This window comes from Heterodontus francisci, chromosome 34 (genome assembly GCF_036365525.1).
Source record: "Heterodontus francisci isolate sHetFra1 chromosome 34, sHetFra1.hap1, whole genome shotgun sequence".
Classification (NCBI taxonomy): domain Eukaryota; kingdom Metazoa; phylum Chordata; class Chondrichthyes; order Heterodontiformes; family Heterodontidae; genus Heterodontus; species Heterodontus francisci.
In genome coordinates, this window is record NC_090404.1 from 42304460 (window position 1) to 42376548 (window position 72089).

A 72089-nucleotide genomic window follows, 5' to 3' on the forward strand; every position below is an offset into this window, starting at 1 on the left:
GACTTCTGTGTTGGAGATATAGTCCTGCCACCTGATGCCAAGTATTCGCCGAAGGCAGCGAAGATGGAATGAATTGAGACGTCGCTCTTGGCTGGCATACGTTGTCCAGGCCTCGCTGCCGTAGAGCAAGGTACTGAGGACACAGGCCTGATACACTCGGACTTTTGTGTTCCGTGTCAGTGCGCCATTTTCCCACACTCTCTTGGCCAGTCTGGACATAGCAGTGGAAGCCTTACCCATGCGCTTGTTGATTTCTGCATCTAGAGACAGGTTACTGGTGATAGTTGAGCCTAGGTAGGTGAACTCTTGAACCACTTCCAGAGCGTGGTCGCCAATATTGATGGATGGAGCATTTCTGACATCCTGCCCCATGATGTTCGTTTTCTTGAGGCTGATGGTTAGGCCAAATTCATTGCAGGCAGACGCAAACCTGTCGATGAGACTCTGCAGGCATTCTTCAGTGTGAGATGTTAAAGCAGCATCGTCAGCAAAGAGGAGTTCTCTGATGAGGACTTTCCGTACTTTGGACTTCGCTCTTAGACGGGCAAGGTTGAACAACCTGCCCCCTGATCTTGTGTGGAGGAAAATTCCTTCTTCAGAGGATTTGAACGCATGTGAAAGCAGCAGGGAGAAGAAAATCCCAAAAAGTGTGAGCATTAGTGGACACAGATTGAAAGTTTTGGGCCAGAGATGCAGAAGATCTGATTTGCAAAAGTAAATCCTGGGACAGTGAGGTTTAAAAGATCTCCCGAAGGAATCATCAGCTTCTTCACACTGTGACATTGCATGTACAAAACACCAATCCTGGGCTGAGTGGGTATGGGAACAGTGAGCAGAAGAGGGATGGGGAATCAGCAGTGTTTGTGTTTTTACAATGAGGCATAAACAGATGGTGAGACAAAGAGAGAAATAGAGGGAGAGAAAGAGATTGAAATGACAGGTTAAACACAGAGGGAGAGAGACAGGCTCTGGGGCTCTCCAGTGTTTAGTGACTGCCCAGCTCCCAGCCTGTGTCGAAAACCACTCTCCCCACCCCCTTCTCACCCCCTTGCCAAAGGCCTGATGTGTAAAGATAAATCCTGGGACAATGATAAGGAATTAACACCTTAATGGCAGTTTTAAAGAGAGTTTCTCAGCTTCTGGACAGACTGGGGCCTGGTCATGTCACTGTCCGCCTGTAGATTAGCTGAAAGATGCAGCAAATGTTCTCAACAATGACCTTGTAGGAATAAGTTCACAGATCATCAAAAAGCAGCTCCCTGGAATGTCTCTGTTCAAAGCAGCCCTGGTACGTGGATTAACATGACAATGGACAAGATCTCAGCACCTAATAGTCCCTCTCACATTTTAAATCTGTTCCCACTTTACAGTCTCTGGGTTTATAGTGGGGGATGTGTAAATGATGCAGAGATCGTCAATGTTAGTGAGTGACAGAGAAAAGGAGCCCTGGGCTATTGATGTGTCTTTTATTTTAAAAAGTCTTTGCTTTGTTCTCATCAATGTTTCATTTCTCTCTCCAGGAGATTTTTAGCAGCTGTAACATGTCAATGTATGGGATAACATCATGCTGACCATTAGGACCAAGCTAATAGTTTATAAGACCTGTGTTCTCAACACCTTGCTGTATGGCTATGAAACATGACAGCTACCAGGAAAAGTAGCTCAATAATTTCAATCTTTGCTGTCTGTGGCACATTATGGGTATATCCTGGCAGGACAAAATCACAAATGTGGCAGTCCTCTCAAAGGCAGAGCTCCCAAGTGTGTTGGCACTAATCAAACAGAGGTGGCTTTGGTGGATCAGACAAGTCCACAAGATGGAAGATGGTTTCTTACCCAAGAACCAAGGTAGCAGGGGCCAGGCGACCAGTGGGTGCCCAAAGCTCCGCTTCAAGGAATTTGCAAGTGTGACCAGAAAGCCCTAAATGTCGACTATCACAGTTGGGAGTCCCTAGCTGATGAAAGAGGGAAATGGCAACACATCCTGTGGACTGGTGTGCAATACCACGATGACCAGTTGCTGCAGCAGCTTGGCAACAGACGCCAATGTCAAACACAACAACTCACAGCATCACTTGGCAGCTTCATGTGCAGCACTTGTGGCAGAGCCTGCGTCTCAACGGTTGGCTTTTACAGCCATCAGCAAAGGTGAACCAAGAGAAGATACCCCACCTAAATAGATTGTTTGCTGCATGTCCATCATCTTTTACAGGTGAAAGGATGACAGTCCACTGTTTCCCTCACTCTCTCCTTTCTCTATTTCTCTCTCTCTCCCACTTCTCTCATTCAGAGAGAAAGATAGGGAGAAAGAGAGAGACACACAGAGAGAAATCCACAATCAGAAACTAAACAAATGACCTCCTTCTATGCTGTAAATGACTCTATGACTCTAAAATGAGTTAAAATGGCTGCTGTACATTGCATTTAAACATCAAAATACATCTCACTGCCTAAAACACAAACATTATTCAGGAATTATAACAAACAAACGGACAAAGAAGGACCAGAAATAAAGGTACTGAATTGGGGGAAGGCCGATTTCAATATGATAAAACAGGATCTGGCCAAAGTGGACTGGGAGCAGCTACTTGTGGGAAAGTCTAAATCAGACCAGTGTGAGTCATTAAAAAAGGAAATAGTGAAAGATCAGGGCCAACGTGTTCCCAAAAGGTGAAGGGTAGGACCAACAAGTCCAGGGAACCCTAGATGTCAAGGGATATAGAGGATTGGATAATGGGGGAAAAAAGGAGGCTTATGGCAGATTCAGAGGGCTGAAAACAGTGCAGGTGCTTGTGGAGTATAGAAAGTGTATGGGGTGGGGTACTTAAAAAAGTAATTCGAAGAGTGAAGAGGGGGCATGAAAAATCACTGGTGGCCAAGCTAAAGGAACATCCCACGGCGTTTTATAAGTATATTAAGGTCAAGAGGATAACCAGGGAAAGAGTAGGGCCCATTAGGGACCAAAGTGGCAATCTGTGTGTGGACATGGAGGATTTTGGTGAGGTTTGAAATGATTACTTTTCATCTGTGTTCACTATGGAGACGGATGATGTCAGTGTCGAACACAGGGAGGGGGATTGTGATATACTTAATCAAATTAGTATTGAAAGGGAGGAGGTATTAGCGGTTTTAACGGGCTTAAAAGTGAATAAATCCCCAGACCCAGATGAGATGCATCCCAGGCTGTTATGTGAGGCAAGGGAGGAGATAGCAGGGGCTCCGACACGATTTTCAAATCCTCTCTGGCCACAGGAGAGGTGCCAGAGGACTGGAGGACAGCGAATGTGGTACAATTATTTAAGAAGGGAAGCAGGGATAGACCAGGTAATTACAGGCCAGTGAGTCTAACATCAGTGGCAGAGAAACTATTGGAAAAAATTCTGAGGGACAGGATTAATCTCCACTTGGAGAGGCAGGAGTTAATCAAGGATAGTCAGCATGGCTTTGTCAGGGGGACATCACGTTTAACAAACTTGATTGAATTTTTTGAGGCAGTGACGATATGTGTAGATGAGGGTAAAGCAGTTGATGTAGTCTACATGGACTTCAGTAAGGCTTTTGATAAGGTCCTGCATGGGAGATTGGTCAAGAAGGTAAGAGCCCATGGGATCCAGGGCAATTTGGCAAATTGGATCTAAAGTTCGCTTAGTGGCAGGAGGCAGAGGGTGATGGTCGAGGGTTGTTTTTATGATTGGAAGCCTGTGACCAGTGGTGTACCGCAGGGATCGGTGCTGGGACCCTTGCTGTTTGTAGTGTACATTAATGATTTAGACGTGAATATAGGAGGTATGATCAGTAGGTTCGCAGATGACACAAAAATGGGTGGTGTTGTTAATAGTGCGGAGGAAAGCCTTAGATTACAGGATGATATAGATGGGCTGGTAAGATGGGCAGAGCAGTGGCAAATGGAATTTAATCCTGAGAAATGTGAGGTGTTGCATTTTGGGAGGACTAACAAGGCAAGGGAACATACAATGGATAGTACGACCCGAGGAAATACAGAGGGACCTTGGTGTACTTGTCCATAGATCACTGAAGGCAGCAGCACAGGTAGATAAGGTGATTAGGAAGACATATGGGATACTTGCATTTATTAGCTGAGGCATAGAGTATAAGAGCAGGGAGGTTATGATGGAACGGTACAAAATGCTAGTGAGGCCACAGCTGGAGTACTGTGTTCAGTTCTGGGCACCACACTGTAGGAAGGATGTGATTGCACTGGAGAGGGTGCAGAGGAGATTCACCAGGATGTTGTTTGGGCTGCAGCATTTCAGGTATGAAGAGAGACTGGATAGGTAATGGTCATTTTCCTTCGAGCAGAGAAGGCTGAGGGGGGACCTGATTGAGGTAAACAAAATTATGAGGGGCATAGATAGGGTAGATAGGAAGAAACTTTTTCCCCTTCGCGGAGGTGTCAATAACTAGGGGGCATAGATTTAAGGTAAATGGGCAGGAGATTTAGAGGGGATTTGAGGAAAATAAAATTCACCCAGAGGGTGGTTGCAATCTGGAACTCAGTGCCTGAAGGGGTGGAAGAGGCAGGAACCATCACTACATTTAAGAAGTATTTAGGTGAGCATTTGAAACGCCATAGCAGACAAGGCTATGGGTCAAGTGCTGGAAAATGGGATCGGTAGGTAGGTGCTTGATGGCCAGCACGGACACAATGGGCCGAAAGTCTGTGTCTCTGCTGTAAGACAAAAGCAGAGATGTATGCTGGAACTGTTTAGGCCACAATTGGAGTACTGCGTACACGTCTGGTCACCACATTACAGAAAGGACATTATTGCTCTGGAGATAGCAAAGAGGAGATTTACAAGAATGTTGCCAGGGTTTGAAAGTTGCAGCAATGCAGAAATATTGGATTGGCTAGGGTTGTTTTCCTTAGAACAGAGAAGTCTGAGGGGTGAATTAATTGAGGTGTACAAAATTATGAGGGGCCTAGATAGAGTAGACAGGAAGGACCTGTCTCCCCTAGTGGAGAGGTCATTTACCAGGGGACACAGATTTAAGGTGATTGGTAGAAGGATTAAAGGGGACATGAGAAAAACCATTTCACCCAGAGGGTGGTGGGTGTCTGGAATTCACTGCCAGGAACAGTGGTGGAGGCAAAAACTCTCAAAAAACTCTTTCAAAATGTACCGGGAAGTGCACCTGAACTGATGTAACCAGCAAGGCTATGGGACACGTGCTGGAAGAGGGGATTAGATCGAGCAGGTAGTTTTTCCAGCAAGCACGGACACAACAGGCTGAATGACCTCCTTCAGTGCCATAATTTTTCTATAGTTTTAAATAACATTAGCAAATGCTAAGGATTTATCCAGTAATCAATGATAATTTCTGCCACCTTCAGTGAGCTGAGTTGAAAAAAAGACCAGATTTGCCTGAGATAATGAAGTCCAGAATACAGCACGGGCTGTCATGGTGGGATTGAACTCTCAGCCTCTGACAACAACCCATGGCCTGTGGATGATAAGTGCAATGACAACACAACAGCATCATGTATCCAAACAAGGCACTCACAGCACCCTGGGCTAAAGCCTTGGCCTGAATGGGAATTAAACCCATGATCATTGTGTTATTACCGCAGTGCTCTACCCACCTGAGCTACCAGGCCTTGCTGTATAATTGTGATGTTAATGTTAATGTTTCAGGTCTGTGACCTTTCATCAGAACTCTGTTTCTCTCTCAGCAGATGCTGAGTATTTCCAGCAGTTATTGTTTTGATTTCCAACATGTACAGAATGTTGCTTTTATTTCTATTTTCAAATGTCTTTGAGAAAGTTGATCTATCCAGAAACCCTGGATTACCAACTCAACAATGCAACCACTTGGCCTGCAGTTTGAATGAATTGTGCTTGGAAATTCATCTCAATTCCATCTTCCAAAGCAAAGACCTCGATTGATAGGATAATCCTGAAGAAAATAAATGTCAAATAAATCAGCTTTTGTTTAAACACATTGTTGTAGATTTGTTGTCTTTCCCACCTGTGTTTTTTTTTATTTCCAAAATATACTTTATTCATAAAAATCTGTAAAAATTACATTGCCAAACAGTTTCCAAACAGCACCAAAAAATGCAAACATTGCAAGGGAGATCAGTTTCCTTCAATACTGTCATGAGTTTCTTCCCAACCCTTCCGTTTCACAATTGTCATGTCAATTACAGTTTTACATTTACAGCAATTGAGAATATTAACGATACAGTCCGAGGGGTTTCCCATTGATCCAGCCCCTCAGTCCAGCTTGGTGGGGGAACCTTACACTGTGGTCTTTCCCCATTGAGCCTTTGCTGCGGCTGCCCCAAGCTTTAGTGCGTCCCTCAGCACGTAGTCCTGGACCTTGGAATGTGCCAGTCTGCAACATTCGGTGGTGGACAACTCTTTGCGCTGGAAGACCAGCAAGTTTCGGGCAGACCAAAGGGCGTCTTTCACCGAATTGATAGTCCTCCAGCAGCAGTTGATGTTTGTCTCGGTGTGCGTCCCTGGGAACAGCCCGTAGAGCACAGACTCCTGTGTTACAGAGCTGCTTGGGATGAACCTTGACAAAAACCACTGCATCTCTTTCCACACCTGCTTTGCAAAGGCACATTCCAGGAGGAGGTGGGCGACCGTCTCTTCCCCACCACAGCCAACGCGGGGGCACTGTGCGGAGGGGGCGAGACTTCGGGTGTGCATGAAGGATCTGACGGGGAGGGCCCTTCTCACCACCAGCCAAGCTACGTCTTGGTGCTTGTTTGAAAGTTCTGGTGATGAGGCATTCCGCCAAATGACTTTGACGGTCTGCTCGGGGAACCATCCGACAGGATCCACCGTTTCCTTTTCCCGTAGGGCGTTGAGGACAGAAGGCTCCTTTACAACTATATGTAGAGTCAGGAAGAACAACAGTGAATGCTGGAACAAAAACAAGAAATGCTGGATTCACTCAGCAGGTCTGGTAGCATCTGTGGAAAGAGAAGCAGAGTTAACGTTTCGGGTCAGTGACCCTAATGCTGGAAACGTGCTGTCAAATCAGAGATTGGTGTAAAACTGGGTTTTGTTCTTGACTGAAAGTGAAACGGCAGGTTTAAGTTTCCAGTCTGAAAATTAATATTGTAATTACTCTGTGGAGATTGAATGTGTTTGTGTGACAGTCCTGAGTTTACAATTTTAACACAGGTGTTACTTCATTTCAAACAAACCTTTTGAAACTAAATAAATTCAAGTCTGCATTAAAGTAGCAGAAGAAGGAGTTCACTTCTGGTACAATTATACAACAGATATTTAATCTCCAGATAAAGAAGTACCTGCAGCGTGTTGCCAGGAATTCCATGCTTTATTGAAGTGTGAGTGTTCGACACCAGGATAACTAAAAATACACAGAAAATCCACAGGAGTGCTATCGCGTCAGTTACTCTGGGATCACTCCCACTGTGGAACTCCACCACTGCCTCTGCTGAAGGTTGTAGGCTGAGGGAGTGGAGCCTCCAGGAGTGGACTGTGAGAAAGCTGGGTTTCAGTATCCTTTCAAATATAAGGTGAGGTACCAGAGGAATCCTTACTAAGGATCTGTCTGGGGTTTTCCCTGTAGTGTAGGTCTAGGGTGAATGATGCCTGACTCCCCAAACTGTCTTACATTGAACCCAGTTTGGAACAAGTTGAATTCTGTTTCCAGGAGAATAGGGACAAATTTCACCCACAATTGAGGGAGACAAAAACAGCCATTAGAGAAGCTGAGAGATCTTTGGAAAAGAATATGGTGCACAATGATGGTAATAGTGGCAAAAGCTTTTCCAGCTACATCAGGAGTGAGAAGATGGATACAGATGGTTTTGAGCCACTGAGAGACAGTTCAGGACAGATTGAAACAGATTACCAGGCTATGACAGAACTGTTAAATGACTATTTCACATCAGTCTGCACTCCTGTGGATGATGCTCAGATTCCAGCTGTGGGATGTGCTGTTAACAATAACATCATAAATATTAAATTAGAAAGGGATTGTCATCCTGGATAAAATAGGAAATCTCCAACCTGATGGTTTTCCAGGTCCAGATGATATCTACCCAAGGGTGTTTAAAGAGATGGGATGGGTGATCTGTGAGCCCCTTGTCTGTATCTTCCACAGCTTAGTAGAGTCAGGGATTGTTCCCTAAGATTGGAAGGTAGCTCACGTAGTTCCCATTTTCCAAATCAGAGACAAATCAGAGCCAGGGAACTACAGATCCATCAGTGTGAGCTCGATCACAGGGAAGATGTTTGCAGGGATCCTAAGAGATGCTATTTCTGATCACTGGGGAAGAGAAGTCATTACAGATACTCAACACAGCTTCAGAAAAGAAGATCATGTCTTAAAAACGTGTTTGTGTTTTGTGAAGAAGTTGCTGTGTTGGTGGGTGAGGGGAATCTGTTTACATTGTCTATCTCAGGGTGTAATCCAACAACATAGAGGGTTGTGGGGCTGAAGGAGGTGAGCTGTGGTCCAACTAGTGTTTTGTTCCAACATAACCACTCTCCCATTTTCCATTGACTTCAATGTGATGGAAACTGGCAGTTTGAACCTGTCAGCATTTGAACGATATTTGCAAATGATACGAGGATCTCTCGCAGTTGGGATCTTTCTTTATTCTGTCCCCTCGAGGTGTTAGAGAACAGACATTCTCCTGTACACAAGGAGCTGCAGTGTTATGGTGATGGTGGAATAGTGGTAATGTAATGGGATTTCAGTCTGGGGGCATGGGTTTAAACCATGGCAGCTGGTGGAATTTAATTTGAATTAATTAAAACTTCAATTAACTGAAAAATCTGGAATCAAAAGCAACTCTTAGTTATGATGTTATAAAACTGTCATTGATTATTATAAAAACCCATCTGCTTCACCAATGTTCCTTAGGAATGAAATAATGCTGTCCTTACTTGACCTGGTCTACATGTGACTCCAGACTCACAGCACTGCTTGGTGTAGCGTCTTGAAGAGTTTAAGCTTAATAAGCAGTGATTATTTGTAATAATTCTTTCCAGATATCATTAAAGTAACTATACTATGTGCAAGCTGAGATAAACATGGTCTGAGACTGAGAAGCAAAGCCTGATGCTGAGCCACGGCTGTGTTAAAAACTGGCAGGATAGCAAGAAAGAAACCTTGAGTTAAATGTGAAAAGAATGTCCTGGTATGTTTGAAACTAACAGATAGTGAAAGACAGAATATTCATTAAATTACAATAAAAACAGAAGATTAAAGCTTCTAAGATCTGTTATCACTCGATTAAAAGACATTGCTGGACCTCATGTAACAACTGTATGAATTTCGAGATAAGGAATAACAAAGGTGCAAGAAAATGGAACCAAGAGATACCAGAAAATTAAGCATAAATGTAATCTTAAAGTTTTTTAAAAATGATGATTAAACAGAATGAGTGAGATAGTCCAGGCATGTGTCAGCTGCCACGGAGGCTCAAAGGCAAAAAAGGGTATAAAAGAACAGCTATTGAATATGAGAAGCAGAACGAGAAACCCAGAGGAAGAAAGAAGAGAATCTTCAGAGAACAGTCACTCGGAGGGCTACCGCCGAGGTTTGAGTATCAGCCTGTGATTATTGTCTTTGTTAAGTGTTACTTCTCTGCACTGAATGTAAACTGCTGAATAAATCTACAACACTGATAACCAATATATATCTGTCCCCATAGTGATTTGTTGTAGTCACGAACAAGTCGCCCTTGTTGGCTTAAATTGAATCCTGAAAGTAGCAGAAAAGCCACAATTGGCACCCCAGAAATGAGACTCTGACTGACAACTGAAACTAGTTTTTGTTGAGTATAAGGCAGCAGACACCAGGGTTTTCATCTTCACATTTTTTTGAAACATCGAGACACGATCTACCCATTACACCAAGATGCCTGAAGGGGATCTTTGGACAAAGAAGCTGAATGCATCGCATTTGCAATTTATGGATCAGAACCTCAGATTCTTGGTGGACACAAAAGATCAATGAACTACAATGACTCAAATAAAACATATGAGGGGGATCTCCCGGTTTGGATAAGAAATAGTAAAAGAGATAGTGTAACCACATAATAGTTTGTGGTCTTCTCCCAGGAAGAGTTTCCATGTGAGAAATAAAAGAGGGATATGGAGTGGGTTTTCGGTGCAAGGTAAAGGAGGCCCGAGCGTGTGGAAGTTTCTGGGAAAGAATAAAGGGACTTGGGAGCAGATAAAAGAATCAAACCAAGGCCCAGTGGTTTCAGAGAGTGAAGGATACATCCAATGTGTTGGCCATGATGGTGGAAGAGACACAAAGGGCAGTGCTCTTGTATTGGGTCTAATGTATGGTCCAATAACAGAAATTGGACAACGAACCTTTTTAGTAACTTTGAAGCAATGGGGAGAATATAACTACCCTAACATTGATGGGTGGGGGCGGGTAGGGGAGGTGGGGTGTGGTTGGGGAGGTGGAATAGCTAGAGTCAGGATAAGATTCAAGGATACAATAACTGCATGCACAAGACCAACGGGTAGCTCAACAGTGTAATGCTCACACTGTATGAGAAGGAGGATAGTTCAGATGTTTGGGGTCAGGGCCAAGAGAGGAAATGTCCTCAATTAGAAGCAGGACCTGGAAATGGCCTTGTAATTATCCCCACCCACAAAGCAGTATATCACTAGGTAATACCAGAAGTGGTCCCTGTCATTTTAAACTTAACTGATTTAGTATTGCCCAAATGGTGTCCGAATAAAACAATACAGTTAACTCAAGGGATGAGACAGCGGTTTTTGACGGGGATTGGGAAAAGACTACCTTGTCCCAAGTGTAGAGGATGTACAGAATGCATTCCTCCATGAGAACAATACTAGAAATGAAATGAATCAAACAAGAAGTAGGCGAAAGAGAGGCTTGATAAATGCTGGATTTACTGGTTTAATACAGTCACCTCAATGATTAACTCTCTGGACTTGGCAGTTTCACAGATACAGTTATGGACAGGAGAAATTGATAAATATACTCAGTAAACAAAATAGCATAGAACATGAAGAGCTGGGAGAGGATCAGACAATGGGCGTGCACTTACGAGACATTATACACGAGACAGAAAATCATGTGAGAAAGATTAATAACATTACCCGAGAGGACAGAAAGGCCGCTGGCCAAGCAACTCATAATGATGTATGTGTCATATATGGGAATTGGTTGGCAGAACGGTTCAGAGACAACCGAGAAGTTATCAATGAAGGACATCTTCCCACTTGGGTAACAAATAGACATTTATCAGGATGATCCTGTTATCAGGACGATGCAAAATTCTGTAAAATTAGGAGTCTGATTGAGGTTCGCCCGGTCAAGCACAAATGTTACAAGGTGGGGAACCAGAAGCTATTGGACTAGTAGTACACATGCCCAGTCTTCTGAATGGAACCATGTCTAATCCTCTGTTTAGAACAGAAAACATAGGGGTTATGAGGGAAAGTGTCATTAATCGATTCCTGACATCACTCCAATAGTTGATCTAGTTAGAAGAACTAACTTGGATAGAATGAAACCTACAGGGATACAGAACAAGCATGGATATCCTCATTTGCCCATATGATTTATATGATCATTAAAGAGACACATGTGCTTTTAATTGGAATGGGAAGGGGATGAACTGCACTGTGGAAGTTCCAGGTTCATCAGATGTGAGAACTAGAACGGCCTATGTACAAGAAGGGAAGTCCTGTTTTATCACCTGAGAAGACTATTACCATCACAGGAACTTAAATGTTCAAATTGGGACCGACTGTATTACACCGATCAAGACCACAGTCCGAGGGGGAAAACCTTCCTCGCCATTGAGATGCCTGACCAACAGGTCTCACAAGTAAAAGATGGCTTGAACATAAACCCAGGGGTTTATGTCACGAAATTTGGGTACCACATCCCTGAACTACCAATAACCTCAACAACATTAATAAGTCAAGTGAACACCTCCCAACGCCGTTATTACACAGTACAGCAAGGAAATAAAACTATAGCTAAGGAAATTCCAGGGGTAGGGGATTCATCACATTGGTGGGAAACAGGGTTAAACATGGAAATTCCCCTCTGGATTAGAATAATTTCACATGCATTGATTAGATTTAGATTTTTAGATTTAGATATACAGCACTGAAACAGGCCCTTCAGCCCACCAAGTCTGTGCCGACCATTAACCACCCATTTATACTAATCCTACACTAATCCCATATTCCTACCACATCCTCACCTGTCCCTATATTCCCCTACCTATACTAGGGGCAATTTATAATGGCCAATTTACCTATCAACCTGCAAGTCTTTTTGGCTGTGGAAGGAAACCAGAGCACCCGGAGGAAACCCACGCAGGCACAGGGAGAACATGCAAACTCCACACAGGCAGTACTCAGAATTGAACCCAGGTCACTGGAGCTGAGGCTGCAGTGCTAACCACTGCACCATTGTGCCGCCCCTGGAATATAACCCAGTTATTGGTGCTTATATGCTTACTGCTCCACACTTGCTACTTGAAGCACCTGGTATGCCAAACAAGATCACAATTAAACATGATCACAGAACAAATATGTAAGTTCAAATTATACAAGAATTTAATTTGAGGGGTCGGCATAAATGCCTTGCCCTTGAGGTGGGGATATTGTAAGATAATTCACTGCTTGGTGTATTGTTTCAAACCCACTAAGATCACCCAGATAGGGAATGATATCCTGTTCCCTGTACCTACTCATAACATCACTGAAATCAGAGTTGACTTTGGAATGCAGGAGGAAGCATTAAAGACAATAATTCAGTGGAGACACCCCATACCCCCTCTATCCTTAGATTTATAATCCATAATTAGAATATTGCAACATCCCAAAAGCACTGGTTTAAGATGTGACAAGAACATGAACATTGAGAGAGAGGAATTGGAAATTTGGGAAATAGATATAGGTGGGAAACAGTTGTGAATACAAGTCAACATCCCTGGCTCAGAACTATTTCTATTCTGTTCACGTTGATACAAACGATGGTCACAATTGTAATAATAGCCGTCCTCTGTTACTTGAGAAATCTTACCTCAAGACAGCTGAAGAACACTGAATTGAGCTGGAACCCAGCTCTTATGTCTAAAAGAAAGTAATAGTCAATGAAAAGTAGTGAGGGGTCAATATATTGTCATATATTTCACCCTCAAACTGGGGAGTTGTAAGTAGGTTGGGTAGCTAGATTTTTAGCTTAACTTGACTATTTTCACACTGTATCCTCTGTAATAACTAACAATATCAAGTAAATCATCTTAATACTAACATATGAACAAAGAAGTTAATTTTGTGTCTTGTATCAGCAACTACATGTATATATTAAGCAGCAACCCATCAAGAAACAATGATTACAAAGCAATGGACCTTGACTGAGTTATAATTAATGAATTAAGAATCATGTTAGAAAGAATGGGCTTTAATTTAAAAGTATTAAGTTTAAAAACTAAGTCTTAAGCTTGTAAGAAATTCAGTATCAGTAGGACTTTGTAACTCACTGTGACACAGTCAGCAGAAAAAGTTTTGTGACCCAATAACATTCATTAACTTTGCTAAAAAAGAATCAATTTCTGTACAAATTCATACTGTCCAAGGAGATAACAACCGTAATGAATAGAACTCTTCATAGGTTTTTATCGCAATTATTGTCAACATGTTTTATCGATTAAGCCTCAATTAGAGTAGGGTAGTAACTGACTTCACAGGACCTGGACCAACCATCAGGAAAACGAGAAAGGTGGTCTGATGGCCAAAAAGGGTATAAAAGAACAGCTATTGAACATGAGAAGCAATACAGAAAGTCCAGGGCAAGGAAGAAGAGTATCTTCAGTCAACAGAACACAGCAAGAGAGAGACTGCATCACAGTCACTCAGAGGGCAACCACCGAGGATCTGAGGAACAGAAAGCCACTATTGTCTTTGTTAAGTATTACTTCTTTACACTGAATATAAATTACTTAATAAATCTGCTACACTTAAACCCAACATATACCAGCACCCATAGTAGTTTGTTGTGGTCAGGGACAAGTCACCCTTGTTGGATTAAATGGAATCCTGAAAGTAGCAGGAAAGCTACACTTTCTTGACAAATCACCAAGATACCAGACTACAAGTCATGGCCAAAACATCATTTATTGGTTACAAATCACAACTTAGTTAAATCTGGGCACACAGACACTTTATAGACATGTATAAATACATATAAATGTAATCAGCAGTTGAGCACTAATAGGGAGAGTATTTCACAAAAATAAGTAACAAATACCGGGGTGAGAGTGGCAAAAGATCAAAAGGTCTGAAAATTAGTGGCTGAAGACTAAAAATGACTGATTTTTTTTTTACAATGAATCATGTAATTATAACACTGTTATTCAAGCAAACTAGTTGTGTAATGGTAATTTTGTACAATTTTGCATATGTAATGAATAAAATTACACTGTACTCAGAATACAATTTCATGAGACTTACCTGACAGCTGATAATTGGTTTTATGGAGCTTCATGTTCTCAATGTCCTGTTTCTGCCTATTTATAGCTTGTTCATGTAAAAGGTGTTCTGTGAAGATGTGTCAATTTTAATGGAAAGCCTTTCCTTGGGCCTTGCCGCCAGAGCCTAACTGAGGCAGGTTTTGTCGAGGTGGCCTGCCCCACCACACATGAAAGTCAAGTCAAGAAGGCTGAGAAGTCTAGTTCTCCATGAAACTACATTTTCACAAGATCAGTTTGAGTCAGCAGACCGCCTGTATGATTCAGAGACTGAAGAACATCATCGTCAATGTGTGTGTAAATATTTTTAAAAGTCATTTCACTCCATTATTTACATAGTTGTCTTTTATGTGTCTCCATTTTAGGAAAGGGGATGTTGTGATATGGTTTTGACAGTTTAAATGCTATCCACCATCAGAGGAAGTGATGTCACAAAAACACGTGATCAGTTCACTGGAGTTGAACGTGACACCTGGTCACATGAGTGAGACAAGCTCTCCTGTAAATGTGTTACTATACCAATAAAGAACTCACAGTTTATGACAACTCAACTGAAGATTGTTTGGTTCCTTATTGCTATATAAAAGCAATAAACACAGCAAGACCACCAGGGAATTGACTGCGCTGCCCGGCAAGTTAACTGACATGCGCTGCTATTCCTGTTCCTTCACTTCAGTCTACTTTCACCACAGAGATGTTTCTCATACAAAATGGAGTGTTTAGTTTGAACAGAAATGATTTATCCAGGTAATGACAGCACTGAGTGATGAAGGCATAAGCATTAAATGGACAGTAACATGAAATAGAACCACAAGCTGCGGATGTACAAGTTTCAATTTCCAAAACGCAACAACAGAATCAATGCGGCTCCTGTGAAATGTGCAAGGAAACACATGGGCTGTCATATATCAGCAGAAACAACTGACACACATCAAATCCTGTTAGTTTCATGTGGCATCTCCTTCTGCTTCTATCACTGCTTTTCCTCCAGCTCCCTCTGCTCCTCCAGCTTGCAGGTGAATGAGCTGCTTGATGCAAACAGACCAAATTTGTGAAAGCCAGCCTGACCTGGAAAGCAGGGAGTGGGAATGAAAGATGCAGGACATTGAGAAACGATGGGTTTCACAGATAACAGGATAAATAAGCACCAGGATCTCATCTTCCTGCTTCTTCCAGATACTGAACGCATGAATATACAAGAGTTGTTCCCATTCGCAATTAGACACTGTCACGCTCTTCCAATCTTTTACAAGTTGCTTAGCTTTGAAGCTGCATATTTCTGACAGGTTTTCAATGTGAAGAAAGTGGAGCTACAAGAAAGTAATGTTGTTCAGCAGATGTAGTGCAAGAAGATACCGAATAGGCCAATGATAACAGTGAATGTTTGATGAGTTGAGCAGCAGTAAAGGGTTGGCACCATTTAAAATGTCATTCAGCAGGTTCCAGATCTGGTGATTGAAATGACAAGAAAACTTCTCACTGAATTTCCTCATTGTCATGAGATCAAAAGGAAAGGGCACAAGGCAAGAAAGTATATTTGGCTGGAATGGGTTGTGAGATGGCAGAATGAAGGCAACATTAGTGGTGTTGAGAAACATACAATTATAGAAAGGTACAACACAGAAGGAGGCCATTCAGCCCAGCGTGCTTTTTGACAGAGCAGTTGTGTTTGGTTGCTCAGGAGTGATATTTGTGCCAGTTTGTATAGCAAGCAGAAAAAGCTATCCCATTACCAGCAACATTTTGCCTTGCACTATCATCCTTTTAGTCAGTATATCACTCCATGTGGCAACTTTTCCACAGCCCTTAAATTGCTTTCTTTCACTCACCAACTGTATCTGTAATTGTTCTTGTCAAGTTACATCACTGATTCTCCAGCTCTGATCAAAAATCACCAACCGAGAGCTTTAAGAGCGTTCTTCACTCCGCATTTTCTGTTTTCATGCAACAAGTAATTGAAAGTTGCCACAGCAGCAAGAAGTTCTGATTTACCTAATCAAGAATGGAAACCAGAGGATGGTATAAAGAGGATTGAATCTAAACCACTAGACGACCAGGGAAGCTCTGCAATGCTCCTCAGGTTAGCTGTTTTTCCTATTTTACTGTCAGCAGGAAACATCTATGATTTGAAGAAGATTTGAGTTCTGCCACTATCATTTTACACAAAGAAATCTGGTTCAACTTATTGAAACCAAACAGTATTCCCACTCATTCACTGAAGGTGCTATTTTTCCTCTAAATTTTGCAAGGATGTTTAGGAAAACACTTTTTTCTGGTTGTTTTCAGTGTTTATTTCTCACCCAATTTTACATTTGTCATCTAACAAAACTACAATATGTAATTAATATATTTCAATGTTTAAAATTGGAAAAATGAGCTTTGCATCAATTGGTTTGATAGATTATAGCAGATGCAGATTTGATTGGTAAACAAGTCTGTGATCTCACCAGGCAGGTAACTCAAGAGAACAGATACAAAGTTTGCTGTGAACAGGTCTTGAACCTTCACAGGGAAAACCCCATTAAATTTCAAATCCAATGCCTTAACCAGTCGGCCATCACAGCTTAAAAAACTGTCTGCTCTGTAATTAAATTATCCATACAAAGCATTAGAGAACTGCCCTTTTTTGTATGTTCGTTCATGAGATGTGGCGTCGCTGGCTAGGCCAGCATTTATTGCCCATCCCTGAACATCTTCTGGGCATCATTGTCTGTGAGCCTTGAGTTGTGTTGTATCTCCCAGTTGATGTGATAATGAACATGATGGAGTCAGTGAATTTTAGAGCACAGAAGGAAGCCTGTCGACCCACCGAGCCTGAGCTGGCTCTCTGAAAGAGAAGCGATGACCCTGTAACTGCTGCCTTCCGTGTTGTTTTGGTCGCTGTGAGGTGACTATGGAGTGACCTGCCATGGCGCATTCCTGGACAGAATGTATGGAGGTTGTGAGTTGCTCAAGCATCAAAACACCCCTCTCAGCCTTCCTAGTGGGGTCCAAAGGAGGGCAGAGCTCAACGTTTGGCAACAGTTTGGCTGCAGGAACTGCTGGAAACATGACAAAGGTGACACATGACCGCATTAGGGGTTCCTCTCATGATTTTCTGTGAGGGTTTACTCTCCTGGCCTGAGTCTCTCCTGAGACAACCACAAGGCAGTGGGGTTGTTAGCTCGTATTCCTCAGCAGGGGCCCGAAAGAACAGTCAGTTTAATCCCATAATCCATCTTTTCTCCATAAGCCTGGAAATTTGTCCTCTTCAAGAATGTTGCTGTGCAATCTGATTGCAACATCCATTCAGACGGTACATTCTAGATCTTAACAACCCTCAGTCTGGAGAAATTTCCCTCAATATTCTTCTACTTCTGGGTCAAAATCCTGGAACTCCCTTCCTAACAGCACTGTTGGTGTACCTAGCCCACATGGACTGCAGCGGTTCAAGAAGGCAGCTCCCCACCACCTTCTCAAGGGCAATTAGGGATGGGCAATAAATGCTGGCCTGCCCAGCGATGCCCACATCCCATGAATCAATGTTTTTAAAAAGCTTCTTTTGGGAATGATTTTCATTTTCGGACTCGTTTGCTGCAGATGTGCAAATGCACCATCATCGTCCAAAACGCTGTTGTCTGCGACGTCACAGGCAGCTGTATAAAGATGGCGCTACTTAACTGGACACGAAAAGCGAATTAAACCCAACATCACCTCCACAATAGCGCAATCGCCGCATCAGTTACCGCATTCAGGTCCCTCCCACGATCGACGCATTCAGTTCCCCGCTCAATCTGCCGGTCGATTCCTCGCTTCTCCCTTCCGGTTTGCTCCGCCGCTCGAATTGGACCGTTCAATGGCGCGGTTTCTACCCAAGATTCTCTGCGGTTAAGAATATTCCCTATTGAGAACGCAGGAGAGCAGTAGGCAGGCGCAATACAGTGTTTCGCGCAAACGCGGGACCGAACAGTGCGTGAGGATGCGCAATGCCGAACAGTATTTGAGCAGGCGCAGTCCCAGTGATGGCTTCAGAGACAGCCGTTGCAGCCTCAATACCCCCAAGAAGAAGCTCCCGGTCCCGCGTTTGCACACGACTGGAGGCGCGGCGCGGCGCGGCGTGGCGTGGCAGCTGCCGGGCTTCTCTTGGTGACGGTAATGGCCGCCAGATTTCCTGCTATTTTGCAGGAACTAAGGATTACTAAACTTTAACATCACAGCCCAAAACTTTGATGGAAACTTATCTCGGTTATAAAGGGGCCTGGGGGACACAGCACAGGGACACGATTGGGACACAGCACAGGGTAGGAGGTCCCCCCTCCCTACTTCCACAAAGACTCTCCTTGGACTGGGCCACACCTGGACACGGCTAGTTCAAGGTGCAGGAAGCTGCTAGGCTGAGCAGTGGAGTGGGGGGGTTAGACTGACAGGCCTGGGGAGGGGGATATCAGGGCAGGTACACACACTGCTCTCCCTTTTGCTCCTGGGATGTTTTACTGGAGTCGTGTTGCTGACCATTTCTAATCTTTGTCTCCCTATCCCGGTGATGGAGGTGGACTGTCGGTTGCTGAGTGTTGGAATATATTGCCTCTCCTCATTTTTCCTCCTTCTCCCATTCTGAGTTCCAGGCTGCAGGCACCGGCGGTGGTTTGATGTGCCTGAAGCGTTAACTCTGTTTCTCTCTGCACAGATGCAGCCCGACCTGCTGAATATTTCCAGTATTTTCTCCTTTTATTTCAGATTTCCAGCATCTGCAGTATATTGCTTTTGTTTTATTGCAGGCATTTCTCACAGAACTGAGTCGAGAAACACAGACGGACGAATTAAGAGCCAGTTTGAATCAGGGTGGGTGTTGGATGTGGAAGTCAGTCCCTGATGTCCTGTGTTGGTCTTTTTTGTTCCATCAGTTTGAGCTGGAGTGGGGATGGGGGAGCAACTGCTGGCTTTAATTCCGAATACTTTTGAGCCCAGTTGGGTGCAACAATTTTCATAGTGAGGCTGTCAAGGGAGGTAGAATCCAGGGGAGATGAGGTTGCTAAACAGACACCAACCACTTGATGTAAAAGAGTATTGTTTCAGTAACAAGTATTTCTGTAGAGGCTTTCAATCCAGTTTACATATACACACGTTATTACTTCATTCCCGTGATATGGGCGTCACTAGCCAGACCAGCGTATATTGCCAATTCGCAGTTGCCCATTGAGAAGGTGATGGTGGGCCTTCTTCTTGAACCACTGCAGTCCTTGTGTTGAAGGTGCTCCCACAATGGTGTTAGGGAAGGAGTTACAGGATTTTCACCCAGTGATGATGAAGGAAAGGTGATAAATGTCCAACTTAACTTCAACTTGTATTTATACGGCATCTTTAATGTAATAAAATGTTCCAAGGCATTTCACAGGAGTGTTATGAAGCAACATTTGACACTGAGCCACATAAGGAGATATTAGGGCAGGTGACCAAAAGCTGGATTAAAAAGCTGGGCTTCAAGAAGTGTCTGAAGCACGGAAGGCAATGTTGCGAGGCGGAGAGGATTAGGGAGGGATTTCCAAAGCTTAACGCCTTGGCAGCTGAAGGCACGGCGACCAGTGATGGAGTAATGAAAATCGGGGATGCTCAAGATTCCGGAATTAGATGAGCTCTGATCTCTCAGAGTGTTGTAGGGCTGGAGAAGATTATAGAGATAGTGAGGCGTGAGGGTATGGAGAGATTTGAAAGCAAGGATGAGGATTTTAAAATTGAGGTGATGCTTAACTGGGAGTCTGTGTAGACCAGTGAGCTCAGTGGTGATGGGTGAACAGGACTTGGTTCGAGTAAGGACGCAGGCAGCAGAGTTTTGGATGATCTCAAGTTTACAGAGGGTGGAATGTGGGAGGCCATCCAGGATAGTCAAGTGGAGAGGTAACAATTACATGGATGTAAGTTTCAGAGACAGATGAGCTGAGACAGTGGTGAAGTCTGGCGATGTTACTGAGGTGGAAATAGGTGGTCTGAGTGATGGTGTTGATATGCAGTCGGAAGATCATCTCAGGGTCAAATATGACATCCAGGTTATGAATGGTCTGGTTTAGCCTCAGACGATTGCCAGGGAGAGGGATTGAGCTGGTGGCTAGGGAGTGGAGATTGTAGCAGGGACTGAAGACAATGGCTTCAGACTTCCCAATATTTAAGTGGATGAAATTTCTGTTCATCGAGTACTGGATGTCAGTCAGACAAGTCAGGATGGTGCGTGACTTGGAGGGGAACTTAGAGATGATGGTGTTCATATACACGGGCTACCCTGGTCCTTCCAGATGATGGAAGTTGAGGTTTTTGGAGGTTCTGTCAAAGTTCTGGTCGAGTTGTCGATATATAAACTCCCTCTCCTCTCCCTGCACCTCTCCCTCCCTCTCTCTCTTTTTCCTCCCATAGAGGGCAGAGTCTTGTGTAGGTCCAGACTGGGTGGCAGGTTCCCTTCACTGAAGGACATTAATGAACCAGTTGGGGTTGTACATTAATCCAGCAGCTTTCATGGTCACTTTATCCTAGTGATGGCCCCATAAATTATCAGATTCATTCAGCTCCGTTTCACAACCTGCCTTTGTGTTTTTGTGGGTTCTCTCACACACTCTTTTTTTCAGTTTTAAATCAATTTCACAGGGTTTTAGAAGGGGAGGAATTGCAGCTGTGAAATGTAAAGCAAATGTCAGATCAGGATCTGAAGGAGTCGCCCAATTTATCGTCACCCGAATATCACCGGATTTTGAACGTGGAAGGGAAAAGTACCGATCACAGTGTGGAGAAACTGCACACATGTTCTGTGTGTGGATGAGGTTTCAACCAATCATCTGCCCTGTCGAAACACAACTGCAGTCACATTGGGAAGAAACCATGTAAATATGGGGACTGTGGAAAGTGATTGAATTATCCAGTTGAACTGGAAACTCATCCATGCAGTCACACCCTGGAGAGGCCGTTCACCTGCTGTGAATGTGGGAAGGGATTCACTAAATCATCCTACCTGCTGACACATCAGTGAGTTCACACTGGGGAGAGACCTTTTAAATGTCCATTCTGTGGGAATTGCTATAAACGCTCTGCTGAAGTGATGTCCCATCAACGTATTCACACTGACAAGAGACTGTTCAGGTGCTCTCACTGCGGGACTGGGTTCAGGCGATTAGGCAACCTCACGACACAACAGCACATTCACACCGGGGAGAGGCCATCCACCTGCAAAGAAAATGGGAAGGGATTCACTCAGTTATCCGCCCTGCTGACACACCAGCACACTCACACTGGGGAGAGGCCATTCACCTGCACAGAATGTGAGAAGGGATTCAATCATTTATCCATCCTGCTGACACACCAGCGAGTTCACACTGGAGAGAGGCCAGTCACCTGCTTCGAGTGTGGGAAGGAATTCACTACTTCACCCCACCTGCTGAAACACCAGCAAGTTCACACAAGGAAGAAGCCATTCACTTGCTCTGACCAGGGGAAGGAACTTACTGCTTCATCCCATGTGCTGACACACCAGCGAGTTCACAAGTAACTCAGGGATGAGAAATTTCCACCAAATGGCAGATTTCTGACATTGGGGTTTCGGAAATCCACCATTGGCTTCTCCCATTCCCACCTTAACCACAAGACCGGCTTTGAAAGAAATTGCAACTGTCAGTTATGATTTTTTTAAAGTCGGCCAACCACAAAGCTGCTCGGCGATCTGTTTTACCTTTTTTAAGTCATCTTTATTTTTTATAGTCTTCCACCTTGGTGGAAATGAATTTCAAACAGGAAAGCAAGTGGGTGGAACTGCACACTCCTTCACAACTTCAGTGTGTCAGTTCTGTAAATAGACAAAAAGGAGATGTGTGTAAACACAGACCAATTCCCAATGTTTGATTTTGCCTTCATGGGATATCTTAGCAGAGACCACCTGAGAACTGACACAGCTCATTTGACATGGTTTAAAATTAATGGTGCAGGATCAGTAGCTGGCAAGTCGCTGGTCTGCAGCAAAAACATTGGTCTGTCAATAGGAATTTGAAACTTGCTTCCATTTACACAGCAGTGTGTGTCTGAAATAATTTCTGAAAACTCTGCACAAACTGGTTACTGCATGTGAATATCCTGCAGTGAGCATGAACTGGATAAACTGAATATGTCCTGTGCTTTGCAGCAACTGAAGTGATCTGGAATTTCCACTTATTGGTTTGCTCAGGTGTATGGCTGAATTCCATTCATTTTTCATCTCCATTTTCACTGTCTACTGCCCCAGTCACACTGTCAACCTGGAGTCAGTGTGAAGCTGTCTTTTACACGAGCGTGATGCAAGACAAGGAATATAACTCTGGCCATCTTTCTTCAATGTGTGTTTTGGCATTGCTTAAGATTATCCTGAAAAGACTGTCCTGCACCACAAGTGCTGTGTATTGGTTACAGTGCAACTATCCTGTGAGCTCTCTGCAGTCACTATAAATGGTCACTGGGTTTCTCAGGCTGATGGCACAATACTCTGTACATGTATGAACATGTATATACAAGAACACAAGAAATAGGAGCAGAAGTAGACCATATGGCCCATTGAGCCTGCTCCACCATTCAATATAATCATGGCTGATCTTGGGTTTCAATTCCACTTTCCTGCCCGCAGCCCATATCACTTGATTCACTGAGAGACCAAAAATCTATCAATCCCAGCCTTAAATATATTCAACAATGGAGCATCCACAACCATCTTGGGTAGAGAATTCCACTGTCACGATGCTTTGACTGCAGTAATTTCTCCTCATCTGAGTCCTGAATGATTGGCCCCTTATCTTGAGATTGTGCCCCCGCGTTCTAGATTCCCCGACCAGTGGAAACAATCTCTCAGCTTCTACCTCATCAAGCCCTTTCAGAATCTAGCGTGTCTCAATTAGATCGTCTCTAATTCTTCTAAACTCCAAGCCCAATTTACTCAGCCCCTCGTCATAGGACAACCCCCTCATCCCAGAGACCAATGTAATAAATCTTCAGTATATACAGAGTGCTGCCTTTCTCCAAGCCAACACAATAGTTATGATTTTCAGCTCACCTTGCTGTTAAATGCAGCTGTCACCAGACCAATTGGTGCAGTCAAACAGGAGCCAGAAGTATTGATCACTGTTGGGATATACAGCTGTCCATTGGACCTGCTGCATTGTCACAGGGCCTTTACCAAACTTTTGAGCCTGATTTGGGGATGATGCAACAGAACCTCAAACTTGTTACTGCAGAGGTTGTCATCGGCTGTCCTTCAATTCGAGGATGACATCTACTCAAGGTCGTGAGTTTCTTCCATGGGGCTTCAGTCACTGAACAGGCTGATTCTCGACCTGCAGATCTTTGGACACATGGGGCAGGACGTCCCACAAAGTACTGGGACCCGGCGTGCAGGATTTGCTTCCTGGAGTTATAACACTAGTCTCATTACTTTTCCACTGTCACTCGCAAGATCTGGGAAAATTTTTATGTTGCATAATATTTGGACCCTTTGAAGAGGAAAACCACATTTTTCATTAGTTTTCATTAAGATTATAATGAGATCTGCACTGCAAACAAGATTATTTTAATTTACAATCATTCTAATGTGACTAATTATTTTAAATGATAAAATCTACCATAAGTGATGATATTTAAAAACAAGCAATTCTATCTATAGAGGCATCGCATTTGCGAAGATTAAGAAGGTTATTTTCCTCTTTTGTGCTGGGAGGTAAATAATTGTCGTAAAGAAAATTGGATCAGGAGTATCACATGCTCCTAACAGAATGTATGTGATATTCCTGTCCATTTAAGTTAATGGACAGTAAATTGGACAGGCTGTATAACTGGTATACAATCCTCCCTACCTGGTTTTACTTTCTGCATCGTTCAGGTGATTATGTCACAGTACAAAATAACAAAATTACCCTGCTTATGTTCATGTTTCTGAATTGTAAATGTCTCATAAATGTTTACTTTTTATTAATTTATATACCTACTGATTTGTCCACATCACTTACCAAGGTACCAGAACGTGCCAAATGGTATGCTTATATATATTGCTTTCCATTAAAGCTGACACATTTTCACAGAACACCTTTTACGTGAGAAAGCTATAAATAGGCAGAAGCAGGACATTGAGAACATTCTTCTTCTTTGGCCTCCTTATCTCGAGAGACAATGGGTAAGCGCCTGGAGGTGGTCAGTGGTGTGTGGAGCAGCGCCTGGAGTGGCTATGAAGGCCAATTCTAGAGTGACAGACTCTTCCACAGGTGCTGCAGAAAAATTTGTTTGTCAGGGCTGTTACACAGTTGGCTCTCCCCTTGCGCTTCTGTCTTTTTTCCTGCCAACTGCTAAGTCTCTTCGACTCACCACACATTAGCCCCGCCTTTATGGCTGCCCGCCAGCACTGGCGAACGCTGGCAACTGACTCCCACGACTTGTGATCAATGTCACAGGACTTCATGTCGCGTTTGCGGATGTCTTTAAAATGGAGACATGGACGGCCGGTGGGTCTGATACAAGTGGTGAACTCGCTGTACAATATGTCTTTGGGGATCCTGCCATCTTCCATGCGGCTCACATGGCCAAGCCATCTCAAGCACCACTGGCTCAGTAGTGTGTATAAGCTGGGGATGTTGGCCGCCTCGAGGACTTCTGTGTTGGAGATACGGTCCTGCCACCTGATGAGAACATGAAGCTCTGTAAAACCAATTATCAGCTGTCAGGTAAGTCTCATGAAATTGTATTCTGAGTACAGTGCAAGTTTAACATTACATATGCAAAATTGTACAAAATTACCATTACACAACTAGTTTACTTGAATAACAGTGTTATAATTACATGATTCATTGTCAAAAAAATCAGTATTTTTTAGTCTTCGGCCACTAATTTTCAGACCTTTTGATCTTTTGCCACTCTCACCCCGGTATTTGTTACTTGTTTTGTGAAATACGATTCCTATCCAGCTCAACTGCTGGATAACTGATTACATTTATATGTATTTATACATGTCTATAAAGTGTCTGTGTGCCCAGATTTAATTAAGTTGTGATTTGTAACTAATGAATGATGTTTTGGCCATGACTTGTAGTCTGCTATCTTGGTGATTTGTCAAAAAAGTGTAGCTTTCCTGCTACTTTCAGGATTCCATTTAATCCAACAAGGGTGACTTGTCCCTGACCACAACCACCCTCTATGGGTGCAGGTATATGTTGGTATGAAGTGTAGACGATTTATTAAGTAATTTATATTTAGTGTAATGAAGTAATACTTAACAACAACAATAGTCACAGTCTGAACCTCAGATCCTTGGCGTTTGCCCTCCGAGTGACTGTGGCACAGTCTTTCTTTCTCTTGCTGTGTTATGTTGACTGAAGGTTTTCTTCTTTCTTCCTCTGGATTTTTTACATGTTGCTTCTCATGTTCAATAGCTGTTCTTTTATCCCCTTTTTGGCCATCAGACCACCTTTCTAGTTTGCCCGATGGTTGGTCCAGGTCCTGTAATGTCAGTTCCTACCCAACTCTAATTGAGGCTTAATTGATAAAGCATTTTGCCAGTAATTGAGATAAAAACCTATGAAGAGTTCTATTCATTATGGTTGTTATCTCCTTGGACAGTATGAATTTGTACAGCTCCTGCCCCACTGAACTCATTTCTTCCTATCTAGACACTATCTTTTCTCCGCTGGTCCAGTCTCTTCCCACCTACATCCGTGACTCTTCTGACGCCCTACTTCATTTTGACAATTTCCAGTTTCCTGGTCCCAACCGCCTCCTCTTCACGATGAACGTCCAATCGCTCTGCACCTCCATCCCCACCAGGATGGTTTGAGGGCTCTCCACTTCTTCCTGGAACAGAGGCCCAACCAGTCCCCATCCACCACCATCCTCCTCCACCTGGCTGAACTTGTTCTCACATTGAACAACTTCTCCTTCAACTCCACGCACTTCCTTCAAGTAAAAGGTGTTGCTATGGGTACCCGCATGGGACCTAGTTATGCCTGTCTTTTTGTGGGATATGTCGAGCATTCTTTGTTCCAGTCCTACTCAGGCCCCCTCCCCCAACTCTTTTTCTGGTACATTGATGACTGTATCGGTGCCGTTTCCTGCTCCCACCCCAGAGTGGAAAACTTTATCAACTTTGCTTCCAATTTCCACCCTTCTCTCACCTTTACATGGTCCATCTCGGACACTTCCCTTCCCTTCCTCCACTTCTCTGTCTCCATCTCAGGGGATAGGTTGTCTCCTAATATCCATTATAAGCTCACCGACTCCCACAGCTACCTCGACTACACTTCCTCACACCCTACCTCCTGTAAGGACTCCATTCCATTCTCCCAGTTTCTCCGTCTCTGACGCATCTGCTCTGATGATGCTACCTTCCATGACGGTGCTTCTGATATGACCTCCTTTTTCCTCAACCGAGGATTTCCCCCCACTGTGATTGACAGGGCCCGCAACTGTGTCCGGCCCATTCCCCGAACCTCTACCCTCACCCCTTCCCCTCCCTCCCAGAACTGTGACAGGGTTCCCCTTGTCCTCACTTTTCACCCCATCAGCCTCCATATCCAAAGGATCATCCTCCGCCATTTCTGCCACCTCCAGTGTGATGCCACTACCAGTCGCATCTTCCCCTCCCTTCCCCTGTCAGCATTCTGAAGGGATCATTCCCTCTGCAACACCCTGGTCCACTCCTCCATTACCCCCACCACCTCGTCCCCGTCCCATGGCACCTTCCCCTGCAATCGCAGGATGTGTAATACCTGCCCATTTACCTCCTCCCTCCTCACTATCCCAGGCCCCAAACACTCCTTCCAGGTGAAGCGGCGATTTATTTGTACTTCTTTCAATGTAGTATACTGTATTCGCTGCTCACAGTGTGGTCTCCTCTACATTGGGGAGACCAAGCGCAGACTGGGTGACCGCTTTGCGGAACATCTCTGCTCAGTCCGCAAGCAGGACCCGGAGCTTCCATTTACTTGCCATTTCAACACTCCCCCCTGCTCTCATGCTCACATCTCCGTCCTGCTGCAGTGTTCCAGTGAACATCAACGCAAGCTCGAGGAACAGCATCTCATCTACCGATTAGGCACACTGCAGCCTGCCGGACTGAACATTGAGTTCAATAATTTCAGAGCATGACATCCCTCCATTTTATTTTCATTTTTAGTTATTTTTTTTTCTTTCTTTTTACATTCTTTTTTTACATTTTTTACAATTTTTTTTTGCATTTATTTCATTTCATCTTAGTTTGTTCAGTTTGCTTGCCCACTTTTTTTTTCAGGTTTGCACTTGCTGCTGTTCTATAGTCAGTGTATTAACACCTAATCTATCCTAATGCTTTGTCTTTCAACACACGATTAACATATTGTTTGCCTTTGCTCCGTGACCTTTTGGTCAGCTATGTGGCCTGGTCCAATCCAGACCTCCTTTGTTATCTCTTGCCCCACCCCCACCTCAATTGCTTATAACCTGTGACTTTTCTAATATTTGTCAGTTCCGAAGAAGGGTCACTGACCCGAAATGTTAACTCTGCTTCTCTTTTCACAGATGCTGCCAGACCTGCTGAGTGGTTCCAGCATTTCTTGTTTTTATTTTTGAATTTGTACAGAAATTGATTCTTTTTAGCAAAGTTAATGAATGTGATCAGGGTCACAAAACTTGTTCTGCTGAATTTGTGTCACAGTGACTTACGAAGTCCTACTGATACTGAATTTCTTTCAAGCTTAAGACTTAGTTTTTAAATAATACTTTTAAATTAAAGCCCATTCATTCCAGCATGATTCTTAATTCACTAATTACAAACCAACCAAGGTCCATTGCTTTGTAATCATTGTTTCTTGATGGGTTACTGCTTAATACATTCATTTGATTAATGCAGCTGCTGATACAAGACACAAAAATAACTTTTTTACTCATGTGTTAGTATTACAATGGCTTACTTAACTTTGTTAGTTATTACAGAGGATACAGTGTGAAAATGGTCAAGTTTTTTTTTCCAAAATATACTTTATTCATAAACATCTGTAAAAATTACATTGCCAGACAGTTTCCAAACAGCACCAAAAAATACAAACATTGCAAGGGAGATCAGTTTCCTTCAATACTGACATGAGTTCCTTCCCAATCCTTCCATTTCACAATTGTCATGTCAATTACAGTTTTACATTTACAGCAATTGAGAATATTTACGATACAGTTCGAGGGGTTTCCCATGGATCCAGCCCCTCAGTCCAGCTTGGTGGGGGAACCTTACACTGTGGTCTTTCCCCATTGAGCCTTTGCTGCGGCTGCCCCAAGCTTTAGTGCGTCCCTCAGCACGTAGTCCTGAACCTTGGAATGTGCCAGTCTACAACATTCGGTGGTGGACAACTCTTTGCGCTGGAAGACCAGCAAGTTTCGGGCAGACCAAAGGGCGTCTTTCACCGAATTGATAGTCCTCCAGCAGCAGTTGATGTTTGTCTCGGTGTGCGTCCCTGGGAACAGCCCGTAGAGCACAGACTCCTGTGTTACAGAGCTGCTTGGGATGAACCTTGACAAAAACCACTGCATCTCTTTCCACACCTGCTTTGCAAAGGCACATTCCAGGAGGAGGTGGGCGACCGTCTCTTCCCCACCACAGCCAACGCGGGGGCACTGTGCGGAGGGGGCGAGACTTCGGGTGTGCATGAAGGATCTGACGGGGAGGGCCCTTCTCACCACCAGCCAAGCTACGTCTTGGTGCTTGTTTGAAAGTTCTGGTGATGAGGCATTCTGCCAAATGACTTCGACGGTCTGCTCGGGGAACCATCCGACAGGATCCACCATTTCCTTTTCCCGTAGGGCCTTGAGGACATTCCGTGCAGACCACTGCCTGATGGACCGGTGGTCAAAGGTGTTTTCCCGCAGAAACTGCTCCACGAAGGATAGGTGGTACGGCACCGCCCAACTGCACGGAGCGTTCCACGGCAATGTGACCAGGCCCATCCTTCGCAACACCGGGGACAGATAGAACCTCAGCACGTAGTGACATTTGGAGTTTGCGTACTGGGGATCTACACACAGCTTGATGCAGCCGCACACGAAAGTGGTCGTCAGGATGAGGGCCACGTTGGGTACATTTTTCCCGCCCTTGTCCAGAGATTTGAACATCGTGTCCCTCCGGACCCGGTCCATTTTACATCCTCAGACAAAGCGGAAAATGGCTCGGGTGACTGCCACGGCGCAGGAGTGGGGTATGGGCCAGACCTGCGCCACGTAGAGCAACAACGTGAGCGCCTCGCACCTGATGACCAGGTTCTTACCCACAATGGAGAGAGATCGCTGCCCCCACATGCCCAACTTTTGTCGTACCTTGGCTACTCGCTCCTCCCATCTTTTGGTGCACGCCCCAGCCCTTCCGAACCATATCCCCAGCACCTTCAGGTAATCTGACCTGACGGTGAAGGGGCAAAGGATCGGTCAGCCCAGTTGCCAAAGAACATGGCCTCGCTCTTGCCGTGGTTAACTTTGGCTCCCGAGGCCAGTTCGAACTGGTCGCAGATGCTCATCAGTCTGCGCACGGACAGCGGATCCGAGCAGAAGACGGCGACGTCATCCATGTACAGGGAGGTTTTGACCTGAGTGCCTCCGCTGCCTGGGATTGTCACCCCTCTTATGCTCGCATCCTTCCTAATAGACTCAGCAAAGGGTTCAATACAGCAAACAAACAAGACCAGGGACAGAGGGCAGCCCTGTCTGACTCCAGATTTGATCGGGAAACTTTCAGATTCCCACCCGTTGATTGAGACTGCGCCACTGATGTTTGTGTAGAGCAGTTGGATCCAATTGCAGATTCCCTCCCCAAACCCCATTTTGGAAAGCACGTCCATCATGTAGGTGTGCGATATCCTGTCAAAAGCCTTCTCCTGGTCCAGGCTGATGAGGCAGGTGTCCACCCTCCTGTCCCGTACGTAGGCGATCGTATCCCTGAGTAGCGCGAGACTATCAGAGATCTTCCTGCCGGGTACAGTACAGGTCTGATCGGGGTGAATCACCAACTCCAGAGCAGACTTGACTCGACTGGCTATGACTTTGGACAGAATCTTGTAATCAACATTAAGCAGTGAGATGGGCCGCCAATTTCTGAATTCTGCCCTCTCCCCCTTCTGCTTGTAAATGAGGGTGATGATGCCTTTTCTCATGGATTCTGACATGCTGCCGGCCAGGAGCATACTCTCGTATACTTCCAGCAGGTCTGGGCCGACCCAGTCCCACAGGGCCGAGTACAACTCGACCGGTAAGCCGTCGCTCCCGGGAGTTTTACTCGTCTCAAAAGACTCGACGGCCTTTGTCAGCTCGTCCAGAGTTAGCGGCTTGTCCAGTCCCTCCCTCCTGCTGTCATCTAAGACCTCTGTGATAGATGACAGGAAGGACTGGGAGGCTCTGCTGTCTGTGGGCTTCGCGTCATACAGTCCAGCATAAAAGGATTTGCTGATCCTGAGTATGTCAGGCTGCGAAGACGTTACCGAGCCATCTTCTTCCTTCAGGCTGCTGATAACAGAGCTCTCTCTGTGTACCTTTTGGAAGAAGTAACGCGAGCACGTCTCATCCTGCTCGATGGAGCGGACTCTGGACCGGAAGATGATCTTGGAGGCCTCCTTGGCAAAGAGCGAGGCCTGCTGGCTCTTCACCTCTTGGAGGTCCTCCTTGACCTCGACCCCCATTGACTGCAACCGGAGTAGATTTTGCATAATTTTCTGGAGTCGGGACAGTTCCCTCTGTCTCTCTCTCGCCTTCTGAACACCTTTGTGGATGAAGAACCTCTTGATGTTCTCCTTAATCGCTTCCCACCAGTGAACTGGAGACTCAAAGAGGGGTTTCACGGTCCTCCAACCATTGTAATCCCTTTTGAGTTCCTCAACGTTCTCTGGGGTCAGCAGTGTCGCATTGAGCTTCCACGTCCCTCTGCCAACCCGCTGGTCGTCCTGTAAGTGACAGTCGGCCAGTAAGAGGCAGTGGTCGGAGAAGAACACCGGCTTGACGTCGGTGGATCCGACCGTGACAGCACGGGACACAAACAGGAAGTCAATCCTGGAACGGGCAGACCCGTCCGATCTTGACCATGTGTATCTGCGCTGCGCTCCGTCTGCAGGTTTGCTGAAGATGTCGTGCAGTTTGGCATCCTTAACTGTTTCTGCTAGGAATCTGGACGTAGCGTCCAGTTTGCTGTCGTCACTGCCGGATCGTCCAGCCGCATCGATGATGCAGTTGAAGTCACCGCCTAGGATGACCGGCCTGGACGTCGCCAGCAGCAGTGGGAGCTGCTGGAAGACGGTCAGCCGCTCGCTGCGTTGTACCGGGGCGTACACGTTGATCAACCGTAGCGGAGCGTTGTTGTACATCACATCTGCTACGAGGAGGCGGCCGCCCACCACCTCCTTAACTTCGGAGATGGTGAAGTTACCTCCCCGCAGCAGAATACCCAGGCCGGAGGAACGGCAGTCATTACCCCCCGACCAGATCGATGGCCCGTGGGACCACCATCGCGACCACTGCCTGTAGGTGCTGAGGTGTGGTATTCCACACTCCTGCAGAAACAGTAGGTCAGCTTTGACCTTGGCAAGGTAATCCAAGGTTGAAACACATCGCATAGTAGATTTAATGCTACGCACATTAATGGAAGCAATTCTTACACCCATTTTTTACTAAAAATTAGTTGTTGCTTCCCATACCATTTATCCTCGCTAGTCCCAGTCCTTCCCCTTCGGGATGTTCCTGCATACCCATCGTATGCGCAAGCAGTTTCACGTTGGTTGGGCTCAGAAACCCCTCCTGATTTTTCATGCAGGGTTTGTGCCGCTCGGGTGACATTGGGGGGGTCTTGTAGGCAGAGAGGATTGGGTTGTCCTCAGCTGCTTCCATCTGTTCCTCCTCGAAAACATCACAGCTCCCGGTCTCCCGGAGCTCAGGTGCGCCAGACGTGTCTTTGCTCCCGGTGTCGCAGAGCTGAGATGCATTGGCCACTTCGTTACGTGTGGGGCATTGGGGTTGGGGCACGCCGGGCCCATCACAGCTTCCAGTGCCCGGGGGCTGGGATGCTTTATCATCCATCTCGGAGTTCTGCCGCCTCTTTTGAAGGGGCTGTCGTTCCAGCATTTCCCCGTCCAGTGAAGAGGAGTTGTTGCAGTCTGATTCAGAAGAGAGCCTCCTCTTGCCACTGGTTTGGGTGGTGGCTTTGGGATGTTTTTTCTTTGTGGTTTTCCTCTGGACCACTTGCCACTGACCTGTTTGTCCATCTGCTGCCTCCTCCTCCATTGATTCTGTCTGTGGAGGAGGGGTTTCCGGGCGCTGGGTAGGTGCTGGGTCGTTGGTTTCAGCTGCCTCCCCTTCCTTCTCAGGTTGAAGTTCCTCACTGCGGAGAAGGTTGCTGGTCTCCTTTCGGACAGCGGACTCCCTCGTCGAACCTTCTCCCGGCCTATCCTTGGACCTTGCCGCCTGAGCATAGCTGAGGCAACGTTTGGGACAAGACTTGTAGAGATGGCCTGCCGCACCGCACAAGTTGCAACACTTAGTCTGCTTACAGTCCTTGGTCTGATGGCCTTCCTCCTTGCAGTTCTTGCAAACAACCGTGCTGCAGTTGGCTGCCATGTGACCAGATTTGCCACAGGTGCGGCAAACTCTGGGCTGCCCAGCATAGACCAAGAAGCCTCGACTTCCCCCGATAGCGAAGCTGGAGGGAGGGTGGATGATGGCTCCACTGGGATCTACCTTCAAGGTCACCTTGACCTGCCGCTTGCTGGTCCAGATCCCAAAGGGGTCCTTGACATCAGTGCTGCTGCCGGCCACCTCGACGTACCTGGCAAGAAAGGTGAGTACATCCACCACCGGAACATGGGGGTTGTAGAGGTGAATCATCACCACCCGGTCCCGTTGTGACGGAAGCGTGAAGAGCGGCTCCGCTGTGAGGATCGACAGTGACGCCCGGTCCCCTTTCTCCTTGAACGCCTTCAGGAACTTGATGCATAAAGTAATTTATATTCAGTGTAAAGAAGTAATACTTAACAACGACAATAGTGGCTTTCTGTTCCTCAGATCCTCGGTGGTTGCCCTCTGAGTGACTGTGACGCAATCTCTCTCTTGCTGTGTTCTGTTGACTGAAGATACTCTTCTTCCTTGCCCTGGACTTTCTGTATTGCTTCTCATGTTCAATAGCTGTTCTTTTATACCCTTTTTGGCCATCAGACCACCTTTCTCGTTTGCCCGATGGTTGGTCCAGGTCCTGCAAAGTCAGTTACTACCCTACTCTAATTGAGGCTTAATCGATAAAACATGTTGACAATAATTGCGATAAAAACCTATGAAGAGTTCTATTCATTACGGTTGTTATCTCCTTGGACGGTATGAATTTGTACAGAAATTGATTCTTTTTTAGCAAAGTTAATGAATGTTATTGGGTCACAAAACTTTTTCTGCTGACTGTGTTACAGTGAGTTACAAAGTCCTACTGATACTGAATTTCTTACAAGCTTCAGACTTAAGTTTTTAAACTTAATACTTTTAAATTAAAGCCCATTCTTTCTAACATGATTCTTAATTCATTAATTATAACTCAGTCAAGGTCCATTGCTTTGTAATCATTGTTTCTTGACGGGTTGCTGCTTAATATATACATGTAGTTGCTGATACAAGACACAAAATTAACTTCTTTGTTCATATGTTAGTATTAAGATGATTTCCTTGATATTGTTAGTTATTACAGAGGATACAGTGTGAAGATGAAATAAAACCAGAACGTGCTGGAAATGCTCATAAATAAATACATATAAATTGTGTGGCACTGTATCAAATGCCTTTTGAAAGTCCATGTACCCAACATCAACAACATTGCCCCCACCAACCCTCTCTGTTATGTCTTCAAAAACTCCAGCAAGTTAGTTGAACACGATTTTCCCTGAACAAACCCACATACTGAGTTAGGTGACATATTGAGTATTCTGGAAGGGAGCAAAAAATTGCATAGTGTCATTGATAGATTTAGCGAGTGGAGATAACAGAGACAGCAGGAGGTCAATGTGGGGAAGTGCGAGGTCATTAACATTAGAGTCATGTATGGAACAGAGGAGACCATTCAGCCCATCAAGTCCATGACAGTTCTCCACACAGTAATCCACTCAGTCCTACTCCCCTGCTTGACCCCTGTAGTCCTGCAAGTTTATTTCCTTCAAGTGACCATCCAATTTCCTCTTGAAATCAGTGATTGTCTCTGCTTCCACCACCCTCATGGGCAGCGAATTCCAGATCATTTACTACCCACTGTGTAAAAAAGTGCTTCCTTATATTCCCTCTGCATCTCTTGCCCAAAACTTTCAATCTGTGTCTCCTAATCCTTGTAATGGGAACAGTTTACCTTGTCTAACTTATCCATGCCTGTCATAATCTTTTACACTTTGATTAAATCTCCCCTCAATCTCCTTTGTGCAAAGGAGAACAACCCCAGCTTTTACAACCTCACCTTGTAACTAAAATCTCCCATCCCTGGAACCATTCTGGTAACTTAGATCTAAGGAAGATGAATCAGAATATTTTCTAAATGATTAAAAGTTAGGAACTGTGAAGGGACAGAGAGATTTCGGGTTTCATGCACAGAAATCACTAAAAACTACTGGACTGGGAGAAAAGGGAATTAAAATGTCTAATGGAATGTTTGCCTTTATCTGAAGGGTGAAAGTAATGCTGCAGTTATATGCAACTCTTGTTACACATCATCTGAAGTGAGGTGTTTAATTCTGGGCAGCACATCTCAGGAAGGATATATCAGCTGTGCAGGAGGTACACTGCACATTCACCAGAATGATATCAGGGCTAAAAGGGTTAAATTGTGAGGACAGGTCATATAGACTAGGCTTGTATTTCATAGAGTATGAATATTAAGGGGTGATGTAATTCAGGTATTAAAGAAGATTAAAGGTTTTAAGGGGGTCGATAAAGAAAAATGATTTCCTCTGTTGGTGGAATGCAGAATAAGATGGCACAACATTAAAATTAGAGCTGGGCCATTCAGGGGTGCTGTCAGGAAGCACTTCTTCACACAAAGGATAGTGAAATCTGGAACACTGTCCCCCCAAGAGGCTGCTGTGGATGGGGAGAAAAGGAAAATGTCAAAACTTGAGAGTGATGTATTTTTATTGGGTAAGGTTACAGGGATATGTAACCAACTCTGGTAAAGGTAGTTGTGATATGGATCAGTCATGATATAACTGAATAGAGGAACAGGCTCGAGGGGTTGAATGGCCTCCTCCCACTCATGTGTTCCTCTGTTTTACAAGATCACTGGGACTGATTCCCTGAGGCTCTTCTCACAATACTGGGACCTTCTACTCCTGACCATTATGAAGCAAGGGTATTCAGAGTGGTCTAGACAGGACAACAACCTCCCCTTCATAGACACATGATCCTGACTGTGAGGTGACCGTGCGTCTGGGAGAACGATGGGTGGACACAGTGCGTGTTGTTATTTTAATGATAATCTGAACCTCAAGAAACAAACCACCCTGAGGAGTGAAATAAGGTTCGTTGGCTCCTGTTATCTGGGCTGTTTGAGCTGGGCAATGGCCTGACCCAGCACTGACAGGACAGGACAAGCCCACTAGGAGATGGCACAAGGCCAAATTAAGACTCAAGTACAGCACTTTTATGAAATAATCAGTTGAGAAAGGGTTCAGTAATAACATTGTAGAAAGAGAGAAAATGGGGAGCCTTTGTCCAATTAGCCTCACATTAGTTGTAGGCAAAATGCTAGAATGTATTATCTGGGGAAATGGTAACAGGGCACTTAGAAAATCATAATATGATTCAGCAGAGTCAACATGGACTTGTGAAGAAGAAATCATGTTTAACAAATCTGTTAAGAGTTTCTTGAGGATGTAACTAGTCAGGTGAATAAGGAGGAAACAGTAGTTTATTTGGATTTTCAAGAAGCAAGAAGCATTTGATAAGGTGCCACACCAGAGGTTATTACACACAATTCTTTCTTCAATCATAAGTTCAGAAGTGGGGATGTTCGCTGATGATTGCACAATGTTCCGCACCATTTGCGACTCCTCAGATACTGAAGCAGTCCGTGTAGAAATGCAGCAAGACCTGGACAATATCCAGGCTTGGGCTGATAAGTGGCAAGTAACATTCAAGTCACACAAGTGCCAGGCAATGACCATCTCCAACAAGAAAGACTCCAACCATCTCCCCATGACATTCAATTGCAGTACCATCACTGAATCCCCCACTATCAACATCCTGGGGGCTACCATTGACCAGAAACTGAACTGGGAGTAGCCATATAAATACCGTCGCTACAAGAGCCGGTCAGAGGCTAGGAATCCTACGGTGAGTAACTCATCTCCTGACTCCCCAAAGCCTGTCCACCATCTATAAGGCACAAGTCAGGAGTGTGATGGAATACTTGCCTGGATGGTACAGCTCCAACAACACTCAAGAAGCTCGACACCATCCAGGACAAAACAACCCACTAGATTGGTATCCTATCTACAAACATTCACTCCCTCCACCACTGACACACAGTGGCAGCAGTGTGTACCATCTACAAGATGCACTGGAGGAAATTAGTGAAGCAGGTGGGTTTTTAGGACAATCCATAGTTTCATGGTCACCAATATTGATCCTCGCTTTTTAATTGCAGTGGTGGGATTTGAATTCATGTCTCAGCATCATTAGTCCAGGCCTCTGGATTACTAGTTCAATAACATAACCACTATTGTACAGCACCCCCACTCTGCTCCATCTCCTCCTATGAGGAGAGGTTGAGTAGACTAGGCCTATATTCCCTGAGGTTTAGAAGAAGGAGATGTGATCTGACTGAAACATCAATTGTTAAGGGACTTGACCGGGTCGATGCTCAGAAAATGTTTCACCTGGCTGGGGAATCGAGACAGTCTCAGGATAAGGGATCAGCCATTTAGGACTGAAATGAGGAGAAATTTCTTTGCTGTAAAGGTTGTGAATCTTTGGAATTGTCTTCCCCAGGGAGCAGTGGATGCTCAGTCATTGAGTATATTTAAGACAGAGATTGATAGATTTTTGGGTATTACGGTAATTAAGGGATATGGGATAGTGTGGGAAGGTGGAGTTGAGGTAGATGATCAGCCATGTTCATTAAACCTCAGTCTGGTTCCTCTCGAGCTGCTGAGTGAATGAATTAAATCTTTCTCGACAAATCACCAAGATACCAGATGACAAGTCATACCCGAAACATCATTTATTGGTTACAAATCACAACTTAGTTAAATCTGGACACACAGACACTTTATAAACATGTATAAACACATTTAAATGTAATCAGAGTTATCCAGCAGTTCAGCACTAATAGGGAGAGTATTTCACAAAACAAGTAACAAAGATTAACCAGACGATTCAGTGATTGACTGTAAATCAACACTATTGGATGCTGAGTATTAATTACAGCAGGGACCAGAGTCTGAGCTTATAAATTGGTGAGTTTACTTGAAGACTAATTCCTTCACTATCTGACATGTTAACAGTTGTGAACAGCCTGTCTGTCCAACAGCTCCAGTCCACGAGTGCTAAGAAACACTAACAGCTTAAACAGCCTCATTCTTGAGCTAAAGAACAGACTTTCTCCTGTCAATATAGAGTTACAGGATTGGCCTGTGATCTGTTTATTGTTCATCTTTTGTTCAGTACATTTACTGAGTGGATTTAAATTGAAAATGAGGTTTGAAGACATGATGGTGTATTCACACATGAATGAGAGATGCTGTGGGGCAGACGCTCAGTCACAAGAGGAGCAACTGACATCAGAAATAAACCCCAACTGTCAGAATGAACATGGTTCAGTCTGGATATGATTAACAGCAGCAACAGCAGAATCCAACCCCTGTAATTATCTGTGAACTCGCTGGTGTCTCAGCAGATAGGATGGCTGAGTGAATCCCTTCCGACACACGGAGCAGATGAATGACCTCTCCCCAGTGTGACTGAACTGGTGTGTCACCAGGTGGGATGACTGAGTAAATCTCTTCCGACATACAGAGCAGGTGAACGGCTGCTCTCCAGTGTGAACTCGCTGGTGCCTCAGCCGAGCGGATGAATTAGCAAATCCCTTCCCACACTCCGAGCAGGTGAATGGCCTCTCACCAGTGTGAACACGCTGGTGTTTCACCAGCTTGGATGAAGTAGTGAATCCCTTCCCACACTCAGAGCAGGTGAATGGCCTCTCCCCAGTGTGAACTCGCTGGTGTATCAGCAGGGTGGATGAATGAGTGAAACCCTTCCCACAATCAGAGCAGGTGAATGGCCTCTCCCCAGTGTGAATTCGTTGATGCACCAGCAGGTTCCATGACAGAGAGAATCTCTTCCCACACGCAGAGCAGGTGAATGGCCTCTCCCCAGTGTGAACTCGCTGGTGCGTCAGCAGGGTGGATGAATGAATGAATCCCTTATCACACTCAGTGCAGGTGAACGGCCTCTCCCCATTATGAACTCGCTGGTGTGTGAGTAGGGCGGATGAATAAATGAATCCCTTCCCTCACTCAGTTCATGTGAACGGCCTCTCCCCAGTGTGAATTCGCTGGTGTGTCAGCAGGTTTGATAACTGAGTGAATCCCTTCCCACATTCTGTGCAGGTGAACGGCCTCTCTCCAGTGTGAACTCGCTGGTGTGTCAGCAGCTTTGATGACTGAGTAAATCCCTTCCCACACTCAGAGCAGGTGATCGGCCTCTCCCCAGTGTGAACTCGCTGGTGCATCAGCAGGGTGGATGAATAAGTGAAACCCTCCCCACAATCAGAGCAGGTGAATGGCCTCTCCCCAGTGTGAATCCGTTGATGTGCCAGCAGGTTCAATGACAGAGAGAATCTCTTCCCACACTCAGAGCAGGTGAACGGCCTCTCCCCAGTGTGAACTCGCTGGTGTTTTAGTAGGGCAGATGAATGAATGAATCCCTTCCCACACTCAGTGCAGGTGAATGGCCTCTCCCCAGTATGAACTCGCTTGTGTGCGAGTAGGGAGGATGAATGAGTGAATCCCTTCCCACACTCAGTGCAGATGAACGGCCTCTCCTCAGTTTGACTGTGTCGATGAGTTTCCAGCTCAGACGTGTAATTTAATTCTTTCTCACGGTCCCCACATTTCCACAGCTTCTCCCCAGTCTGACTACACTTGTGTATCGACAGGGCAGCTGATCGGCTGAAGCCCCGTCCACACACAGAACACGTGTACGGTTTCTCCACACTTTTTGCTTCCATGATCAAAGGCCGATGATATTCAGCTCCTGATGAATCGAGTGACTGTCACATCTTGAGGTGATGTTTGAGTTTCCTTCCGCAAATCCTCCCTTTCTAATACCCTGTAACATGAAGTTACAACAGGAAAAAGGGAGTGAGAGAGAACCCACAAAAACACAAAGACAAGTTGTGAAATTGAGCTGAATGAATCTGGAAATTTGTGGGACCAGAACAGAGAGTGGGCGGGGCTTCAGGGGCCCAGTGACCAGGAGAGAAAATCATTGACTCATTAATTTTATTCTCACTCTGCACACAGGGGCTGGAGAACTGAACCCAGCCACAGTAGAGGGAGGGAGAAAACTGGCAGAGGAGGAAAGAGATGGTGCAGATGGTGTCATGGGTTTGGATTTCAGCACAGGGAGGAGGGAGAGTGTGTGGGACTGCGATTTACAGCTTTGGGGAAACAAGAGAGGAATAAAATGTTCCATAGGATCTCGAATTGTCTGTTCTGAATTTCTATCCTGTACTGACAGTGATGACTTTTATTACCTCCTTTTACAGGGGATTAGGAGAGGATTTACACACATTGATTTGATGCTCACTCTGCACACAGGGGCTTTCGCACCATCTCTCCTGAAGGTGCTGGGGTTACTGTTTACATCCCACTGAACTGTAAGAAAGAATATCTTATTAGATGATATTAAAGATAGTATTATATTCTAATATTATAACGAGAGGCCGTTCACCTCCTCCGTCTGTGGGAAGGAATTTAATCGATATCCAAAATGCTGAGACACCAGTGAGTTCACAAGTGGTGCCAACTGTGGCTGGATGTATTCCTAGAGATTTTGCACAAGCAGCTGTCATGAAATGTCCAGAATCGGGAGGGCACCGGTGAGCAGGTGAATGAAGTACGCAAGCTCGAAGCTCAGCTTTTCTCCCAGGTTATTAGCAGCAGTAAAAACCTGATTTATTTATTTGGGAAAGGTTCTGGGCAATTCTTCTCCAACCCCAAAGGCAATTAAGCCAAACTCATGAGTATCAATAGCCCCTCACCTACCTCCTGTAACTCAAAATGTACAAATCCTCTGAAGCCTCCCCGCCCACCAGCCGCCACTTACCGGCTGCAGAAGCGACTCTCTGCCACCTTCACCCTCTGGCTTCAAACAGTGGTCCGCAATGTGCCTGCGCACCCGGGACTTAACCTCTGACCTCACAGTGTCTGGGTGATTAACGGCAGCTGCGGACCAATAGGAAAAGGGGGCGGGGCAGGAGGACAGATTATGCGCAGTTCCTCCCTCATTTGCTTCTCGTTGAAATCCCGAGGATGAATCCATCAGCATTCGGGACCTGTCAGCCCGCAGCTCCATTAGTTCCTTTTCATAAAACTGTCTCATTCCCTTTGAAATGTTTCAATTAAACCTGCCTCCACCACACTCTCAGACAGTACATTCCACACATTAACCACTCGCTGGGTGGAAAAGTTTTTCCTCATGTTATTTCTGTTTCTTTTCCCAATTACTTTCAATCTGTTCCCTCTCGTCCTCGATCCTTTCACCAGTGGGAACAGTTTCTCTCCATCTACTCTGTTTGACCTGATGCCATGAGACATCATGGGGTCCGGAGCCCATGTTGAGGACGTCTCGGGCAACTCCCTCCTGACTGTATAACACTGTGCCATCACCTCTGCTGGGTCTGTCCTGCTGGTGGGACACCTGGGGATGGAGATGGCAGTATCTGGGACATTGTCCCTCAGGTATGATTCTCTGTCCAGACCCCTCATGATTTTGAATACCTCGACCAAATCACCTCTCAGCCTTTTCTCCAAGGAAAACAGCACACTTTTTCTTCTTTATCGTAATCTCTACCTCTTTTATAATCCAGGGAGCTCTGGATTTATTTGCCCAACCTTTCCACTTCGAGGGAACATATGTTGACTGTGCCCGAACTCTCTCTTTTTTGAAGGTTACCCATTGTTCAGCTATCAGGTTTCCTGGCAACTTTTGAATCTCATTTATTCAGCCAGCTCCATTCTTACCCCATTGAAGTTGTCTTTCCCCAGTTAATTACTCTTACTCTGGATTGTTCTAGGTCCTTTTATATGGTCAGCCTAAATCTTATGATACAATGATCAATCTCCCCTACATGCTCCCCAACTGATACTTGATCCACTTGGCCCACCTCATTCTCAAGAACCAGGTCCAGGAATGCCTCCTTTCTCATTGGACTAGCAACATACTGTTGTGGAAAACTTTCCTGAACAACTCTAAGAACACTTGCCCCTCACTGCCCTTTACACTACTACTATCCCACGATATGTTTGAATCAAGTCGCCCATTAGAACTACCCTATATTTTTTGCACCTCTCTGTAATGTCCTTGCATTTTTTCTCCTCCACGTTCTTCCCACAAGCTGGTGGCCTCTTGACAACACTGAGCAATGTAAATGCACCTTTTTTGTTCCTTCGTTCGAGCCAAATTGATTCTGTTCTTGACCCCGATGGGACATCCTTTTTCTCCAACACTGCAATGTTCTCATTAATCAATACTCCACCGCCCCTTTCCCTTTCCTTTCTTTGCTGAAGACCTTGTATCCAGGAATATTTAACACCCAGTCCTGCCCTTCTTTGAGCCAGGTCTCTGTTCTCGCAACAAGATCATATTTCCACATGGCAATCTGCACGTGTACCTCACCAATCTTATTAACCACACTCTGTGCATTCACATACATGCACATTAACACTGATTTAGACTTTATTACTTTCTCCCTGACTCTGACCCCACCTTGTAACTTGCTATTCCCTACTCGAGTGCCATCGATCTCTCCCAGTATTCTGTGCACCTTGGCGTTCCGGTCTGATATTTTCCCCTGGTTCCCATACCCCTGACAAGTTACCAGTTTTGCTTCCCTCCAATCTGAGCTCCCTCTCAGGTTTCCATCCCCTTACCAATCTAGTTTAAACCCTCCCCAACAACACTAGTAATCTCCCTGTGAGGATATTAGTCCCAATCCTGCTTCGATGCAACCCGTCCATCTTGTACAGGTCCCACCTGTCCCAGTGCCTCAGAAATCTGATGCCCTCGCTCCCACACCAGTTCTCCAATCACCTGTTCAATCAGTCAATTCTCCTGTTACCTTGCACATGGGAGTGGGAGTAATCCTCAGATAACTGCTTTTTGGGTCCTGCTTTTTTAATCTCCATCCTAGTTCCCTGAAATTTGTTGTCAGGACCTCATTTACCCTTTCCATCTATGTTAATGGTGCCAACGTGGACCACGACCTCTGGCTGTTCACCTTCCCCCAGATCAATGTCCTGTAGCCGTACCGTGACATCCTTGATCCTGGCACCAGGGAGGTAACACACCATCCTGGAGTCCGATCTACGGCTGCAGAAAGGCTTCTGTGTTCCCCGGACTAATGAAAGCCCCATCACTACTGTTCTTCCACTCTTCCTCCACCCCTCCTGTGCAGCTGAGCCACCTGTGGTGCCACAAACTTGGCTCTGTCTGCACTCCTCTGAGGAACCATCACCCTCACCAGTATCCAAAATGGAAAACCGATTAGCAAGTGAGATCATATCAGGGGACTCCTGCACTACCTGCCTGGTTCTCTTAGACTGTCTGTCGGTTACCCATTCCTTATCCTCCTGCATGCTTCTAACCTGTGGTGTGATCACCTCCCTAAACCTGCTATACATGTAGTTCTCTGCATTGTGGATGCACCACAGTGACTCCAGCCACTGCTCGAGCTCCAAACCCTAGAGCTCAAGCTTGTGCAGCCGGTGACACTTCCTGCAGATATGTTTATAAAAGCAAAATACTGCGGATGCTGGAAATCTGAAACAAAAACAAGAAATGCTGGATTCACTCAGCAGGTCTGGCAGCATCTGTGGAAAGAGAAGCAGAGTTAACGTTTCGGGTCAGTGACCCGAAACCTGCCTGGTTCCGAAGAAGGGTCACTGACCCGAAACGTTAACTCTGCTTCTCTTTCCACAGATGCTGCCAGACCTGCTGAGTGAATCCAGCATTTCTTGTTTTTGCTGCAGATATGTTTGTCTGGGACACATGGTGCATCCATGACATCCCACATGTCACAAGCTGTGCATTGCACTCAGCCAAGCTGCACTGCCGTACCTTAACTTACCAGACTCCTTAGAAGTAGAATATGTGACCAGTTACTCAACCAACCAGCACCTTTCACTGCACAGAAACAAGAACCAAATACTAGAAGACAAAAAAGTAGAAAAAGGAGCACCTCCTCTCCCCTTCACTGAACTCACCACTCAGCAAACACATACCTCCAGACTCTGTTTACAATCTGCACTCCTTATCAATCTTTGTCATTCTTTACTGTTTTTCAATATTCTGTCCAACATTCTGATCTGCCAGCCACCTTTGTGCAATTATATGCTTTTACTTTAATTTTGATATGACCTTTAACATTTACAGTAAACCATGGATAGTGGGTCCTCCCCACTCCGAATCCTGTTCATACTGAGAATCCCAGGGTGGAGAGCTGGGATATCCTGTCTCAAAACACAGTCACAGAGACACAGCATCATTTACAGCACAGAACAAGGCCATTTGGCCCATCAATTCCATGTCAGCTCTCCAGGGAGCAATCCACTCAGTCCCACTGCCCCACATCAGCCCATAGCCCTGCAAGTTTATTTCCTTCAAGTGACCATCCAGTTTCCTTTGAAAATCATTGATTATTTCCACTTCCACCACACACATTGGCAGCAAGTTCCAGGTCAGAACCACTTGCTGCAGAAGAAGTTCTTCCTCACATTCCTGCTTCAACTCTTCCTCAAAACCTTCAATCTGTGTTCCCTAGTTCTTGTACCATTAGTTCATGGGAACAGTTTTTCTTTGTCTAATTTATCAAAGTCTCTCAGAATCTTGTGCATTTCTATGAAATTTTCCCTCAATCTCCTTTGCTCCAAGGAGAATAACCCCGACTTCTCCAACCTACCCTTGTGAACTCTCTGCTGTGTCAGCAGGTGGGATAACTGAGTGAATCCCTTCCCACACACACAGCAGGTGAACGGCCCCTCCCCAGTGTGAACTTGCTGGTGTGTCAGCAGGTGGGATAACTGAGTGAATCCCTTCCCACGCACGGAGCTGGTGAACGGCCTCTCCCCAGTGTGACTGAGTTAATGAATATCCAGCTTTGATGGAGAACCGAATCCCTTCCCACAGTCCCCACATTTCCATGGTTTCTTCATGGCGAGGGTGTCCTTGTGTCTCTCCAGGTTGGATGATCAGTTGAAGCCTCATCCACACACAGAACACGTGTACGGATTCTCCCCGTTGTGAATGGTGTGATGTTTTTTCAGGCTGTGTAACTGGTTAAAGCTCTTTCCACAGTCAGTCACTGGAACACTCTCACTCGGGTGTGTGTGCGTCTCGGTGCTTTTCCAGTCACACTGATGTTTGAAATCTTTTCCCACAGGCAGAACAGACAAACATTTCTCCTTCCACATTCAAAGGCCGATGATATTCAGGTCCTGATAAATCGAGTGTTTCTGTCAGATCTTGATGTGATGTTTGGTTTGAATTTCCCATCAGTAAATCCTCCCCTTCTAATACCCTGTAAAAGGAGTTTACAAAAGTCAGCACTGTCAGTCCAGGATAGAAATTCAGAACAGACAGTTCTAGTTTCTCTGGAACATTCTTTCCTCTCGTTTCCCCCAAACATGTGATCCATTCAAACTAAAATAAGCCAAAATAAGCAACAAATTGTAACAGAAGCAAAGGGAACCTTCCCAACTAAACCAGAACATTGCTCCCAGTGTCCATGAGACACTCTGTATCCTGAGGTGTCCACCGGTTGCAGAAGGCCACCCCGGCACGGACAAGACCAGGGAAGACAGGGCAGCAGCCAGAGTGACACCCCCACTCCCAACATGGTCCCTGCACATCCTGGACCTACACATTGCTTCTCAGCCTGAGCGAGAGGGAGAGAGAGAGATGGAGAAGGTGAGAACTGAATGTTTAAATATACAAGACAGATACAAACCTGGGTGGGTTTGGGGTGGATGAGGTGATGGTGAGGAGGGTATTGGGGGGACTGGGGGGTTTTGGAAGGACAGGTGATCGAAAGGGCTGTGAGTGTGGGTGGTGTTTTAATCAGGCCCAAGAGCAGGTCCAGGAAAAGATCCTCCAACCTTCCCACCCCACCTCCACACTGAGTGGCCAGAGATTAGGAGAATGGGGTTAAACTGTAACCAAGGCCATTGATAAGGTCCCACAAGGTAGACTGGTCATGAATGACAAGCCCATGGGATCCAACACAAAACAGCAAGTTAGAGCCAAAATTGACTCAGAGGCAGGAAGCAAAGAGTAATGGTTGATGAGTGTTTGTGAGACTGGAAGGCTGTTTTCAGTGAGGTTCTGCAGGGATCAGTACTGGCTTTTTGTTCTATAGATCAATGGTTTGGACTTGAATGTAGGGGATTTGATTAAAAAGTTTGCAGATGAAACAAAAATTGACCATGTGGTTGATAATGAAGAAAGCTGTAAACTGCAGGAAGATATCAATGGACTGGTTAGGTGGGCAGAATAGTGACAAATGGAATTCAATCCGGAGAAGTGTGAGGTAATGCATTTGGAGACAGCTAGCAAGGCAAGGGAATACACAATAAATGGTAGGATATTGAGAAGTATAAAGGAACAGAGGGGCCTTGGAGTGCATGTTCATAGATCCCTGAACATGGCTGGGCAGGTAGATAAGGCGTAAGAGATACTTGCCTTTATTAACCAAGGCAGAGAATACAAGAGCATGGAGGTTATGTTGGAAATGTATAAAACACTGGTTTGGACACAGCTGGAGGACTGTGTACAGTTCTGGTCACCGCACTGTAGGAAAGATGTGGCTATATTAGAGAAAATACAGAGGAGATTTACAAGGATGTTGGCTGGATTGGAGAATTTTCGTTCTGAGTAAATATTGGATAGGTGAGGGTTGTTTTCTTTGGAACAGAGGAGGCTGAGGGGAGACCGAATTGAAGTGTAGAAAATGATGATGGGTCTAAATAGAGTGGATAGGAAGGACCTATTCCCCTTGGCTGAGGGGTCCATAACCAGGGGCATAGATTTAGAGAAAGAGGTAGGAAATTTAAAAGGGATTTGAGGGGAAATGTTTTCAGACAGAGGGTGGTGCGGATCTGCAACTCAATGCCTGGGAGGGTGGGAGAGGCAGAAACCCTCACAACAATTAAAAAGTACTTGGATATGCACGTGAAGTGCCCTAAACTACAAGGGTATTATTACGACCGACGGCTCAAGTCAAAGCCCCCCAGTCAAAATATCCAATTTTGATAGTGGTGGGAGAAACGCACTGTTGATTCAGTCCCGTCCCTCACAGATCGCCTGACATTTTAAACATTCCAAATTAAAGAAAGATCCAGCCAAATTGTACCATCTATTAACCCCCGAATAAGGCTAACCAAACCAGGGCGGCACAGTGGCGCAGTGGTTAGCACCGCAGCCTCACAGCTCCAGGGACCCGGGTTCGATTCCGGGTACTGCCTGTGTGGAGTTTGCAAGTTCTCCGTGTCTGCATGGGTTTTCTCCGGGTGCTCCGGTTTCCTCCCACAAGCCAAAAGACTTGCAGGTTGATAGGTAAATTGGCCATTATAAATTGTCACTAGTATAGGTAGGTGGTAGGGAAATATAGAGACAGGTGGGGATGTTTGGTAGGAATGTAGGATTAGTATAAATGGGTGGTTGATGTTCGGCACAGACTCGGTGGGCCGAAGGGCCTGTTTCAGTGCTGTATATCTAATATTTAGATCAACAAATTAACTGTTTAATTCGAAAAACTAAATTCTTAAACACTACTAACATATAAATAGTTAAAACAGAAAAAATAGTGACTTTGCATATTTATGCTCCTGCCGAAGTGAAATCTTCCGATATGGAATAGTCCAATGTTGCTTGAAGTCCTCACAGCCGTGTGATGGGGTGAGAAAATAAAAGGTTCTTCAACAGTAGAATAGTCCACAGTCTAGTTCAGCAGTTGAATTGATGCTGTTCTTCTCCAGCGATAAATTTCAACAATTACAGTTCAGTAGTTAAAGGAATTAGATATTTTTTTTTTTAGAAATTAACCTGGCTTGACATCAGAATTCTGAGAGAATAATAAATAGGGTTTAAATAAACCAAGAGAGAGCTCTCTTTTCCTTCAGTATATGCTGGATGATAATCTGTGTCTGTCTCTGTTAACGGTGTCTCAAATGCTACTTTTTCAACTAGTTTCAAATGTCAATTGGAAACAATGCATCTCTCGATCTTCAGTCTGAGTGGCTGCATCCCGGGGCAACGAGAATACATTCTTTGACTCAGTCTCTGGAGCTTGTTGCCTTAAAGCAGTACTGCTCCTTTTCCAGCCTTAAAGGCACACTGCATTCTTCCTAGAAAAAAAATACAGGATCATCACACTATGGACCAAGAGCTGGAAAGCGGGATTAGGCTGGATGGCTCCTTGTCAGCCAACGAGGACACGATGGGCCGAATGGCCTCCTTCCGTACTGTAAATTTCCAGGATTCTAAGTTGAGAAGCAGCCCCTTCGGGTAACGATACAGGGGCTGTAACCTCTCACAGTGAATATATACATGGCCCATGGACTCTTCAAGGCTGCAAACATCACATGCAGCCTGAGAGTGGGTGAAGCTGCTGAAAACCCTATTGTCCAGGATGCTCCATCTCCTGGGCACTCGGACCCAGTTGGAAACTGTTTGTCAGGTCCTGTTTGCTCTCTGTGCCTTCACCAAGATGGCTGTGCTTGCACCCTGACCCCGCCCTGTCCAAGATGGCGGCCAGTGACCCCTCTCCCCCGGGCCTGTCACCATGAGGTAAACACGGGGCTTCTTGGCCTACCCCAGGTATATATGAAGCCTCCCAGCCCACCCACGGCTCCAATTCCTCCCCTGTACCCACAATCTCCTCTCGCCTCCCGATCCACCTGGTCCATCTCAGTCCATCTCCATTACCTACGCTGGACATGCTCAGTGCACAGTTCGATCCCACGCCAATGCACTCAGTCCCTGTGGTCATTGAAAAGGGACTGACCCTTATCACGGGAGTCCTGGGTAATGAATCCTCCACTGAAAGCTCCAAATATTGAATGGATGATTTTGTGTCATCCCATTGAGATCAGGGCCAGAGAGACAATGGACAAAATTATTAAATAAATGATACAGAAACCCGAGTGCCCGGGACATCAACTATGGTGTGAAGTACACTGGGAATTCTGTTCTTCACCCACATTTGGACTCAGGAATTAGAGGGATGTTTTCATAACTTGTAGTTGACACCAAATTGGATGATAGAACTAATAATGAGGAGGAGTGCATTGAAATCCAGGAAGACAGAAACAGGCTGGCAGACTGGACAGATAAATGGGAAATGAAATTCAACAGAGTGAAATGTGAACTGGTTCATTGTGGGAGGAGGAATAAGGAGGCCAGTTATTGGTTAGAATGTGAGAACTTAAATGGAGCAGAGAGATCTGGGAACAGAGTCACATAAATCACTAAAAGGAGCAACACAAGTGGATAAGAGAGAAAAGAAAGAGCTGATGTTCTTTTCTCGAGGAATACAATCTAACAGCAGGGAGGGAATGTTAACTTTATAGAGAACCTCACTTAGAAGGACTGTGAGCAGTTCTGGTCTCCAGATTAAAAAAGGATATTGAAGACTGAAGAAAGTGCAGAATAGATTTACAAAGATGTCACCAGAGAGGATGTTACTATCCAGCAAGATTGAGCAGGCTGGGGATCCTTTCTCTGGAAAAGAGAAGACGAGGAGGAGATCTGATAGAGGTCTTTAAAATTATCAGTCAGTCAGAACAAGGGGGCAGCAATATAATACAGACATTAACAGGTCAAATAGAGAACTTAGGAGGAATTTCTCTACTCAGAGAGTGGTGAGAATGTGGAACTCACTGCCATGTGGAGTGGTTGAAGGTGATAACAATGATGTGTTTAAGGGGAGGCTCAATACATTTATGAGGGAGAAGGGAATAGAGGGATATGAGGGCAGGGTGGGATGATGTAATTAGATTGGGAGGAGGCTCATGTGGATTATAAACAGCAGCACAGACTAGAGGGGCTGAACGGCCTGTTTCTGGGCTGTAATTCTGTGTACATTCAGCCTGGGTGGATTAATGCTCAGGTTCACTGGGCCCAGGGGTGGATTAATGAAAGTTCTGGCTCTATGTTTTAGACGATGCTGCCGAGTACTGTAGGTGATGGAGAAGAGTTTCTCTCTATCTACCCTATCAGTTTCAATTAATATCTTGAAAACTTTGATCAAATCACCCCTTAATCTTCTGAATTCCAGGGACTACAACCCTCACAGTGAGGTGATTCATTCTGGCAGAAGGAATAGGGAGAGGCAACAAACACTTAATGGTACAGTTCTAAAGAGTTTGCAGGGATAGAGGGACCTGAGGGTTCATGTGCAGAGATCACTGAAAGTGGAAGGATGTTTTGAGGGAACAGTTGGCAAAGCAAATGGGATCTTGGGCCTCATAAATAGAGGTATTGAACACAAAAGGAAGGAAGTTATGCTGAACATTTAAAAAGCTCTGGTTAGGCCACAACTAGAGTATTGCATCCAGTTCTGGTCACCACACTTTCGGAAGGATGTGAAGGTCCTTGAGAGGGTGCAGAGATTTATCAGAATGGTTCCTGAGATGAGAGAATTTAACTACAAGGTTAGGTTAGAGGAGCTGGTGTTGTTCTCCTTGGAACAAAGGAGATTGAGGGAAGATCTGATAGAGGTGTTGAAAATGATGACAGGTTTAGATAAGGCAGACCAAGAAAAGCTGTTCCCATTAGCTGATGATACAAGGATTAGTGGACACAGATTCAGGTTTTGAGATACAGGAGGGATGTGAGGAAGCAGTTTTTTTACACAGTGAATGATAATGACCTGGAACTCACTGCCTACGAGGGTGGTGGAAGTGGAGACGATCAATGATTACAAAAGGAAATTAGATGGGCACTTGAGGCAAATAAACCTGCAGGACTACAGGGATAGAGTGGGTGAATGGGACTGACTGGATTGTTCTGCAGAGAGCTGGGATGGAATCAAAAAGATCAATTTCCTCCTTCTGTGCTGTAATGACTATGATTCATTTGTGTAATCTCTCCTCGTAATTTAACCCTTGGAGTCCAAGTATCATTCAGGTAAATCTACACTGCTCTCCCTCCAAGACCAGTATATCCTTCCTAAGGTGTGGGGCCCAGAACTGAACACAATACTCCAGGTGTGGTCTAACCAGGGCTTTGTGTATCTCAGTGCTTTTCCACTCTTACTGATACCTGAAATCTTTTCCCACAGACAGAACAGACAAACCTTTCTCCTTCCACATTCAAAGGCCAATGATATTCAGGTCCTGATGTATCGAGTGACTCTGTCAGATCTTGATGTGATGTTTGGCTCGAGATTCCCCATCTGCATATCCCCTGCTTCTAAGCCCCTGTAAAAGGAGTTTACAAAAACCATCACTGTCAGTCCAGGATAGAAATTCACAACATTCTCTCCTCCTGCTTCCTGGCCCAGGATGACTGTACATGCACCCTGCTGGACATTGTCCTGAGGGAGGCCACACACCAGCCTGGATTCACATCTGCGACTGCAGAAACGCCTGTGTATTCCCCTATCAAATCTCCTATCACTATTGCTCATTCAGTCAGCTTTGTGACCCTCTGTGAAGCTGATCCAACTGTGCTGCCATGGCCTTGACTCTGGCTGCACTCCTTAGATGAACCATCACTTTCATCAGTATTCAGAACTGAATACTGGTTGGAGAGTGAGATGCACTCAGGGGTCTCCTGCATTCCCTGCCTGTTTCTTCTTGACTGTCAGTTGGCCACCCATTGCCTCTCTCCCTGCATACTCTTAAGCTGCAGGGTGACCATATCTATAAACGTGCTGTCCACAAATCTCTCACCTCATGGTTGCACCGCAGTGACACCAGCTGCAGTTCATGCTCCGAAAACCGGAGCTCGAGCTGCTGCAACTTTTTTTATCTTCATCCATGTGATGTGGGTGTTGTTGGCTCGGCCAGTATTTATTGTCCATCCCAAACTGCCCTTGACAACTGAGAGGCTCGCTCAGCTATTTCAGAGGGCATTTCAGAGTCAGCCACATTGCTGTAGATCTGGAGTCACATGTAGGCCAGACCAGGGAAGGACAGCAGATTTCCCATCTCATGAGCCAGATGGCTTTTTAATTGCAGATTTATTAATTGAATTTAAATTTCACCATCTGCCGTGGTGGGATTCGAACCCATGTTCCAGTGACATTACCCCGATGTCACCACCTCCCCCAATGATACTTCCTACACAAATGGTTATCTGGAGTTGACACATTACACAGGATGTGCATTCCAGAGGTCGGAACAGCCCCACCATTGGCAGGAATTTGGGACTTGTAACTGCAAAGGCTTTTGTTATCAAAAAGGACTGTGTAATGTATCAGTGTGGTGTGAGATATTCAAGTGTTGAATAAGTCAAGAAAATATCTTTGGAAATAGCTGACACCACAATTTACAATCAAAGTGCTATTTAGTTAATTGGGGATTTCTTTTAGTTTCGTTATTAGAACAAAAGACTGAAAATGTGAAATCTTGTGTAATTTATTAGTGTGGTCTGGGGATTCATATCTCATATTTTTCATATTGACAATGTGAGGTCGGAACAACTGGAAAGTGGGATGAACAGATACAATGGGCGGAATGGCCTCCTCCTGTGCTGTAAATAGAGTCATCGAGTTATGCAGCACAGAAACAGGCCCTTCGGCCCATCGTGTCCGTGCCGGTCATCAAGCACCTAACTATTCTAATCCCATTTTCCAGCACTTGGCCCATAGTCTTGTCTGCTATGGTGTTTCAAGTGCTCATCTAAATACTTGTTAAATGTTGTGAGGGTTCCGGCCTCTACCACCTCTTCAGGCAGTGCTTTTCAGATTCCAACCATCCTCTGGGTGAAATTTTCTTTCCACAAATCCTCTCTAAACCTGCTGCCCCTTACCTTAAATCTATGCCCCCTGGTTATTGACACCTCCACTAATGGAAAAAGTTTCTTCCTATCTAACCTATCAATGCCCCTCATAAATTTGAACACCTCAATCATGTTCCCCCTCAGCCTTCTCTGCTCGAATGAAAACAACCCTAGCATATTCAGTGTCTCTTCATAGCTGAAATGCCCCAGCCCAGGCAACATCCTGGTGAACCTCCTCTGCACCCTCTCCAGTGCAACCACATCCTTCCTATAGTGTGGTGCCTAGAACTGTACACAGTACTCCAGCTGTGGCCGAACTAGCATTTTATACAGTTCCACCATAACCTTCCTGCTGTTACATTCTTTGCCTCAGCTGATAAAGGCAAGTATCCCCTATGCCTTCCTAACCACCTTATCTACCTGTGCTGCTGCCTTCAGTGATCTATGGACAAGTACACCAAGGTCCCTCTGTACTTCCTGGGGTCCTCCCATCCATTGTATATTCCCTTGCCTTGTTCCATCCATTGTATATTCCCTTGCCTTGTTAGTCCTCCCAAAATGCATCACCTCACACTTCTCAGGATTAAATTCCATTTGCCACTGCTCTGCCCATCTTACCAGCCCATCTATATCGTCCTGTAATCTAAGGCTTTCCTCCGCACTATTTACGACACCAATTTTCGTGTCAACTGCGAATTTACTTATCATGCCTCCTGTATTCACATCTAAATCATTAATGTACACTACAAACAGCAAGGGTCCCAGTACCGATCCCTGCGGTACACCACTGGTCACAGGTTTCCACTCGCAAAAACAACCCTCGACCATCACCCTCTGCCTCCTGCCACTCAGCCAATTTTGGATCCAATTTGCCAAATTGCCCTGGATCCCATGGGCTCTGACCTTCTTAACCACTCTCCCATGTGGGACCTTATCAGAAGCTTACTGAAGTCTATGCAGACTACATCAACTGCTTTACCCTCATCTACACACCTAGTCACTGCCTTGAAAAATTCAATCAAGTTAGTTAGACACGATCTCCCCCTGACAAAGCCATGCTGACTATCCCTGATTAATCCCTGCCTCTCCAAGTGGAGATTAATCCTGTCCCTCAGAAGTTTTCCCAATATTTTCCCAACCACTGATGTTAGACTCACTGGCCTGTAAGTACCTGGTTTATCCCTGCTACCCTTCTTGATAATGGCACCACATTCGTAGTCCTCCAGTCCTCTGGTACCTCTCCTGTGACCAGAGAGGATCTGAAAATTTATGTCAGAGCCCTTGCTATCTCCTCCCTTGCCTCACATAACAGCCTGGGATACATCTCATCTGGGACTGGGGATTTATCCACTTTTAAGCCCGCTAAAACAGCTAACACTTCCTCACTTTCAATGCTAATATGTTCAAGTGTATCACAATCCCCCTCCCTGATCTCTACACCTACATCATCCTTCTCCATAGTGAACACAGATGCAAAGTAATCATTTAAAACCTCACCTATGTCCTCTGGCTCCACACACAGATTGGCACTTTGGTCCCTAATGGGCCCCACTCTTTCACTGCTTATCCTCTTGCCCTTAATATACTTAGAAAATGCCTCAGCATTTTCCTTGATCTTGCCCGCCAGTGTTTTTTCATGCCCCCTCTTTGCTCTCCTAATTACTTTTCTTTGTCCCCCCACTACACTTTCTATCCTCCTCCAGTACCTCCGCTGTTTTCAGCACGTTGAATCTGCCAGAATCCTCCTTTTTTATTCCTGATCCAATCCTCGCTATCCCTTGACATCCAGGTTTCCCTGGACTTGTTGGTCCTACCCTTCACCTTTACGGGTACATGTTGCCGCTGAACCCTCACTATTTCCTCTTTGACTCCCACTGGTCTGACGTAGACTTTCCGACAAGTAGCTGCTCCCAGTTCACTTTGGCCAGATCCTGTTTTATCATATTGAAATCGGCCTTCCCCCAATTCAGTACTTTTATTTCCAGCCCGCCTTTGTCTTGTTCTTAGAGTTATGATCGCTATCCCTGAAATGCATCCCCACTGACACTTCTACAACTTGTCCAGCATCATTCCCTGGGATTAGGTCCAGTACTGCGCCTTTTCTTGTTGGACTTTCTATGTACTGGCTCAAAAAAGTCTCCTGTATATATTTTAAGAATTCCGCCCCCTTTAAGTCTTTTACACTCAGACCATCCCAGTTGATATCAGGTAAGTTGAAATCCTCTACTATTATGACTCCATTATTTTTACACCTGTCTGAGATTTGCCTACATATCTGCTCCTCTATCTCTCCCTGACTGTTTGGAGGCCTGCAGTACACTCCCAGCCAAGTGATTGCCCCCTTTTTGTTTTTAGGTTTGACTCATCTGGCCCCATTTGAAGAACCTTCTCAGATATCATCCCTCCTTACTGCAGTAATTGACTCCTCAATCAACAGTGCAATGCGACCTCCTCTTTTATCCCTTCTCCTGTCACACCTGAAGATTCTATAGCCTGGAATATTGAGTTGCCAGTCCTGCCCTTCCCTCAACCATGTCTCTGTGATAGCAACAATATCATAATCCCATGTGCTAATCAACGCCCTCAATTCATCTGTCTTGCATTAAAATAAATGCAATCCAGCCTTGCATTTGTCACTTGTGCCTTAACAGGTCTATATTTGCTCTGCCTAACAGACTGACTCAGTTTCTCTTCGAGATTTGACTGAGCATCACCCACTCCTATACCTCCACTCTGTATCCCATTCCTCTGCCAAATGTGTTTAAACTGCCCCCAACAGCACTCATAAACCTCCCAGCAAGGATGTTCGTCCAACTTGTACAAGTCCCACCTTTGCCAGAAACAGACCCAGTGATCCAGGAAGCTAAAGCCCTCCCTCCTGCACCATCTCTTCAGCCACGCATTCATCTGCTCTATCCTCCTATTCCTATACTCACTAGCATGTGGCACTGGAGTAATACAGAGATTACAACCTTTCAGGTCCTGCTTTTTAATCTGCTCCCGAGCTCCCGAAATTCTTGTTTCAGGTCCTCATCCCTCTTTTTTCCCCCCGTCGTTGGTACCAATGTGTACCACGACCCCACCCCCCCCACCTTCAGAATGTCCTGCAGCCGCTCCGTGACTACCTTGACCCTAGCACCAGGGAGGCAACATACCATCCTGAAGTCACGTTTGTCGCCACAGAAATGCCTATCTGTATCCCTTACGATAGAATCCCCTATCATTATAGTTCTTCCACTCCTTTTCCTCCCCTGCTGTGCAGCAGAGCCATGCGTGGGACCACAAACTTGGCTGTTGCTGCTTTCCGCTGGGAGGTCATTCCCCCCAACAGTATCCAAAGTGGTCTATCTGTTTGAGAGGGGGATGGCCACAGGGGACTCCTGCACTACCTGCGCCTACTACTCCATCTGGTGGTCCCCCATCTCATTTCTGCCTGTGCAGCCATTACCTGCAGTGTGACCACCTCTCTAAACGTGCTATCCACGATGTCCTCAGCATCGCGGATGCTCCACAGTGAATCCACCTGCAGCTCCAGCTCCATAATGCGGGTAGTCAGTAGCTGCAGCTGGATCCACTTCCTGCACACATGGTCATCAGGGACACTGGATTTCCCACATAGCGCAGGAGGAGCATATCATGGGGCTGAGCTCTCCTGCCATGACTTAACTAGATTAATTAGTTACTCCCTTCAAAAGATATTAATTACACGAGTGGCTTGTTCTACTCCAAACACTACCCACGACAATCTAAATTACTCGAATTAAAAAAAAACACACTCTTAGAACTCACTTTATCGCTCGGTATTTTTTCAAACAAAAAAACAACTTTCCCCTTATTTTTTAAAGCTAATGAAATTGACTAACAGTTGTTACTTACCCAACCAATCACAACAAAGAACAGTACAGCACAGGAACAGGACATTCGGCCCTCCAAGCCTGCGCCGATCTTGATGCCTGCTGAAACTAACACCTTCTGCAGTTCCGGGGCCCATATCCCTCTATTCCCTTCCTATTCATATATTTGTCAAGATGTCTCTTAAACGTCGCTATCGTATCTGCTCCACCACCTCCCCTGGCAGCAAGTTCCAGGCACTCACCACCCTCTGTGTAAAAAAAAAAAACTTGCCTCGCACATCCCCTCTAAACTTTGCCCCTCGCACCTTAAACCTATGTTCCCAAGTAACTGACCCTTCCACCCTGAGAAAAAGCTTCTGACTATCCACTCTGTCCATGCCACTCATAACTTTGTTAGCATCTATCATGTCGCCCCTCCACCTCTGTTGTTCCAGTGAAAACAATCCGAGTTTTTCCAACATCTCCTCCTTGCTAATGCCCTCCAGACCAGGCATCATCCTGGTAAACCTCCTCTGTACCCTCTCCAAAGCCTCCACGTCCTTCTGGTAGTGTGGCGACCAGAATTGCACATAATATTCTAAGTGTGGCCTAACTAAGGTTCTGTACAGCTGCAACATGACTTGCCTATTTTTACACTCTATGCCCCGACCGATGAAGGCAAGCATGCCGTATGCCTTCTTGACTACCTTATCCACCTGCATTGCCACTTTCAGTGACCTGTGGACCTGTACACCCAGATCTCTCTGCCTGTCAATACTCCTAAGGGTTCTGCCATTTACTGTCTACCTCCCACCTGCATTAGACCTTCCAAAATGCATTCCCTCACATTTGTCTGGATTAAACACCACCTGCCATTTTTCCGCCCAAGTCTCCAACTGATCTATATCCTGCTGTATCCTCTGACAACCCTCATCATTATCCGCAACTCCACCAACCTTTGTGTCGTCTGCAAACTTACTAATCAGACCAGCTACATTTTCCTCCAAATCACTTATATATACTACAAACAGCAAAGGTCCCAGCACTGATCCCTGCGGAACACCACTAGTCACATCCCTCCATTCAGAAAAACACCCATTCACTGTTACCCTCTGTCTTCTGTGACCGAGCCAGTTCTTTATCCATCTTGCCAGCTCACCTCTGATCCCTTGTGACTTCACCTTTTGCACCAGTCTGCCATGCAGGACCTTGTCAAAGGCTTTACTAAAGTCCTATAGACAACATCCACCACCCTTCCCTCATCAATCTTCTTCGTCACTTCCTCAAAAAACTCAATCAAATTAGTAGACACGACCTCCCCTTCACAAAACCATGCTGTCTCTCGCTAATAAGTTCGTTTGTTTCCAAATGGGAGTAAATCCTGTCCCGAGGAATCCTCTCTAATAGCTTCCCTACCACTGACGTAAGGCTCACCGGCCTAGAATTTCCTGTATTATCCTTGCCACCCTTCTTGGGTGGAACAACATTGGCTATTTTCCAGTCCTCTGGGACCTCACCTGCAGCCAATGAGGATGCAAAGATTTCTGTCAAGGTCCCAGCAATTTCTTCCCTTGCCTCCCTCAGTATTCTAGGGTAGATCCCATCAGGCCCTGTTGACTTATCTACCTTAATGCTTTGCAAGACATCTAACACCACCTCCTTTTTGATAATGAGATGACGGAGACTATCTGCACTCCCTTCCCTAGGCTCATCATCCACCAAGTCCTTCTCCTTGGTGAATACTGATGCAAAGTACTCATTTAGCACCTCGCCCATTTCCTCTGGCTCCACACATAGATTCCCATCTCTGTGCTTCAGTGGGCCAACCCTTTCCCTGGTTACCCTCTTGCTCTTTATATGTGTATAAAAAGCCTTGAGATTTTCCTTAATCCTGTTTGCCAATGACTTTTCATGACCCCTTTTAGCCCTCCTAACTCCTTGCTTAAGTTCCTTCCTACTGTCTTTATATTCCTCAAGTGCTTCATCTGTTCCTCGCCTTCCAGCCCTTACAAATGCTTCCTTTTTCTTTTTGACTAGGCTCACAATATCCCGTGGTATCCAAGCTTCCCGAAACTTGCCAAAATTGTCTGTCTTCCTCACAGGAACATGCTGGCCCTGGATTCTAATCAGCTGATGTTTGAAAGACTCCCACATGTCAGATGTTGATTTACCCTCAAACAGCCGCCCCCAATCTAAATTCGTCAGTTCCTGCCTAATATTGTTATAATTAGCCTTCCCCCAATTTAGCACCTTCACCCGAGGACTACTCTTATCCTTATCCACAAGTAACTTAAAACTGATGGAATTATGGTCACTGCTCCTGAAATGCTCCCCCACTGAAACTTCGACCACCTGGCCGGGCTCATTCCCCAATGCCAGGTCCAGAATGGCCCCATCCCTAGTTGGACTATCTACATACTGTTTCAAGAAGCCCTCCTGGATGCTCCTCACAAATTCTGCCCCATCCAAGCCCCAAGCACTAAGTGAGTCCCAGTCAATATTGGGGAAGTTAAAATCACCCACCACTACAACCCTGTTACCTTTACATCTTTCCAAAATCTGTCCACATATCTGCTCCTCTACCTCTCGCTGGCTGTTGGGAGGCCTGTAGTAAACCCCCAACATCATGACTGCACCCTTCCTATTCCTGAGCTCCACCCATATTGCCTCGCTGCATGACCCCTCTGACGTGTCCTCCTGCAGTACAGCTGTGATATTCTCCTTAACCAGTAATGCAACTCTCCCACCCCTTTTACATCCACCTCTATCCCACCTGAAGCTTCTAAAGCCTGGAACATTTAGCTGCCAATCCTGCCCTTCCCTCAACCAAGTCTCTGTAATAGCAACATCATCATATTTCCAAGTACTAATCCAAGCTCTAAGTTCATCTGCCTTCCCTGTTATACTTCTCGCATTGAAACAAATGCACTGCAGACCACCAGTCCCGCTGTGCTCAGCAACATCTCCCTGCCTGCTCTTCCTCTTCGTCCTACTGGCCTTATTTACTATGTCCTCCTCATTTACTTCACTAGCTGTACTACTGCTCTGGTTCCCACCCCCCTGCCACACTAGTTTAAACCCTCCCGAATGACGCTAGCAAACCTTGCAGCCAGGATATTAGTGCCCTCCCAGTTTAGATGCAACCCGTCCTTCTTGTACAGGTCCTATCTGTCCTTGAAGAGAGCCCAATGGTCCAGATATCTGAAACCCTCCCTTCTACACCAGCTGCTCAGCCACATGTTTAGCTGCACTATCTTCCTATTTCTCACCTCACTGGCATGTGGCACAGGGAATAATCCAGAGAATACAACCAGAGAGGTCCTGTTTTTAAAACTTACTACCTAACTCCCTAAACTCCCCCTGCAGGACCTCATCACTCTTCCTGCCTTTGTCATTGGTACCGATGTGTACCACAACCTCTGGCTGTTCACCCTCCCCCTTCACAATGCCCTCTGTCCGTTCAGAGACATCCTTGACCCTGGCACCAGGGAGGCAACATACCTTCCTGGAGTCTCTTTCACGTCCACAGAAGTGCCTATCTGTGTCCCTGACTATAGAGTCCCCTATAACTATTACTCTTCTGCACTTTGTCCCTCCCTGCTGAACAACAGTGCCAACCGTGGTGCCACTGCTCTGGCTGCTGCTGTTTTCCCCTGATAGGCCACCCCCCCCCCACCCCAACAATATCCAAAACGGGATACTTGTTGGAGAGGGGAATAGCCACAGTGGATTCCTGCACTGACTGCCTGCCCCCTCTAGTGGTCACCCATCTATCTGCTTGCAGTTTGGGTGTAACCACTTCTCTAAAACTCCTGTCTATGACGCTTTCCGTCACCTTGAAAATTTCCCGCGATATCACTCTAAGTCCTTTTGTTCCCTCTTTCGAGTCTCAGCGCCGCCGAGAGACACATGGAGCCTGTCGCCGCTCTGGATCAGCTTCCTCACAGGTCCGCCAGTCGTCTCTCCGCTACCATATAAGTAAGGGCCTTGAGCCCCGCTCTTTATTTACAGCCTGTCGCTGCTCCTGATCAGCCTCCTCGCAGATCCGCTAGTCATCACTCCGCTCCCAGGTAAGTAAGGGCCTTGAGCCCCGCTCTTCATTTATAGCCTGCCACGTTTTATGTTTTCTATTTTCTATTACACAGGATGTTCACTGCAGAGGTTGGAGCAGCCCTGCCATTCCTATAACTATTAGATAATAAACTTGCTACTACTAGCGGCGCAGTGGTTAGCACCACAGCCTCACAGCTCCAGCGATTCTGGGTACTGCCTGTGCGGAGTTTGCAAGTTCTCCCTGTGACCGCGTGGGTTTCTGCTGGGTGCTCCAGTTTCCTCCCACAGCCAAAGATTTGCAGGTTGATAGGTAAATTGGCGATTGTAAATTGCCATGTGAGCCGCATGGAAGATGGCAGGATCCCCAAAGAAACATTGTACAGCGAGCTCGCCACTGGTATCAGACCCACCGGCCGTCCATGTCTCCGTTATAAAGACGTCTGCAAACGCGACATGAAATCATGTGACATTGATCACAAGTCGTGGGAGTCAGTTGCCAGCATTCGCCAGAGCTGGCGGGCAGCCATAAAGACAGGGCTAAATTGTGGCGAGTCGAAGAGACTTAGTAGTTGGCAGGAAAAAAGACAGAGGCGCAAGGGGAGAGCCAACTGTGCAACAGCCCCAACAAACAAATTTCTCTGCAGCACCTGTGGAAGAGCCTGTCACTCCAGAATTGGCCTTTATAGCCACTCCAGGCGCTGCTTCACAAACCACTGACCACCTCCAGGCGCGTATCCATTGTCTCTCGAGATAAGGAGGCCCAAAAGAAGAAGAAAATTGCCCCTCGTGTAGGTTGGGGAATTGAGGGGATGTGATAGGAATATGGGATTAATGTAGGATTAATATAAATGGCTGGTTGATGGTCGGCACAGACTCGGTGGGCCGAAGGGCCTGGTTCAGTGGTGTAACTCTAAATCAATAAATAATAAACCTCAATACTTAAAAAAAAGACGACTCACCGGCTACTGACTTCCCTTCTATTGGTGTCAGTTAAATCTCGGGAAGCTGCCCCTTATTCTGATGAAAACTGGAATGTTTAATTTCCAGCTCCTTGGACAAACTTCCTAACTTTGGAGAAAGGGAAACAAAGTTACAAAACTTACCAGCCAATCAACTCACAGGCTTCCTGACTCGCTGGAAACGGGAGAAGAAACCGGGAAGTGGCGGCGCTGATGGAGGAATCCCTGCACCATCACTTTAATGCTGCCCCTCTGACCCCCCGGGGCTCTCGCCGAACCCGGCGGCTCTGATTCGGGGCCTGAGGGCCGCTGAAACTCCATGTTCCCGAGGCTGCGCTCAGCTTCCGGGAGCCACTCCGCGCAGACAGGCGGACTCCGTGGGGCGGAGCCTTCTGACGCCTGCGTGTTGCTGTTCTTGGCTTGGAGATGGGCCGTATTTCTGCGCGCGGGGCATTCTGGGCAGTATAGGCTGCCATTTACCAAACGGAGAATGGAGTATGTTTCATACTCAAAAATAAAATGGTATAAAACAGCGAACATATATTAACGACGCGTTTGCTGGCAACGTAACCAAATAGGTGATGCATCACTGGTACATGCGCAAATGCAGCCTCATCGACTGAAACGTGACTGTGCCTCAGGCAGCTGCCAGGAGTTCAGTTCGCAAGCAGGACCCTGAGCTTCCGGTTGCTTGCCATTTCAACACTCCCCCTTGCTCACATCTCTGTCCTGGGATTGTTGCAGTGTTCCAGTGAACATCAACGCAAGCTCGAGGAACAGCATCTCATTTACCGATTAGGCACACTACAGCCTGCCGGACAGAACATTGAATTCAATTATTTCAGAGCATGACAGCCCCCCATTTTACTTTCATTTTTAGTTATTTTTTTTCTTCTTACATTCTTTTTTTTACATTTTTTACAATCTTTTTTTTTTGCATTTATTTCATTTCATCTTAGTTTGTTCAGTTTGCTTACTCACTGTTTTTTTCAGGTTTGCACTTGCTGCTGTTCAATATTCGGTGTATTAACAACTAATTTGTACAAATGCTTTGTCTTTCAACACACCTTTAACATATTGTTTGCCTTTGCTCCGTGACCTTTTGGTCAGCTATGCGGCCTGGTCCAATCTAGACTTCCTTTGTTACCTCTTGCCCCACCCCCACCTCACTTGCTTATAACCTGTGACTTTTCTAATATTTGTCAGTTCCGATGAAGGGTCACTGACCCGAAACGTTAACTCTGCATCTCTTTCCACAGATGCTGCAAGACCTACTGAGTGGTTCCAGCATTTCTTGTTTTTATTTCAGATTTCCAGCATCCGCAGTATTTTGCTTTTATTTTATGCCAGGAGTAAAGATGGCGCTGCTGAATTTGACACAAAACACAAATTAAATCCAAACCGCCTCAATGGTCGCATTCAGGTCCCTGCTCCCTCCCGTGATCACCGCTTCAATCACCGCATTCAGTTTCATGCTCAATCACAGCTTATCTTCCCCGCTCCCTCCGATGCCCTTTGCCTCGTCATTTTCAATGACTCTCCGCTCTCCCACTCGCCACTCACTTCCAGCGCTTATATTGGGAAGTTGGCTTTAACCCAACATTATCGGCGTTAAAAAAAAATGTTCACGGTTCACGGCATTGGAGTCCAGGCATGCGCAGTGCCGAACTGCTTTTCGCGGAAGCGCAATGCCAAGCAGTGTGAGTGATGGCGGCGGACAAGGTCCTTGTGAGTTGTATCACACACTGCACCCCCTTTTCCTCCGAGGATGTTTTACTGGAGTTGTGTTGCTGAGTGTTTCGAAACTCTGTCTGCTAGAGCTGGAGGAGATTATAGAGATAGTGAGGCATGAGGGTATGGAGAGATTTGAAAGCAAGGATGAGGATTTTAAAATTGAGGTGCTATTTAACTGGGAGCCTGTGTAGGCCAGTGAGCACAGTTGTGATGGGTGAACAGGACTTGGTTCGAGTAAGGACACAGGCAGCAGAGTTTTGGATGATCTAAAGTTTATAGAGGGTAGAATGTGGGATGCTGACCAGGAATGTGTTAGAATAGTCAATTTGAGAGGTAACAAATACATGGATGTAAGTTTCAGAGGCAGATGAGCTGAGACAGTGGTGAAGTCTGGCAATGTTACTGAGGTGGAACTAGGCAGTCTGAGTGATGGTGCTGATATGCAGTTGGAAGCTCATCTTGGGATCAAATATGATCCCAAGGTTATGAATGGACTGGTTTAGCCTCAGACAGTTGCCAGGGAGAAGGATAAAGTTGGTGCCTAGGGACTGAAGTTCGTGGCAGGAACTGAAGACTTCCCAATCTTTAATTGGAGGAAATTTCTGTTCATCCAGTACTGGATGTCAGGCAGTCAGGATGGTGTGTGACTTGGGGGGAACTTTGAGGTGATGGTGTTCACATACACCTGCTACCCTGATCCTTCTAGATGCTGGAAGTTGAGGGTTTGGGAGGTTCTTTTCAAAGTTCTGGTCCAATTGTACACACATAGAATCACCCTCCTCTCCTCCCTCCCTCTCTTTTCTCTCCTCTCCCTCCTTCCTCCTTTAGAGGGCAGAGTCTTGTGTAGGTCCAGACTGGTTGGCAGGTTCCCTTCCCTGAAGGACATTAGTGAACCAGTTGGGGTTGTACATCAATCCAGCAGCTTTCATGGTCACTTTTTCCTATTGCCAGTCCCATGAATTACCAGATTCATTCAGCTCCATTTCACAACCTGCCTTTGTGTTTTTGTGGCTTTTCTCACAGACATTTTTTCCATTTTCAAGCAATTTGACAGGGTTTTAGAAGAGGAGGATTTGCAGTTGTGAAATGCAAAGCAAACATTTGATCGGGTTCTGAAGGACTTGCCCAATATATCGTAAGCCAGATATCACTGGATTTTGAACATGGAAGGAAAAAGCACTGATCACAGTGGGGAGAAACTGTACATGTGTTCTGTGTGTGGAAGAGGTTTCAGCCGATTATCGGGCCTGTCGAAACACAAGTGCAGTCACATGGGAAGAAACTATGTAAATATGGGAACTGTGGAAAGGATTGAATTATCCATTTGAGCTGGAAACCCATCCATGCAGTCACACGGAAGACTGGAGGATAGCAAATGTTGTTCCCTTGTTCAGGAAGGGGAGCAGAGACAGCCCTGGTAATTATAGACCTGTGAGCCTTACTTCGGTTGTGGGTAAAATGTTGGAAAGGTTATAAGAGATAGGATTTATAATCATCTTGAAAAGAATAAGTTCATTAGCGATAGTCAGCATGGTTTTGTGAAGGGTAGGTCGTGCCTCACAAACCTTATTGAGTTTTTCGAGAAGGTGACCAAACAGGTGACCAATGAGGGTAAAGCCGTGGATGTTGTGTATATGGATTTCAGTAAGGCGTTTGATAAGGTTCCCCACGGTAGGCTATTGCAGAAAATACGGAAGCATGGGATTGAAGGTGATTTAGAGCTTTGGACACCATGCAGAGTACTGGGCTAATGGGAAGATTCTTGGTAGTGTAGATGAGCAGAGAGATCTTGGTGACCAGGTACATAAATCCCTGAAAGTTGCCACCCAGGTTAATAGGGCTGTTAAGAAGGCATATGGTGTGTTAGCTTTTATTAGTAGGGGGATCAAGTTTCGGAGCCACGAGGTCATGCTGCAGCTGTACAAAACTCTGGTGCGGCCGCACCTGGAGTATTGCGTGCAGTTCTAGTCACTGCATTATAGGAAGGATGTGGAATCTTTGGAAAGGGTGCAGAGGAGATTTACTAGGATGTTGCCTGGTATGGAGGGAAGGTCGTACAAGGAAAGGCTGAGGGACTTGAGGTTGTTTTCGTTAGAGAGAAGGAGGAGGAGAGGTGACTTAATAGAGACATATAAGATAATCAGAGGGTTAGATAGGGTGGATAGTGAGAGTCTATTTCCCCGGATGGTGATGACAAACACGAGGGGACCTAGCTTTAAGTTGAGGGGTGATAGATATAGGACAGATGTCAGAGGTAGTTTCTTTACTTAGATACTAGTAGGGGCGTGGAACGCCCTGCCTGCAACAGTAGTAGACTCGCCAACATTAAGGGCATTTAAGTGGTCATTGGATAGACATATGGATGAAAATGGAATAGTGTAGGTCAGATGGTTTCACAGGTCGGCGCAACATCGAGGGCCGAAGGGCCTGTACTGCGCTGTAATGTTCTATGTTCTATGTCCTTGTGTCTCTCCAAGTTGGATGGTCAGTTGAAGCCTCATCTACACACAGAACACGTGTATGTTTTCTCCCCTCTGTGAATGGTGTAATGTCTTTTCAGGCTGTGTAACTGGTGAAAGCTCAGTCACAGTCTGTGCACTGGAACACTCTCACTCGGGTGTGGGTGCCTTGCAGTTTTTCCAGTCACACTGATGTTTGAAATCTTTTCCCACAGACAGAACAAACATTTCTTGTTCCACATTCAAAGTCCGATGATATTCAGGTGCTGATGAATCGAATGATTCTTTCAGATCTTGATGTGATGCTTGGTTTAAGTTTTCCCGTCTGCTAATCCTTCTCTTCTCATACCCTGTTATAACGGAGGTTATAAAGGTCATCACTCTAAGTGCAGGATAGAAATTCAGAGCAGACAATTCTGGCTTCAATGCAACATTTTTCCTCTTTTGTTCCCCAAAGCTGTAAATCCCCGTCTCACAGCTCTCCCTCCTCCCTGGGCATCCAAACCCATGACATCATCTGCACGATTTCTTTGCTCCGCTGACAGTTTTCTCCCTCCCTCTACTCTGGCTGGGTTCAGTATTCCAGCCCCTGTTTGCTGAGTGAGAAACAAATCAAAGAATCAATGATTTTCCCTCCTGCTCACTGGGACACCCGCCCACTCTCAGTGCCGGCAATATGATGGAAACGCATGCGCACCTCCCTCTGCTCAAGATGGCGGTGCCGAAACCCTCCCGGCTTCCTTTGGAGAGGTGGCAACCGTTAACCTGGGCAACTCAGGGAATACCCCGGAGGCGCAAATGCTGGAACTGGAGCTACTTATTCGGGGCTTGAGGCCTACACCAGGTGTTTTTGAAGCCTCTCCGGCCGCCCGCCGGTTCTCCTGTGCCCCATCAACTCTTACCCGCTGCAAATGCGTCCTCCAGAGAACTCTTGCGGCTGTGATCATACAGACAATACGCATGCTCGAAATACTGTCCAGTACTGCACCTGCGCACTGTGCTCCTGTGGAATGAACAGGGCAGATTCATAGATCGCTGGGAATGCTGGGTAACAGTCCCGCCATTGGAAGCCCAAATTAATGCTTACAAATTGCATTCTGTGGTCGGATTGTAATTAAATTATTGGGCTGACCTTCCAAGATGGCTGTGTCGAAGGGAATTATTACATGATTGAGGGAGTATGACCATGACTGAGAGTCTTTCAGTGTGTATGTGGAGTGGATAGAGATGTTTTTCACTGTTAACAATACCCTCGAAGATAACAATACCCTAGGGCAGCACAGTGGCACAGTGGTTAGCACCGCAGCCTCACAGCCTCCAGGGACCCGGGTTCGATTCTGGGTACTGCCTGTTTGCAGGTTTGCAAGTTCTCCCTGTGTGGGTTTTCTCCGGTTTCCTCCCACAAGCAGGTTGATAGGTAAATTGGCCATTATAAATTGTCATTAGTGTAGGTGGCAGGGAAATATTGGAACAGGTGGGGATGTTTGGTCGGAATATGAATATGGGATTAGTGTAGGATTAGTACAAATGGGTGGTTGATGTTCGGCCCAGACTTGGTGGGCTGAAGGGCCTGTTTCAGTGCTGTATCTCTAATCTAATCTAAAATCCTGATAATGTTGCTGTCAACCAGGCAGTGTGGGAAAAGACAGAGGGATATTTTTGACTGAAGCAGGCCCGGAATGTATGAGATGCTCAATAATTTTCTCACCCCAGCAAAACCAAAGGACACGCCGATGAAGGACATGTTGATTAAGCTTGAGCAGCATTACAATCCTAAATCATTGAAGATTGCAGAAATCTATCAGTTTGGAACAAGGAATCAGCTGCCCAATGAGGACATTGGGGAGTTTATTGTGGCCTTCCAAAAGCTGTCACTTCATTGTGAAGTTTGGAGAATTTCAAGAGCGTGTGTTGTGTGACAGATTTGGTTCCAGATTAAAGGGTGAGCAAATTCACGGTAAGTTGATGACATTGCCAAAGGTGAGTTTTGACATAGCTTTTCAAACAGCACTGTCCATGGACATGGCTGAATTTGACTCGAGAGAAGTGAGAGTTAACAACCGTCAATCATCTGCTGAAGTAAATAAGCTGCATATGAGTAAGCAGAAGATCCCAATGACGGCAACTGTTGGTGTTCAAGTGGGTGTTGCTAGTAAGAAAACGGGAGGAGGCCATCAGGGGAGTAGCAGTGGTTAAATAAAATCCTGTTACCGGTGTTGAGGCCAACATTGAGCCCAGAATTGTCCCGTTGTGAAGGCAGAGTGCTATAGCTGCAAGAAGAAGGGTCATCTTGCCAAGGCATGTCGCAAGAAGGTCATCGGTGAAAACACAGGCAGGAGGAAACATCATTCACTGCATACGGTTGTCAAACAGCAGCAGGTTGATGAGGCATCATTTGATATCCATGTGATCAGAAGCACAAGGATGTCCAATGAAAATTCACAGAGCATCGTGGTCCAAGTATCATTGGATGAAGCTCCAGTAAACTGCAGCAACTCACGAAGGCTCCTTCGACAGCACCTTCCAAACCCGCGACCTCGATCACCTATAAAGACAAGGACAGCAGATGCATGGGGACACCACCGCCTGCAAGTTTCCTTCCAAGCCACACACCATCCTGACTTGGAGCTATGTCACCATTGCTTCACTGTCACTGGGTCAAAATCCTGGAACTCCCTTCCAACAGCACTGTTGGTGTCCCTAAACCCCAACGATTGCAGCAGTTCAAGAAGGGAGCTCACCACCACCATCACCTTCTCAAGGGCAATTAGGGTTGGCAAAGAATGCTGGCGTTGCCAGCGATGCCCACGTCCCACAAACGACTAAATACAACATGGAGGTCAACACAGGTGCATCAGTTAGTATAATTCCAGAGTCGCTGTGACGTGAAAAGTTGAGTCAACATCCGCTGGAAAAATCATGAGTAGAGTTAAACAGTTATGGAGGAGAGAAAATTTCCCAAATTGGAAGTGTATTGGTTGCGGTCACATACAATGAGCAGTGTGCAAAATTGACCATCATTGTTGTGAAAGGTGAAAAACCAGCCTTGTTTGGAAGAAACTGGTTAGCAGCACTGAAGTTAAATATGAGCGAACTTTTTTGTATTGAGGTGACATTCATATCTCAACATGAAGTACCCTAAGGTGTTCAGTGAAATCTGCAAATCAATTCAAGGATACAAGGCTAACATACAAGCTCGGGAGAATGCAAGTTCGGTGTATTGTCAGCTGCATCCAGTACCCTATGCTCTAAGAGCGGAGGTGAAGCAAGAACTGAAATGACTTGAGACTGAGAACATTATCTCTAAGGTAGAGCAGAGTAATTGGGCTATTCCCATAGTGGTAGCACCAAAGTCAGATGGTGGTGTAAGAGTATGCTCTGAGTATAAGGTAACCATCAACAGATACTGGAAAGTAATCCACCCAATAACTTGACAAACATGGAGCATCTGTTCACGACGTTGACAGGAAGCCAGACTTTTTCAAATTTCGATCTGACAAATGCCTATCTGCAGCTTGAGTCAGACGCTGAGTCTGAGTCATTCTTGACTATCATTACACACATGGGTCTATTTCAGTTTCACAGGCTGCCATTTGGTGTTTCTTCAGTCCGTGGAATTTTGTAAGGAATGGAGCTAGTAGTGTGTTATTTGGATGACATTCATATTCGTGCTCCAAACAAGCAAACCTAAGACGGCAGATGAAAGAGGTGTTCCAACGCTTGGAAAAGCATGGAGTTCAGATGACAGAACACAAATGTGAAATGTTTCAAAATTCTGTAATGCACTTGGGTCACAAAGTAGACAAGAACGGGTTGCATGCTACCAAGTGTAAAGATCAAGTAATTAGAAATGCGCCACACCCTCAGTTCACATCTGATCTCAGATCTTTTTTGAACCTCATAAATTACTGCGGTAAATTCATACCAGATCTGGCAACATTATTGCATCCATTGAATGAACTCTTGAGGAAGGGTTTCCGTGGAATTGGACAAAGGAGGGTGATGAGGCATTCAAATGGCATAAAAGTCAACTTGTGGAGGGTGTGATGCTTATGCATTACGATGTGCTCAGAGATTAAACGAACATGTGATTCCTCTCCATACAGAGCAGTTTTTTGTAACTCGTTCCTGGGATGTGGCCTTCAGACGAAGACGAGTTTCCAGTCACAGCAGATGACATTGGTTGAACAACTCGTCGGGGCTCCATATTGGCAAAGGGTGTACAAATATAACACAAATGAGTGGGAAACACAGATACTGGATTTAGAATACAGGCCATTTTTTACGCATAAGAATGAGTTGTCGGTTGATCAAATTTATGTCATGCAGGGAGCTAGAGTTGTAATCCCTGGAAAGTACATATTGCAGTTGCTATGTGATCTTCATGATGATCACTTAGGGATGTGTTTGACGAAGAGTCTAGTGAGGAGATATCTTTGGTGGCCAGAGTTAGAGAAGGACATTGGAAACATAGTGAAATCATCTGGAACATGTCAAGCAGTAGAAAGGAAGCCGCCATCGCCAAGTGGCTCCTCTTCCTCTGATGTCACCTCACAATTATTTTTTTCTCCTCTTCTGGTCAGTTCAGACTCACTGATCACAGCTCTCTTCACTGCTGAGCTGCTTCACATTGCTCCCTGTCTCTAAACTTTGTGCTCTAGGTGAAGCTCGAACTCACAGCCTTGGCATTCCTCGCTAATTGCACTGCTGTATAAGTAACACGCGTTAACCAACTGCGCCACTGGAATCCCAGTTTAATATATTTAACATGGTGAACTGCAGGCTAGTTGGCCTAACATCAGTGGTCGGGAAAATGCTCTCATCGATGTTCAAGGAAGTCTGAACGAGCACTTAGAAAATCATAGTCTGATCAAACAAAGTCAACATGGTTTTACGAAAGGGAAATCTTGCTTGACAAATTTATTACAGAATGCTGAGGATGTAACTAGAAGGGTAGATAAAGGGGAACCAGGAAATACCAGGAACCAGGAGTTACTCGGGGTGGTGTCCTAGGCCCAACCATCTTCAGATGCTTCATCAATGAATTTCCCTCCATCATAAGTTCAGAAGTGGGGATGTTCGCCGATAATTGAATAAAGTTCAATACCATTCTCGATGCCTCACATTCTGAAGCAGTCCAGGTCCACATGCAACAAGACCTGGACGACATTCAGGCTTGGGCTGATAAGTGGCAAGTAACATCCACACCACCCAAGTGCCGGTCAATTATCATCTCCAATAACAGAGAATCTAAACATCTCCCCCTGACATTCAATGGCATTATCATCGCTGAATCCTCCACCATCAACATCCTGGGGATCAGCCTTGCCCAGAAACCTGGAACAGCGATAAACATACTGTGGCTGCAAGAGTTGGTCAGGGGCTGGAAATTCTGCAACATCTTCTGACTCCCCAAAACCTGTCCACCATCAAGTAGTCAGAAGTCAGGAGTGTGATTGAATATTCTCCACTTGCCTGCATAATTTCAGTCACAACAGTACTCCAGAAGTTCAACACCAGCCAAGACGAAGCAACCCGCTTCATCACCACCCTATCTACCATCTTAAACATTTAATTCCTACAGTATGATGCACAGTGGCAGCAGTGTGTACCATATACAAGATGCAGTGCAGCAATTCACCAATGCTCCTTTCACAACTCCTTGCAAACTCGCAACCAGTATCACCTGGAAGGACGAAAGCAGTAGATGCATGGGAACACCACCAACTGCATGCCTCCCTCCAAGTCACACAACATCCTGACTTGGAACTATATTGCTGAGTCAAAATCCTGGAACTCCCTCCCTAACAGCACTGTGCATGTACCTCACCATATGGACTTCAGCGGTTAAATAGGCAGCTCACTACCACCTTCCCAAGTGCAATTAGGGATGGGAAGTAAATGCCAGCATTGCCAGGGACCCTCATATCCCAATAATGAAGAAGAAAAAGAATGGATAATTATCTGAGGAAAGAAATGTGCAGAGCTGCATGGAAAAGGCGGGTGTGTTGGACCAGCTGAGTTGCTCTTGCAGAGAGCTTGCATAAATATGAAGGGCAGAAACACCTCCTTCTGTGCTGTAACAATTTTATGATTCAATTCTATTCTGTTATATAAAGGAGACGTTTTGCTCCAACTACACAATCAGCTGGTTAGACCACACCTGGAATACTGTGTATAGTTTTGGTCTCAGCCCTTTATAAAGGATACACATTGGCCTTGGAAACAGGGCAGTGAAAATTTACCAGAATGTAGCAAAGGCTCTCATGGTTAAATTATGAGGTGCGATTCATTCAAGCAGGCCTGCATTCCTTGGAATATCGGAGGTTAATGGGTGATTTGATTGAGTATTTTAGGATTAGGAAAT

The 72089-nt window shown here is 45.5% G+C and overlaps 1 protein-coding gene and 1 pseudogene across 1 annotated transcript; one reads left to right on the forward strand and one right to left on the reverse strand.

The window, feature by feature from the left end:
- The first annotated feature begins 21548 nt into the window (after positions 1 to 21548).
- LOC137348854 (gastrula zinc finger protein XlCGF8.2DB-like) lies at positions 21549 to 23735 on the forward strand. Its single transcript, XM_068014089.1, has 2 exons — positions 21549 to 21991; positions 23537 to 23735. Exons 1-2 carry the CDS (start codon positions 21549 to 21551, stop codon positions 23733 to 23735), a joined length of 642 nt encoding a protein of 213 aa, XP_067870190.1.
- Positions 23736 to 28219: 4484 nt separating this feature from the next.
- Positions 28220 to 39506, reverse strand: LOC137348855 (zinc finger protein 229-like; annotated as a pseudogene).
- Between the last annotated feature and the right edge of the window lie 32583 nt (positions 39507 to 72089).

Coding starts and splice junctions, on each gene's coding strand:
- LOC137348854 (XM_068014089.1), top strand. CDS start 21,549: ATGTCCCATCAACGTATTCACACTGACAAGAGACTGTTCAGGTGCTCT. Junction 21,992..23,536: donor ACACACCAGCGAGTTCACAA/GTAACTCAGGGA, acceptor TGTTAAATGCAG/CTGTCACCAGACCAATTGGT.